We start from the raw sequence: 72,089 nt of genomic DNA on the forward strand, positions 1-72,089 counted from the left end.
TTGGCTCACTTAGGAGCAATGCAGTGAGTCAATCGCCAAAGAACAATCTTACAAACCGACTCCACATGCCACACACTATGTAAATTACTGCAACAGCTCATAGAGTGAGTATTGATTATGACATAGCAAACATCACCTTCTTATTTTGTAAATGAAATACTCATATCACATACCTATACCCAGGGAGCCTCTTCCAAACGACGATTCACACGGACACTCACACTCTAAATATGGTCTGGGCATGTGAACCAAATATGGAGCAGTTTTCTTTTTTTAATCAGTGTTGGAATGCTCCACAATTAAATGCCCAAGATGTTACAACAATTTCAATGGTCAATCTAACCTAAACTCAATCACACATCACACTGTTCAAGTTAACAATCTCTTTGTGAGCTTTCATAATTTAATTACGACCCCTGATTAATTCTGTTTCCATGCAGCAAGAGTCAACCTTTACAAAATGTTCCCTAAACTGATGGTCCATTCACAATGACAGTGGTGGTATCTGCTACAGTTAATGGGGACTTCAGGCACACTGTTTGCATACGCACAGAGAATGGTAGTGTAGTTGTACATCGACATTAGTGTGACACATGTGTAAACAATAGCTAGAGAATACAAAAACATGGTGTAGAGAACAATGTCATAAGAGTCATATTTAACAAAATTATCCCAAGTACATTGTTTATGTTCATATGCAGCATACTGTCATGTATCATAAATGTACATAGATGCCTGATAAATTTGTATATAACACAGAGAAGTACACATCTGATGTCGACATGTAGTTGACCTCTGTGTCACACAGTTGTACCTTAATATTCCATGAGTGATCGAAGTGTTTTGTGTGCTCTACGCTAACAATTACATAAGAATTACAATGAAAAACACAAACTCATGCAAGATATAACATATATCACAAAAACACTAGAGAAATAAATTTAAGAAAAAGGTTCATGGGGAATTAAGTTGTGCTTGCACATTACACATTGTTCACAACTGTGGTGAGAATGAGACGCTTCATCATAATGTTAGAAATAGACGAAGCACTTTACACTTTGTAATTTCATTGGTTTCTCTGAGGGGGTTGGTCTATTGAGTCATATTGGTTCCATGTCTTGAGCATTGGAGGGAGGCTTTTGGGATGGGGCAACTGTACTGAAGTCACACAGTGTTAAGTGTCTGGTGTTGTTGTTACGTTGTTGCCACAGCAGTAGGATGTGCTGGGGCATCTGCAAGTACACTGTTGAGTTTGCAGCAAGAGCCACACATGATCATGGCAGTACGTTCAAATGGTTCAAATAGCTCTGAGCGCTAAGGGACTTAACATCTTAGGTCATTAGTCCCCTAGAACTTAGAACTACATAAACCTAACTAACCTAAGGACATCACACACATCCATGCCCGAGGCAGGATTCGAACCTGCGACCGTAGCGGTCCCGCGGTTGCGGACTGCAGCGCGTAGAACCGCACGACCACCGCGGCCGGCATGACAGTACGGTACGAAGGCATAGTGATAGGCTCTTCTCACGTCGATTAATTGTCTCTGAGGTCTATCGATTGGGATACATCACTAGACAGGATCTCAGCTGTCCATGGACAGTACTTTACGTTTCCCAATATTGAAGTTCGCTATGGAATGATAGCACGTGGATTGTCTCCACAAGATGTGACGTCATCCATGCAGGATCGAACTAGGAACAACAGATCGGTCCATTTGTGGACGATTGCTACGACAGCTCTCTTAGTGAGAGGAGAAGTCAGAAATGTGACAAGTCATTTATTAGAGTTTGTGGCACGATACTGCTTCGTGTATGCAGATCGGCCAATGCTAGTGAGTTGTAAATACTCAAACAGGTAAACATATTGCGACCCTTCCTGTCCTGAGGTACATGAGAAGCAATTTCTGTCACCATGTGTGATCTGTTCGTGTCCTCACGACAACATGGTTTGCTGCAGGGATTCCCTCCAAACGGCTGCCGCGTTCAGAGAGCTCACTGGATGTCGCGTGCTGGTCGCGTGTCAGTGTCAACGGCCAGCCTCACTTTCGCTTGTGGCCCCGCGAGAGTTGACCACCGCCTAACCTCTCAGGTAAAAGGCCCAGTGGCTGTCAGCTCCCAGCACCGGACGCTCCCGCGCCCTCCTCGTCTGCAGGCACGCTACACCTTCTTACAGGCAGCCGATGAGCTTTCTTCTTGCTTCCGTTGGCCTCTGCGTCCCCACGACACCAGTCATCTGCACATTTCCAACAAAAACCTTATGTCTCACTTTTTTCCATGACCTTCTATGTTACAATAAATTTACATAACGAAACAATGACGGTCTGTTGTTTCAGACACTCTTATTTTAATTTATAGATATAATTATATGGCTATGATTATAACAAAAATCTTGGTGTGTCTAATCTAGACATGGAAATGGTGTGTTTATCCTGTTATTTGTGTAGAGATCTATCTCACTACTGTACATGGTGTGTGACAACTGATATTATGTATGGGATAAGCAACTAAATGTACGGTCCCGCACTGTAGACATGCTCAAGAATTAACTACCCTTTGCTAACGATGTACAACCTACGTCTTTTAATACATTACGTAATTATGCAGGTTGAAGTTTACTGAGCTATACAGGACATGCAACTGTGCTACGTTTGCTCCCCTTTCGTCCCTCCATCTCGGGTCTGTGGTTTGGTGACCTGAAAAATACAATTCCAACTGGCGTGGCCAAACATTCCTACTTGTGGTAGTAAACCCACACATTGTTAAGTGTCGGGCTATTGCTTAATTCTAAAGTTTAACTTATGCTAGTATATGGTACATTTGTTACCTCATTCAGTACCCTTTACCTAATTCCTGTTACGCTGAGATGTCTCGCTGCTCGCTGCTAATGATGACGACAATGAAGCGCGCCTTCGTACGACACGGCCTCCGAGTTCTCACTACGACTCCCTGAAACTCGAGAGGCTGCGTTAGCCGTGGCTACACCAGACAATAAATTTATAGTTGCAACTTATTTTTCTATGTGATGCGGTTTTAGCGATAGAAGTGCACTTTTGCAGAGGTAATGTAATATGACCAAGCCAGGAATGGAGCATGTTGAGGATACAGTCGCCCACCACACGCCTGCTACACTGTTTGTCACGAATCTCTAAGCATAGTTCCTTGGTTATTCATCTGTGACAGTCACGAGCAACACGATAAATCTCCAACCAGCACATTGGCATGGTAGGCCTTATGCCCGCATTTCTACCGTCTAGGGCACCATTGGAGTCAAACGCTCACAAGAACGCCCCTGCTTACAAGACAACGATGTTGGCGCAACACTGTAAAACAAATGCAGCCCATATTCATCCTCGAAATCACGCAATATACCACAATCTTGCCGTGCACTCACGCGTGCCTGCAAGCATTCGTATGAACGTCTCTTGAACTGGTTGTGGCCGCTATGAGGCATACCACGACTTCCAAGAGCGCTTCTATGAGCACGTTCTTTTTCGCTCCCGTTTGTGCGACATCTTCTCACTCACCATTATCCCTCAATATGGACACCAGACAGGAAAGAACAAAAACGTTGCTCGTGGAATGGTAGTGCATCCTACTCTATCGACATTGGAAGTGCGAACATAAACCAAAAAGGATAGCAGCAGTAAATTCTTTTGCAAGACAACGCAGCCTGTTAATACTTCAACAATCTTTTAATGCAATGATTATTGCTCCCGAAGAAAGGTTCATCTATTTGCCTATTCTACTATGTACACCACTTAAACTACTATTGTTCTACGAACTCCTTTAAGTGAGAGATGTGGTGGAGTCCTATGGACTTCTTTCCTTTCAGCGTCTCCAATTCATAAGCGTTGTGGTGGGCTGCTCTCCTTATACGGTACGGGCCGTTGTAAACAGAAGAGAATATTTGGCATTTCATTTTCTGTTTGTTCGAGAGTCGGAAAGATTTCACGAGCACCATTTGCCCAATTTGGAAGTGTCGTACACGAGCTCCCCTGTTGGCACGTCTCTTCCTGACCTCTGCTGCAGCCCTTATCCTCTTGAGAGCCAAATCCACTACTGCTCGGTGCTGCGTCCGCGCCCTTGGTGGGAAGTTTACGAACTCTGTTATCAAGTCCTTAGGAATCCGGTTTTTCAATACTGTAATGGATGCAATCTTTGTTACCCCATGGGGTGCCTCATTGCTCACCTCCTGTAAGTCTTTAAGGAAAACGTCCCATGTCGTATGCTATTTGTTACAGTACAACCGGCACAAGTTCCCGAGTTCCTTAATAACCCGTTCTGCAGCATTCGAACTCGGATGGTGTGATGATATAAAAATGGGATCAATTTTACTTCGTCGCAACGTTTCCTTCCCTGTTTTTGGCTTAAACTGTGGCACGTTATCAGAAATTATTATACGGACATGACCAACCTGTGGTAGGAAATCCCGGATTAGGGCTTGTGATACAGTTCGTCCTGTCCCTCTCTTCAGTGCCGTAAAGGTAACATATTTAGACGTTAGTTCAACAAAGACTACTACGTAAGTATATCCTTTTCTTGTTCTTGGCCAAGGCCCCATCAAATCCGTTGCCGTTTATTGTCATGATTTGGTCAGTACGATTGGGTATAATGATGCCTGCATACTCACAGTGATGTGGTCAACCTTTTGGCAGTCTTTACACACCAATAGTACCCTCCGAATTCGACGCTCCAAGTTTCGAAAGTAACACATGGTCCTTAGCTTGAGATACCACTTGCGTGGCCCGAAGTGTCCGTAGCTGAGGTGAATATGCCATATAACCTCGTTTATTAGGTGTTCAGGGATGCATATCCCCCTTTCAGTGTCATTAACATTATTTCTGTGGAAGATTATGCCTTTCCGCAAGAGGTAGAACTGCCTGACAGTGGTTTGTCTTCTGTCTTTCCATTTCTGTTTCAAGAACCCTAGGGCAGGGTTCTTGTCTTGCTCCTTCTTGATGTCCTGCATATTACATGTAACAAAATTTTCAGAGGCTACTTTTTGCACATAAGAAAAGGCAGTAGTGATTTTCCTCCTGATCTTCTTTCATGTTGTGGTCATATCCGACTGGTGACCATGATGGGGCGTCTGCAATAATGTTCTGACTGCCGGGGATATTTATATCGAAAAGTTGTACTGCTGCAGATGTGATGCGCACCTAATGAGTCGCCTGTGATAAGCTGTGCAGTCATCAGAAACTCGAGTGCCTTGTGGTCTGTGTAGACCTTCGTCTTGCGATCAAACAGAAGGTATCTGAATTTTTCAAACGTCCATTCAATAGCCAGCGCCTCAAACTCCATTACCGAGTAATTCCTCTCACTCTTCGCTAGTACTCTTCTACCAAACGAAGTTGTCTTCCCTACCCTGTTTCCTTCATGTACAGGGCTATTACAAATGATTGAAGCGATTTCATAAATTCACTGTAGCTCTATTCATTGACATATGGTCACGACACACTACAGATACGTAGAAAAACTCATAAAGTTTTGTTCGGCTGAAGCCGCACTTCAGGTTTCTGCCGCCAGAGCGCTCGAGAGCGCAGTGAGACAAAATGGAGACAGGAGCCGAGAAAGCGTATGTCGTGCTTGAAATGAACTCACATCAGTCAGTCATAACAGTGCAACGACACTTCAGGACGAAGTTCAACAAAGATCCACCAACTGCGAACTCCATTCGGCGATGGTATGAACAGTTTAAAGCTTCTGGATGCCTCTGTAAGGGGAAATCAACGGGTCGGCCTGCAGTGAGCGAAGAAACGGTTGACCCCTTTTTCTTCTGCGAAAAAAAAGGTTACAGGACACGTGTATCTGGACATGCTGGAAAATTGGATCATGCCGCAACTGGGGACCGACAGCGCCGAATTCATCTTTCAACAGGATGGTGCTCCACCGCACTTCCATCATAATGTTCAGCATTTCTTAAACAGGAGATTGGAAAACCGATGGATCGGTCGTGGTGGAGATCATGATCAGCAATTCATGTCATGGCCTCCACGGTCTCCCGACTTAACCCCATGCGATTTATTTCTGTGGGGTTACGTGAAAGATTCAGTGTTTAAACCTCCTCTACCAAGAAACGTGCCAGAACTGCGAGCTCGCATCAACGATGCTTTCGAACTCATTGATGGGGACATGCTGCGCCGAGTGTGGGAGGAACTTGATTATCGGCTTGATGTCTGCCGAATCAATAAAGGGGCACATATCGAACATTTGTGAATGCCTAAAAAAACTTTTTGAGTTTTTGTATGTGTGTGCAAAGCATTGTGAAAATATCTCAAATAATAAAGTTATTGTAGAGCTGTGAAATCGCTTCAATCATTTGTAATAACCCTGTACATAGTCTTGAAACACCATAACACCCAGGCCTGAATATGAACTGTCCGTTAGTATGCAAAGCTCTTCCGCTAAATTAGTGTGCGAGAGGATGGGTGCTTGTAGTAATCCCAGTTTCAATGCTTTCCATTCAGATTCGGCCGCCTCATCCCATTACCAAGGAATCTTCTTTTCTGTAAGTTGGTGCAACGTAGGACTGCTCTGAGTTTTGACATGTATGAAGCGGCTGTAAAAATTTATGATCCCTAAGAAACCTCTTAACTGCTTCTTTGTCGTAGGAACCGGCAGGGGTGGCCGAGCCGTTCTAGGCGCTACAGTCTGGAGCCGCGTGACAGCTGCATTCGCAGGTTCGAATCCTGCTTACGGCATGGATGTGTGTGATGTCCTTAGGTTAGTTAGGTTTAAGTAGTTCTAAGTTCTAGGGGACTGATGACCTCAGCAGTTAAGTCCCATAGTGCTCAGAGCCATTTGAACCATTTTTGTCGTAGGAGTGGGAAACTTTTCAAACGCTTCGATCTTTTCAGGATTTGGCGCAATGCCCTCAACCGTGATGATATGTCCTAGGAATTTGACAGGGGACGTCTCAAAATTCGATTTTTGGTATTGATAGTCACTCCTTGTGCCTTGAATGTCGCTAGGAGTTCACCGAGGACCGCGTTGTGCTCTCCCCAAGATTTCTCCACGATCAGCAAATCGTCCAGGTAGCTAGTGACATGACGTTTCAAATTATCGCTTAGTATGCCGTCCAGACCCCGAATGAATGCGGCAGACGAAATGTTCAAACCAAATGTTAGATGACGAAACCGGTAACATCTTCCAAATGCTAAAAAGGCTGTGTACTGTCTGCAATTTGGGTGGAGTTCAATTTGCCAGAAACTCGATTTTAGATCCACCGATGAGAAGATTGATATTCCATGGTAGCTTTGTAAGAGTTCCTCTAATCTTCCCGGTCTGTCTGTTTCGGATTCTATTATGGTATTAATCTGTTGAGAGTCCAAGACTAAACGAATACTACCATCTGCCTTATCGACGACTCTTAACGGGTTATTATAGGCTGAGGCCGTAGGCTCTATTATTCCTTCACTCAACATTCGCGTAATTTCTGTTCCTACTTTCTGTCGATGTGCCATGGGGACTGGGTAGGGTGGCACTCGAAACTGGTTGTAAGGGCGTACACGGAATTCATATTGGAAGTTATTTATTGATCCTGTCTTGGGAATGAAGACCTCCGCATATTCTACTAGTAATTCATGAAGTGCTTTGCGCTGGTCTGACCTCATATTCTTTATTGCTTCAACTATTTCTTCTATTTTCTCTTTTATTTTTCCCATTAAGACTTCATTCTCATCCGTGTCCTCTCCCCTACCCGCCACGTCGACTTATTCTTCCTTTCTGTCGTTCTGACATGCATAGTTCATCCGTTCACAATTAGACGATAATTAGACGATAATTGAACTGGGATCAGCTGGTCGTCGAACTTAATGTGGATGGGATTCACTTTCCTCAAAATCACTTCACCTCGTCCTAGGTCAACTATCGCTTCATGCTCATTTAGGAAGTCCGTTCCTATTATCATGTCGATCGCCAGATTTGGCACGATCCAGAAATTAGCCTCTGTTTTGTGTCTTGGCAGGAGGATACCAGTCTTGTTTGTTGGGTGACGTCCGTACACTTTTATTTTGGAACCAATAGAACAGGCCAGTCCATCTCCTGAGAGCACCTCGTGTACGCCGCCACAGATATTGCCGTTATGTAGCTTCCACTATCTGTGATTGCATTCACACTCTTTTCAGCTATTTCTACTGTGATCAAAGGCTGCCGATCCTGTCGAAGAGTTGTTTTATGTTCTTCGAGCAGAATTTCTGATAAGTCTTAGTATTTTATCATCTTTAGTTGACCAGGGCCGAGATAACTTTGAAATTCCCGCGGCCTGTGTTCGCACTAGTCTGGCGTCAATACCTTGTTAGAATTCCCCTCCTCTAACGTGCATTAGGATTTGGAGGTCTTGTTTGAATCTCCTGGCACCCCTGTTGTCCATGGTTTCGCTCTCTCCAATTACGGTCGCTTTGCCGGTCGTTATTCCTCCTGTCCCTGATTGCTTTTCTAGCATGACCCTTTTCCCTGACGTTCAGGTTTCCGTGTCTCTGGTTTTCATAACCTTGATTAGCGTAACCTTGATTTCCGTAACCATGGTTTCCTAAATGATCAGTGCGATTATGCGATCTGTTGTCGTTCTCCCTTGCTGGTCCTTGGTATTTATTACTCTGTCCCTTCTTCCAGTTCTGTGCCTCTTGTTAGTTAAAGACTCTTGAATGCCTGTCAGATCCACACTTCCCGACTCGTGTCTGGCAATATGGAAAAACAAAATTTGATGATTTCTCCCTTGCTATATGGATTATCTATAATTGATTCTTCTTGAGTAAACCATCAAAAAATTTGGTTGCGTTCCTTTGCCCGGACACATCCAGTTCACGACAAAATATTATTTCCTCTTTCATCCTGTCTTGCGTTTCCTTTGACCAGTAGGTCCGCAGGAACGCACCAACAAATTCCTGATGAGTCCGACACGTCGCTGCCACACCCCGCATCTTTTCCGCGGCTTCGCCTTCGATGTGTCTACAGATGAATTCTAATTTGGCCTGGGTTGGCCATGATTACAGTAATGAATTTGAGAACTACATCGTCCAGCTCTTGGGATGCATCGAATTCCATCATCTTAGAACTTCTAGAATTTTAGTATCGACAGGAAGTGATTGTGATTAAAATCCTGTCCGATCCTCGCATTGGTGTTGCCAATCGTTTCCGATACTCGCACATCTGCTGAGTGTCCTGATCTGTCTTGCTGATAACTGTGAAGTGCTACCTCTGTATCATACTACCTCTGTATCACAGTGGAAGTGGCATTCCGCATTCACTCTCGTAAGTGGGCTGCAATCATTGCAGCTATTACTCGTTGTTGCTGCTTATGCATTGTTAGTTCCGCACGGCTAGAGCACGGCGGGCTTTCCCTCGGAGAGACAATTCTGTGTACTCCACCATTTGTATCCGAATGCGCAGTGCTCGTGTGCACGTTTCGCTCTAGTTTTGCTATCCGACTGTCTACTTCTTCCATTCGTTTCGTGGTGTTCGTAACCGCGATATTACCTTGAGTTTTTTAGAACGCTAGGGATTTCGAGTGGGCTTGTGTTGTACGTCACAAGCGCCCTTCGAGTTTAGAAGTTTCTCCCGCGATTTTCATTGCCCCTGTTGCTGCCGTTTTGGCTACGCCTGCTACTTTTTGTGCAGCCATAGACATTTCTTTTACTTCTCCATATTCTTTCTTTATTGTTAGTAAATCCTTACGAATTTCCCCTTTACGCGAAATTACTGCCTGAGTGTACCTCTGCACTCCTTCGAATAATGAAGTTAAGTGTTCCTTATCCTTCTTACGCTGTTTGTCAACTTATTCCCTATCCTTCTTACGCTGTTTGTCATCTTATTCCTTCTCCTTCTTACGCTGTTCGTCAGTGTCTTCTTTCATTGATCGTAGGAAGCTCAGTATTGTGTTACTGTCATCTTTTTGATCCTAATCACCAATGGCCGATGTAACTCTGGACACCTGGGCGCTAGAGCTCTGACGTGACCGAGCTGGACTCAGTCTGCTCTCGTTCGTTTGACAATAAACTTCTGCTACCGTCTCCACCTGTGTGAATTTCGGTTTCATCCTCTACCTCGCTATCATAATCACGGCCGCGACATTGCTCTAAGATCGCGTCCAAATCGCATTCCTCATCAACGATCCTGTCGCCCTGTCCTGCTGGTAATGTGCCCATCTCATCTCCGAACCTATCCCCGTTATTAACCTGCCCCTTATCCATTTTGGTATCCTCTTTTGATTTATCTTCCCTCGCTAATAGTCGTGGCTTAATTCTCGTGATCATTCACGAAAACAAATTTTTCTAAAATAAAGACAATAATACTCCAATATCGTCGTACCTACTACTGCTAATGTTGTCTAATAAATATAATTAAAAAGCTACTCTCTATATGTATACTTCACGTATAGACATAAAACTTCAGCAACGCCGTTCCAACGCTATCACATGCACGATTTGTTGTGGTACAGAAACCGCATACAAACGCGACAAGGTGTGATATGGTACAGACACCACATCAAAGAACCACAAATACAATGAACAAACCAAAAAATATATACACTGGAAACTAAAAAACTGTAATCATGCGCCGCTGCTTAAAACTAATCGCGGAACTACCAGAAAAAGAACTTGGGTAATAATCATTAAAAAATATTAAATAGAAAAAGTTTTGAATGTTCCAACTGAGAATACTACTTTTTTATCAGCAATTCACATGAAAGATGCCGGGGCTAGCAGTGTGTTTAGCACTAAATTCAGCTAGAATTTACGCATGGAAATGATGATATAAGGCCCCCCTTTCCTAACTCCAACTTTTGTTGTTGCACATGGATTAAAAAAGCAGCGCGAACTGGTTGGTAACCGACCCTGCAAGTGGAGTAGAGAAGAGTTTGGCATCTGCAATAATTTAATTTCATAAAAATTAATTTGACAGTGGAAAGTTGAATTAATGTCATGACAGATGAAACGGTTGCTCCACATAACTACATATTGAAGGTTCCCTTCAAGATACCAATTGCATTTATTCTGACGGAATGCAAAATGAAAAACATATGAAACCTTTACAATACGTCAATTTCATACACAGATAATTGCTGTGAAGGTGAAGTTGTCCATAAACTAGCTTGTGATACTTATGACCAAGTGGTGTGTCTAGCCAATTACTTGAAACTCAAATCTTAAGAAAATCAACCAGCAAGCCTAACATTAATAGCACTGCAGCAGTAGTGAGAACTCAGACAATGAAAACCCAAGACAGAACCAAGATAGAAAGAACGGAAACAGGCGCGCTCTGCTGAGCTCTTATTATCAAGTAACAAAATTACCTGATCTGCCGGTGCATCGGACATACATTACCAGGCTGTCTTCTTTACTGCATGAACACGATCTGGCGTACCAGAGGCGATGGCTGGTTGCTTCGACGTCCCATCGTGATGATGGGGTGCCGCGAGCATAGCCCGATACTAATTATCCTGGCCTGGTCGTTCCAGACTAAAGACATCCTAGCAGTTCAAATGTGCCTCTGAGGGAGACGAAGAAAGCTCGATGCACAATCACTGACAGTACAGTAATTGATTTTAACAAGTGAAGTCACACAGTAACTCCGATACAGTCAACTTTAGCCAAAACTGCTCAAGATGGACAACATAGGCCGTTTGTACGCAGAACGCTCAGTTGCCAACTGTACTCGCAATGTTACGCTGAAGCGGAAACTTCAGCAACTTCGTCAAACAAATACTATTAAACATCAATGGAAGGCAGACTGTCAAGAGCAGCGAGTGCTCAGTCTTGTAACCTACTCGAACCGAAAGGCGAGACTAGACTCCCCTCACAGAGCACCCGAACAAGCCGAACACAGTACATTACCTCCACCATCACAGTGCCCGTGGTTCAACGTGCCAATCAGCAACTTGATAACCGGTGGAAATTTCTACTCTATTGCCGAAGCACTTCTACTACACCAATGGAGATTCTTGGCGCCAATTTCTGCGCCAATTTTGCTTCGTCACGGAGTTTTTCCCTGAGCAAGCCAATCATACGTTAATCTTTTACAGAAAACGTGGGAATTTTCCCGAAAAAACTGCTTCGGAACTCATGTCGTTCCCACGCCACGCTCATAGCTCGCAAGAAGGTCTGTTTACCGAATTTACACGAAGAAACGGAATGTCTCACCCCATGCACTTCCTCAGAACCCACTGTGGGCATGCTGTCCTCCTCTTTTGATAATGTCAGAGTGGTGCAGCATCCACCCCATTCAGCCAGTCCGTCTCACCAACTGGCATAACCCTTTCTTGACCAGCAGAACCCTCCTGTCTTTCCGGACCACCCAGTCTCTTAGGCAGCAGCTTCAGGAGAAATTAGGTGCAGGGTACCAGGTCACAAGTTTTGTGAAACCAAGTGCTAACCTTAGCCAGGTGACAGAAAACTTAGGTCTGTTACACAGGGACTTTGAGAAGGAAGATTGGGTAATTATGGTTGGAGGGGGCGGCAGGAAACAGCATAACTATGAATCCTAGATACAATATTAGGAGTGACCTGGATAAAATAGGAGCAGAAACTGAGCACAGAAATGTGTGGTTTATGGAGGTCTTTCTGCGCCGTTATCAGCCCTGGGTAAACACTGCCGTAAGGCATGTTAACACTGAGCTGAACAGGATCCTCCAGACACCGGCAAAATCTCACATAGGTGTTGTTCCAGTAAATGCTATTGGTAGGTGGGGATACACTACACATAGCCTGCACCTGAATAGGTTGGGGAAAAATTAGTTAGCTTCACTATTAGCAGAAACTGTAAAGGGGTCCACAGTCACACAAGGGGTGATCTCTGTGGTTAATGGGTCCTGGCAGACAAGTTTTTTCGGTTAAACCCAAAGTCCAGACAGATGACAATCAGGATAAATAGAATAAAAGAAACTTCATGTACAGTAAATAGGGGTAAAGCTAGGGGCAGCATCAACTTACTTCATCAAAATATCAGGGGAATAAAAAATAAAGTAGATGAGCTATTAGTGTGTTCAGATGATCTCAAAAATAAGAACGAGATTGATATACTCTGTCAGTCTGAACACCAAGTAACTGTGACCATGGGTAGTGTCAGTATAAGTGGGTATAATTTAGCATCTTACACTTGTAAATCTAGGATGGATAAAGGAGGAGTTGCCATTTTCATAAATCAAGGGTATAAATGCAAAATTGTAGACATAAGCAAATTTTGTGTTGATCAGCACTTTGAGGTTTGTACATGTGAACTTCAGCTGGATAATGTAGTACTGATATTAGCAACAGTGTACAGGTTCCCATTAGAAGACTGGGAGCTATTCATAAAACAGTTTGACTCCCTATTATGCTGTCTGTCAGACAAATGGAAGAAGTTACTAATGGTTCAAATGGCTCTGAGCACTATGGGACGTAACAAATATGGTCATCAGTCCCCAAGAACTTAGAACTACTTAAACCTAACTAACTTAAGGACATCACACAACACCCAGTCATCACAAGGCAGAGAAAATCCCTGACCCCGCCGGGAATCGAACCTGGGAACCTGGGCGCGGGAAGTGAGAACGGAAGTTACTAATCTGTGGTGATTTAAATGTATACTTTCTAAATAATTCTGAGAGGAAATGTGAACTAGAAGTGTTATTAAAAACATACAACTTAGAATCAGTGATCAATTTCCCTACACATATAGCCCAAGACAGTAGCACGCTAATAGATAATGTATTTGTACAGAAAGAGGATGTAAAGCAAACACGTTTTCCCTGTGGCAAATCGATTGTCAGACCATGATGCACAACTGATTAAGTTACAAAACTTAACAGGGTGTACAGTTCGGAAACCATTAAGTAAAACTGTGAGGGTGCTCAACCCTGTATCTATAGAGCACTTCAAAGAAACCTTAAGAAATGTTAGTTGAGTAGATGTATATAATGAGCCAAATACAAATGATAAATGCAACATATTTCTTAATAAATTTGTATCCCTTTTTGAAAATAGTTTACCAAAGAAAATTACTAAATGTAACACCACACACTTTTCAAACAAATCTTGGATTACTACAGGCATTAAAGTGTCTTCAGGAAGAAAAAGACAACTTTATGAGACAGCAAGAACTAGTAAAGATCCAGAAGTAGTTTTACACTATAAAAATTATTGCAACATACTGAGAAACGTTGTAAGAAAATCAAGAAATATGTATGTTAGAGAAGAAATTAACAACTCCAGCAATAAAATAAAATCAATATGGAATGTAGTTAGAAGGGAGACAGGAAAAGTAACCACTGGGGTGGGTAGTATTACTACACTCCTGGATATGGAAAAAAGAACACATTGACACCGGTGTGTCAGACCCACCATACTTGCTCCGGACACTGCGAGAGGGCTGTACAAGCAATGATCACACGCACGGCACAGCGGACACACCAGGAACCGCGGTGTTGGCCGTCGAATGGCGCTAGCTGCGCAGCATTTGTGCACCGCCGCCGTCAGTGTCAGCCAGTTTGCCGTGGCATACGGAGCTCCATCGCAGTCTTTAACACTGGTAGCATGCCGCGACAGCGTGGACGTGAACCGTATGTGCAGTTGACGGACTTTGAGCGAGGGCGTATAGTGGGCATGCGGGAGGCCGGGTGGACGTACCGCCGAATTGCTCAACACGTGGGGCGTGAGGTCTCCACAGTACATCGATGTTGTCGCCAGTGGTCGGCGGAAGGTGCACGTGCCCGTCGACCTGGGACCGGACCGCAGCGACGCACGGATGCACGCCAAGACCGTAGGATCCTACGCAGTGCCGTAGGGGACCGCACCGCCACTTCCCAGCAAATTAGGGACACTGTTGCTCCTGGGGTATCGGCGAGGACCATTCGCAACCGTCTCCATGAAGCTGGGCTACGGTCCCGCACACCGTTAGGCCGTCTTCCGCTCACGCCCCAACATCGTGCAGCCCGCCTCCAGTGGTGTCGCGACAGGCGTGAATGGAGGGACGAATGGAGACGTGTCGTCTTCAGCGATGAGAGTCGCTTCTGCCTTGGAGCCAATGATGGTCGTATGCGTGTTTGGCGCCGTGCAGGTGAGCGCCACAATCAGGACTGCATACGACCGAGGCACACAGGGCCAACACCCGGCATCATGGTGTGGGGAGCGATCTCCTACACTGGCCGTACACCACTGGTGATCGTCGAGGGGACACTGAATAGTGCACGGTACATCCAAACCGTCATCGAACTCATCGCTCTACCGTTCCTAGACCGGCAAGGGAACTTGCTGTTCCAACAGGACAATGCACGTCCGCATGTATCCCGTGCCACCCACCTTGCTCTAGAAGGTGTAAGTCAACTACCCTGGCCAGCAAGAGCTCCGGATCTGTCCCCCATTGAGCATGTTTGGGACTGGATGAAGCGTCGTCTCACGCGGTCTGCACGTCCAGCACGAACGCTGGTCCAACTGAGGCGCCAGGTGGAAATGGCATGGCAAGCCGTTCCACAGGACTACATCCAGCATCTCTACGATCGTCTCCATGGGAGAATAGCAGCCTGCATTGCTGCGAAAGGTGGGTATACACTGTACTAGTGCCGACATTGTGCATGCTCTGTTGCCTGTGTCTATGTGCCTGTGGTTCTGTCAGTGTGATCTTGTGATGTATCTGACCCCAGGAATGTGTCAATAAAGTTTCCCCTTCCTGGGACAATGAATTCACGGTGTTCTTACTTCAATTTCCAGGAGTGTATTAAGGAGAACAAGGTCATCCTAACCAACATTACACAAGTAGCTAATGTATTTAACAACCTTTTCTTAAGTGTAGGAGAAAAAATTGGTGAGAACAGTTCAAAAGAAGAAGCTAGGCAGTACATGGAAATGTCTGTTTTGCAAAAATTTAGTCAGATTAAGTTTCACCTAAAAAACTCTTGCAAAATAAGTAAAATCATTAAATATTTGAAAAATAATTGTTCTGTTGGAGTAGATATTAAAACAATGTGGAACAATTACAGCTGAAGTTCTGAGTCACATATGTAATGCATTACTAACTCAAGGTATTTTCCCAGACAGGTTAAAATATGCCATTGTCAGGCCGCTCTACAAAAAGGGGGACACCACAGATGCCAGTAATTATTGGCCAGTATCCTTGCTTACAGCATTTTCAAAAATCTTCGAGAAATTAATGTACTCAAGAGTGGTTAACCTTCTCAACAGTAATGGGATACTTAGTAAATCACAGTTCGGATTTTTAAAAAATGCTGTTCCACTGAGACAGCAATATACAATTTCACTGTCCACATAATAGTCTTTAAATAGTAAAATGTCACCAATAGGAATTTTCTGTGACATGTCCAAAGCATTTGATTGTGTGAACCATGACAGTATGTTACAGAAATTACAGTCCTATGGTATAAATGGAGTAGCATATGAGTGATTTAAGTCATACCTACAGAACAGGAAGCAAAAAGTTTCCTTATATGGGTCAAGTGATTTAAATAAGTTTGCCACTTCATCTAACTGGGGTGAAAGTACATTAGGTTTTCCACAGGGTTCAATCATGGGTCTTCTTCTGTTCTTGACATATGTGAACGACCTCCCTTCCTATCTGAAACAGGAAGCTGAACTGACACTGTTTGCTGATGATACAAGCATCATTATTAATCCAATAAAAGAAACTCCAATTGAGAATGATACAAATAAGGTCTTTGGAAAAGTCATTAATTGGTTTTCTGCTTGCTCTAAATTTTGAAAAAACACAGTACATCCAATTTTCTGCTGCAAAAAGTACAGTTCCTTCAATAAATGCTAGGTTCAGCAACTTTTGCAATCAGAATAAATTCCAATTTTGAGGATATAGAAATTAGTAAGGTAACATACTTTGCTTACTTTCACTCTCTGATGTCATACAGAATAATATTTTGAGGTAACTCAACATTTAGACAAAAGGTATTCACTGCTCAAAAGAAAGTGACTAGAATAATGTGTGGGGTTAATAGTCGAACATCTAGTAGGCATCTTTTTAAAAAATTGGGAATTCTTACAACAGCCTGACAGTACATTTACTCACAAATCAAATTTGTTCTCAACAGCATGGACTAGTTTAAAACAACAGTGACATTCATGATTATAATACCAGAAAAAAGAAAGACTTACACTATCCTTTACTCAACCTATCTTTGGCACAGAAAGGGGTAAAATATGCTGCATACCGTGCGATTGATCAATGGAACACGGACCAACTAACTAGCTCACTCTCACTCCCTGCCCTTGTTGTTGTGCACTGTTGAGACCTATGTAGAGACTGAGAGGAGTGCACTGGCAGTTGGCTCGCAAAGCGCTTGGTTATGTTACTTATCGATGACTGGCACTGAAAACAGTTGTATTCTATTCGTTCAGGTGTGGGGGTGTACGTATTTTCGTCATCAGTAAACGGAAATATACAACGTTAACTCTCAAAGAAAAACTACATGCTTTGAGGCGGATGAACAATGGTGATAATGTATCTAAACTGGCAATGGAATTGGGTGTTGGTGAAGCAACCATTTGTGATTGTAAGAAGAACCGAGTGAAGCTTGAACAGTCCTGTGCATCGTGGGAAAAACGCTCGAAATTCGGCAAACTTTGAAACAATCCTAGTACAATAAAGTGGATGAAGCTCTTTTTCTTTGGTTTACGCAGGAAAGAGGAAGGGGAACTCCTTTGAGTGGAGCACTGGTTCAGGAGAAGGCTGTTTACCTGAACAATTTAAGGAATGGTGATGAGTCTTTTAGTGCGAGTATGGGTTGGTTGGACAGATTCAAAACTGTCAGCTTACAATTCCTGGAGAGAAGCTTTCTTCTGTCCGTGATGCAGCGAAGGAATACTTGGATGGGTTTGAAAAAATGACAAGAGAGAGAAAGTATTCTCCCCAACAAGTTCATTACGCTGACGAGACTGGCCTTAATTTTGGGGCACTGCCAAGAAAAAGCCTGGCATGGAAAGCAGAAGACCATGGTCCTGATTTTAAAATGTGCAAAGACCGTGTGACTTTATTAGCGTGCAGCAATGCTCCTGGTAATCAAAAGCTGCCTTTAATGCTGATCTCCTAGGCACAGAGCCTTTAAAAACTGCTACATGAAGTCCCTGCCCATATACTATCGCAACCAGAAAAAAGCATGGATGAATGGTAAGCTGTTCAAAGAATGGTTTCACGGCCAGTTTGTTCCCTCTGTTCGACGGTTTTCTAAGGAAAATCATTTGTCTCCCCGTGCAATCTTTTTGATTGATAACGCGCCCTCTCACCCCAGCACTGAGGAATTATGAAATGAAGAAATTGTGGCGAAGTTGTTGCCGTCGAATGTTACACCACTTCTACAGCTACAGCCGATGGACCAGGGAGTGCTGCAAACATTAAAACTGATTTACAGAAGGCAGTTTTTAAGAATGCCGATCCAAGATGATAGACTTCCTTTAGTGAACAAAATAATAAAGACCAGTGTGAAGGATGTTGTTTACTGGGCAGGTGAGGCATGGCAGAATATTACAGAAAATACTCCGAGGAAATCGTGGAGAAAACTGTGGACATCTCTTGAATTTTAGGACAATCTAGTTGCAAATGAAGAGGAAAATCTGCTACAATTGATGCAGACAATCCATGGATGTGACGAAGCTAGTGAAGGAGACGTAGATGAGTGGCTGGCAGCGGATGGGGCATGTGTGGAGAACCTTACTGACGCTGATTTAGCTGCTGCTGTGACTCAAGACCAGGAAGAAGTGGACTGCAGTGACGGAAGTGACAATGAACCTGAAAGCGACAAAGGAGAGCTGGTGCCACACAGTGACGCAGCAGAAGGGCTTGAACTCTAGCTACGTTATTTGGAGTAACAGCCCACTGCTACACCTGCTGATTTGATGTTTATGAGACGAACGCGCAACTACGCATCATATAACAGACTGTCTTCATTAAGCCAAAAAACAATGAGTTTTTGTCAACTGAACGTAGGGATAAAATGCCCGCGGTATTTTAGTAAATTTGACAGCTTTTCTTTAATTGTTATGTTTTCTTGCTAATATTTCTAATACATGTTTACTGCACTGTGTAAATTAAAATAGGGTGTATGTACACCAGTCTACCGCACTGTTTTCCATACTTAGAGTAACATTTTTCATGTTCGGATTAACCGAATGTTCGGAATACCGGCCTTCGGGTTGTGGAGTGCCCGAATAGAACAGTGGAAGCTCAAATGTGGAAGCGATTTAATCTTCGCGGCTCGTACAGGTGGAAGATATCCTACCACAGATAATAGCACGTTATAATAAAATAAAAAATAATACAATAAAAACGAGACTCATTGATGTTCGTGACAATTCACTCATGGGATCGGTGTATTTCCGCATTAAAATGCTGGATCCACGCTAACAAAGGTTTAATACAGGTGACTGAGACGCCCTGCTGAACCCGCAGGAGAGAACAGGTAGTTTAAGTAGTGGAAAGGGGCCAAAATAAGCGTCTGTCAGTTACACTCGAACAAACAACTCTTTATTTGATCAAACATTACAAGAACCAAAGAAAATTAAAAAAAAACGCACACAGCTTTAGTTTTGGAACTTAATTAACGGCTGAATGCGCCGTACAATCTCATGCCTTAAGGGCAAGACCACTTTAATTTAAAAACGGCTGAAAGCTAATAACCTAAAGCTCAATCAAAATCATAAATTTAAAAGGCAAAGCCTTATCTTGAAACAGTTCCTTAATTAGGTTGAAGGACCAAAGAATCTGACACTTTAAGAGCAAAACAACTTAAATTCAAAATCGGCTAAAGGCCCAACACTTAAGACTCAATAACATTAATTTAAAAAGGCTTTACGTAAAACACTTCATAAATTAGGCTGAAGGCCCAAACCATCTGACGCCTTAAGGCCAAAACAACCTTAGTCTAAAAATCGGCTAGGAGCCATACAATTACAAACAACAAGAACAAGCAACAGCCGGTCATTGTGGCCGAGCGATTCTAGGCGCTTCAGTCTGGAACCGCGCGGCCGCTACGGTCGCAGGTTCGAGTCTGCCTCGGGCATGAATGTATGTGATGTCCTTAGGTTAGTTAGGTTTAAGTAGTTCTAAGTTCTAGGGGATTGATGACCTCAGATGTTAAGTCCCATAGCCCTCAGAGCCATTTGAACCATTTGAACAAACAAGAAAAGGCAGTACAACCAAGGGTGCTCAGAGGTTCCAAGGGTCAGCCTGGAAATCAGCACTAATGCTCGCTTAGGTGAGACAGGCAGTCAGCCCAACCGTTGTCAGTCGGACGACAACCCAAATGACAGACAGTCAACGAACCCACTGACAAGCTAACCTCCGCTTCACCTGACAGGCACACAACAGGGAGTTCAATGGAACAACGTAGATGGTATTGGTGCCCATAACCAATTATACATTGAGCTGTCAAACTACACACCATGCTGGACAGCAACAACACGATGAGGAAAATACACTGCCTGAATTTACTTCAACGGCCAGGGCAGGTAACCAGAACGTTAACGGCTACAAGTCAGAAGGTTCCGCTGGTGCACTTCAGTTCAAAATAAACAAGTACACATGAACTCCACCAGAGGGTGGCTAAGATTTGCCAGCTTGAAAACACACATTGTTGCTCGCGGGAATGTCCCAACAGCCAACAACGAAATGCAAACTACACAATGTGAACAGTCGTGACTTGCTGGTAGATTAAGTGAAAACTCAACTTTTGTGTCCAGGATCGGTGAGCAATGCGACTCGTAGCAATGGGAACAGCACCACACACTCCGACCGCGCGTGGACGCCGCCAGCGGCCTCGTCCTGACTACCTGCCGCGGAGACTTCCTCGCTGCTCCATGCCAACCGACCAACTGCCAGGCCCCCAAACGGCGAAAGGACCATTTATATGTTGGCCGATGAGACCGCCAACTGACCGACCAATCAACGGTCGTCCCGCTCCAATCTCCCTCCGTCTGACATTTCATATGTGTCGCCAGTGTTCGGCTAGCACCGGCTGTCTGCGCCCCACTGGCGCTCTGTCCCGACTTCACTGCTGCTGCATCCCGACTGCACTGCTGTTCTGTCTCCAACTGACTGCCAGACACACGATGACCCGGAAATACTGTCGGTCGCTCCAGAGGTGGTACGGCAGTGCAATTATCGATACGTGCTGCTGCTGCTCCCGGGCAAGTAAGGCAGGAAGTTAGTGACGCCACTAAATCGAATAAGAAAACGAGGCGGCAGTACCGTAATAGAAGATGACAAACAATAAATGGGATAAACGTGGGCCGTGCATGGCTCAGTGACATAGTACGTATTTCAAAGTACATGACTGCATTTGAGAAATCGTACTTACCAAACTGGTCAGCTGAAATATTCACCGCCGGCCGGAGTGGCAGTGTGATTCTAGGCGCTACAGTCTGGTACCGCGAGACTGCTACGGTCGCAGGTTCGAATCCTGCCTCGGGCATGGATGTGTGTGATGTCCTTAGGTTAGTTAGGTTTAAGTAGTTCTCAGTTCTAGGAGACTGATGACCTAATAAGTTGAGTCCCATAGTGCTCAGAGCCATGTGAACCATTTTTGAAATATTCACAGTCTCCAAACAGCAGAGAACAAACCCCCGAATATATATCTTAAAGGATAGCAAGGGTGAAGAAATTGCAGGATACTTTTACGCAGAGCAATTGCAGAAGAGGTCTGTAACAGATGTATCCTTCATCGAACGTGTAATAAGACGTCGTGGGAATAGAGCACTAGTTAAATGGTTGGGATTTCCTTCATCAGAAAACAGCTGGATTGATGCTGACGAATTAGTATATAATAGGTTTCGTAGACCTCAGTCACCTCAGTAGCACAATGCGTGATAGAAGACACACCATAATAAGAGGTGGAGGTGGTATTCTCGACAAGTTACCAGTTGAATTACACATTCCGGGATATACACTCCTGGAAATGGAAAAAGAACACATTGACACCGGTGTGTCAGACCCACCATACTTGCTCCGGACACTGCGAGAGGGCTGTACAAGCAATGATCACACGCACGGCACAGCGGACACACCAGGAACCGCGGTGTTGGCCGTCGAATGGCGCTAGCTGCGCAGCATTTGTGCACCGCCGCCGTCAGTATCAGCCAGTTTGCCGTGGCATACGGAGCTCCATCGCAGTCTTTAACACTGGTAGCATGCCGCGACAGCGTGGACGTGAACCGTATGTGCAGTTGACGGACTTTGAGCGAGGGCGTATAGTGGGCATGCGGGAGGCCGGGTGTACGTACCGCCGAATTGCTCAACACGTGGGGCGTGAGGTCTCCACAATACATCAATGTTGTCGCCAGTGGTCGGCGGAAGGTGCACGTGCCCGTCGACCTGGGACCGGACCGCAGCGACGCACGGATGCACGCCAAGACCGTAGGATCCTATGCAGTGCCGTAGGGGACCGCACCGCCACTTCCCAGCAAATTAGGGACGCTGTTGCTCCTGGGGTATCGGCGAGGACCATTCGCAACCGTCTCCATGAAGCTGGGCTACGGTCCCGCACACCGTTAGGCCGTCTTCCGCTCACGCCCCAACATCGTGCAGCCCGCCTCCAGTGGTGTCGCGGCAGGCGTGAATGGAGGGACGAATGGAGACGTGTCGTCTTCAGCGATGAGAGTCGCTTCTGCCTTGGTGCCAATGATGGTCGTATGCGTGTTTGGCGCCGTGCAGGTGAGCGCCACAATCAGGACTGCATACGACCGAGGCACACAGGGCCAACACCCGGCATCATGGTGTGGGGAGCGATCTCCTACACTGGCCGTACACCACTGGTGATCGTCGAAGGGACACTGAATAGTGCACGGTACATCCAAACCGTCATCGAACCCATCGTTCTACCATTCCTAGACCGGCAAGGGAACTTGCTGTTCCAACAGGACAATGCACGTCCGCATGTATCCCGTGCCACCCAACGTGCTCTAGAAGGTGTAAGTCAACTACCCTGGCCAGCAAGATCTCCGGATCTGTCCCCCATTGAGCATGTTTGGGACTGGATGAAGCGTCGTCTCACGCAGTCTGCACGTCCAGCACGAACGCTGGTCCAACTGAGGCGCCAGGTGGAAATGGCATGGCAAGCCGTTCCACAGGACTACATCCAGCATCTCTACGATCGTCTCCATGGGAGAATAGCAGCCTGCATTGCTGCAAAAGGTGGATATACACTGTACTAGTGCCGATATTGTGCATGCTCTGTTGCCTGTGTCTATGTGCCTGTAGTTCTGTCAGTGTGATCATGTGATGTATCTTACCCCAGGAATGTGTCAATAAAGTATCCCCTTCCTGGGACAATGAATTCACGGTGTTCTTATTTCAATTTCCAGGAGTGTAGCTTCTGTGGACCAGGAACAAAGCTTCAGAAATGCTTGGCACATGGCGATAGAGGTATTAACCTATTCGACAAAGCCTGCCTGGAGCACGACCTAGCCTATGCTACAAATAAAGATGTCCCAGCACGTCATGTCATAGACAGCATTTTAGCTGATAGGGCCAAGGAAATAAGATGAACAAAAAATATTGGTATAGGTCAACGTGTGGCTGCATTTGTTGTTGATAAAACCATGCGTGGTAAAATTAAGTTGGGCTTATGAGTGATGAAATTCAAACGAATTATGAAAGCAGCGCTGTCCGCTTTGGGGAAGAAGAAAAATAAATCAGGCTGCCTGAAAAACTGCATTCTCACATCGATGCGTGCAGCTAAGCATGCAGTGATGAGAAGAAGAAGAAGAACAAGAACAGAAGAAGGGTGCAATTAAACCACCTTGCGTTCTACCTTTAGCCAAGACATCAGGCGGAATTATTCCGTTCCTCATTCCAGCCCTTGCGGCTGTATCAGCAGTAGGCTCACCTCACTCACAGCAGGGTCAGTAGCTGTGGCGAAAACAGTCAAGAATGTTCAAAACGCTCAAGCAGAGCTAGAGGAGGCAAGAAGGCATAATCGTGTCATGGAAGCTGCAGGCATTGGAAAGGGTGTATACTTGAAATCATACAAGAAAGGACTGGGCCTCTTCATTAAAAAAAAAATCCCGTTAGCTATTTCACCTGATCGAGCGCTCAAGAATAAACATCTCCTTAAGATTGTTAAAGGAAAACTCCAAATTCCGAGATTCCAGGGGTCTTAAAGCGAAATACCGAAGACAATGTGGTGAACTAATGAATGCGGAATTGTGAATTTAGATGTTGACGGTCAGAAGGAAATTCTAGAAATACAACCTGCTGCCTATGACATTGATGGTTTAAACGATGAGAAATTTAACCATGCGCAAACATCAATACGCTTCAATCTGAAATACAAATAGAGAATGTGACGATCGACTTTAGGCAGAACGATTCAATAGTTTCACTGCAAGGTTTTGTGAAAGACCGTGTTTTGGTGAAGGATTCCAGTAAATTTTACGCATCAAATCAGGCTGTGGACATACTACCAGTCAACATAATCCACGTTGAGTGTAATATAGTTAAAACCTCTTATCTCAACGATAAGTTGATTCACTCTATTCACGGATTCTTCCCTGCAGTTGGAACCGGATATAAGATATTTCAGATCCCCACAAACGCGATATACCTCCCAGTGGCAGTTCAGACATTGGACTACCTGAAGCTACGTATAGTGGATCAGAAGAATCGACTTGTCGATTTTTGGGGTGAAGAAATCATTGTACATCTGTATCTAAGACAAGATGGGGATAAGGTACACTCCTGGAAATTGAAATAAGAACACCATGAATTCATTGTCCCAGGAAGGGGAAACTTTATTGACACATTCCTGGGGTCAGATACATCACATGATCACACTGACAGAACCACAGGCACATAGACACAGGCAACAGAGCATGCACAATGTCGGCACTAGTACAGTGTATATTCACCTTTCGCAGCAATGCAGGCTGCTATTCTCCCATGGAGACGATCGTAGAGATGCTGGATGTAGTCCTGTGGAACGGCTTGCCATGCCATTTCCACCTGGCGCCTCAGTTGGACCAGCGTTCGTGCTGGACGTGCAGACCGCGTGAGACGACGCTTCATCCAGTCCCAAACATGCTCAATGGGGGACAGATCCGGAGATCTTGCTGGCCAGGGTAGTTGACTTACACCTTCTAGAGCACGTTGGGTGGCACGGGATACATGCGGACGTGCATTGTCCTGTTGGAACAGCAAGTTCCCTTGCCGGTCTAGGAATGGTAGAACGATGGGTTCGATGATGGTTTGGATGTACCGTGCACTATTCAGTGTCCCCTCGACGATCACCAGTGGTGTACGGCCAGTATAGGAGATCGCTCCCCACACCATGATGCCGGGTGTTGGCCCTGTGTGCCTCGGTCGTATGCAGTCCTGATTGTGGCGCTCACCTGCACGGCGCCAAACACGCATACGACCATCATTGGCTCCAAGGCAGAAGCGACTCTCATCGCTGAAGACGACACGTCTCCATTCGTCCCTCCATTCACGCCTGTCGCGACACCACTGGAGGCGGGCTGCACGATGTTGGGGCGTGAGCGGAAGACGGCCTAACGGTGTGCGGGACCGTAGCCCAGCTTCATGGAGACGGTTGCGAATGGTCCTCGCCGATACCCCAGGAGCAACAGTGTCCCTAATTTGCTGGGAAGTGGCGGTGCGGTCCCCTACGGCACTGCGTAGGATCCTACGGTCTTGGCGTGCATCCGTGCGTCGCTGCGGTCCGGTCCCAGGTCGACGGGCACGTGCACCTTCCGCCGACCACTGGCGACAACATCGATGTACTGTGGAGACCTCACGCCCCACGTGTTGAGCAATTCGGCGGTACGTCCACCCGGCCTCCCGCATGCCCACTATACGCCCTCGCTCAAAGTCCGTCAACTGCACATACGGTTCACGTCCACGCTGTCGCGGCATGCTACCAGTGTTAAAGACTGCGATGGAGCTCCGTATGCCACGGCAAACTGGCTGACACTGACGGCGGCGGTGCACAAATGCTGCGCAGCTAGCGCCATTCGACGGCCAACACCGCGGTTCCTGGTGTGTCCGCTGCGCCGTGCGTGTGATCATTGCTTGTACAGCCCTCTCGCAGTGTCTGGAGCAAGTATGGTGGGTCTGACACACCGGTGTCAATGTGTTCTTTTTTCCATTTCCAGGAGTGTATAAAGCTAGCATGCAGAGCTCACAGTCAGTGTACCACAGAAGCGCAAGGTGATAACACGCCTTAATTACGTTCTCCTTATTTCCATTGGTCTCAAGCGGTGCGATGACGTCACTCAGTGTAACGCAGTCAGTCCAGTATGATGATCGAATTATACGTCATGAATTCCACTCACATAAGCCCTACGCTTCAACCACATTTAACAAAAATCATGAAATTGAGATTATTATTCAACACCAGGACGCTTTAACACTACCTTGCAAGAGCTCCTTACGTCTGCACTGCACATTTAAGAAAACTGATGGCGCTGCGGTAACACTGTCGAAGCTGACACGTAATGCTCCACCATTCCTGTTACAAGAGATCCGCTATGAACTTAATGGAATAGAAATCGACCGCAAATGCAATGTCGGGCTAGCATCCACCATTAAGACGTACGTTTCGGCCTCAGCCTCCGATTCGAACAGCTTTGAAAATGCCACACGACACTCCAAGCCTTTCAAAATAGAGAAAAAACAAAATCATCGATCAAAACAATGCGTGAGTCAACAAGATGGCCGCCGAGTGAGATGACAGGTATTTTCTTGTAACTCTTCAGGCTTTCCCGGCGATCTAATGACATCTTGGGTTGTCGGGTGTTCTGCCGGATATCAGCGTCGTACTTGCACGATATTTCGGTCACGTAGCTCGGGACCTTCATCAGGTGCGACCTGAGACTGCTCCTCGGCGCTGATATCCGGCAGAACACCCGACAACCCAAGATGTCAGGTATTTTCTTCGTCCACTAAAAGAACTTATTAAGAGGAAATGGTGTCAAATTTAAATTTTCTTTGTTTTGTATAATTGCTGTAGTGTCCGTTCTTGTCACACAACTGAATATTAGCTTCCCAGCAGCCCTTGTTCTTAAAAAAACTTTATCTTTAGCTGAAGTCCCGATAATCGCGACATAACCCGAAATTTTGCATGACATAAACACAAAAAATTCTATTCAAGTTTTCTTGATAGTGCAAAATTCGTTTAAAAAAGATTGCTACTAGTTTCATCAGTGTCTATTGTCGCAATCAAAGTGTAATTAAACGTTTCGAAATCGTGTTTAACTAACACATTTCGTATTGTTTACTAGTTAGATAGACGCGATTTTGGCCTAAATTTTCCGAGCTATAAACGTTTCATCCAAAACCCTAGTAACGTAAATTCTCTAAAAGCAAATTAATTACAAATTCATTCTTCTATCACTGTAACTCTAAATCAGTACAGAAGAAACAACCACCGCACGTAAGTCCTTTGTGTCGTTTTTTGTTTACACACAGCCAATCCCACGTCCTTGACAAATTTAAAACATTCTTTAAACTTAATTATTCTTTCGAAACTGACCATGAGTGGGAAATGTGGGAGCTGTCATAGGGTAGTGAGCAGAGGGATTTTTTGCCGATCTTTTAGGAAATATTTTCACTGGGGGGGGGGTGGGGAGGGAATGCAGTGAGGAGAATGATGGTAGAACAGAAGAGGGTCTCTCCTGGAACTGCAGAGTATGCAGTAGCAACATTATGATTGGGGAACAGGAAAGGAAAATCTGTGCCCTTCAGGCACAGCTGGAGGAAGCAACGAAGAAACTCATAAGGATCAAGGGAGATAGGGGGGAGGAGGGTGGTTGGCAACTGGAAGCTGGTAGGAGGATAGGAAGAAAGAGAACGCGATCTGACAGTTTTATCATCAACACAAAAAACAGGTATCTATCACTGCCAGAGTTAAGTGGAGAAGAGCTTCAGGTAGAACGAGGAGCAGGAAATGTGGAGCACACTTCAACCGAGGCCAAGAAGCCTAGGAAAGCACAAAGTGTTAGGAAGAAGAAAGTGCTGCTGCTTGGTAGTAGCCATAGGCGAGGTGTAGGTCCTTAGTTACAGGAAAGTTTAGGGGCAGCGTACCAGGCCACCCGTATCTTCAAGTGAAATGCAGGTCTAAGTCTTGTGGTAGAGGACCTAGGGTCTTTATATAAGGACTTAACAAAAGAGGACCATTAGTGATAGTGGGTGGGGCGGGAAACCGTTTGGACACAGGTGGTGACCTGGACAAGACAGCTTCCCTTACTCATGGCACCAACGTACACTTTGTTGAGCTGTTCCGGCGTCATAATGGACCACACCTTGATGGAGCTGTGAGGCGAATCAGTGTGGGGTTAGGGATGGCTCTGAGGACAGCCAACATTGCTCATGTTTCTCTGGTGCCCATCGGAACTATCAACAGATCAGGTTTCACTAGGCATGGCCTACACCTAAACAGGACTGGGAAGGGATAAAGAAAACTAATACCATGAATTTCAGTTTGAAGAAGAAAAATGACAATCTTAAATTAAATGTAGATGGCACCTCTATAGACAGTGTAAGAAATGCAAAATTTCTAGGAATGAATATTGATTCTCAGTTGAAGTGGTGTGAACACACAGAGGTACTTGCAAACCGAATGTCATCAGCATGCTATGCCCTTAGAATCCTATCATCAATGTGTAACATGCAGTGTCTATTAGTTACATATTATTCATGTGTACACTCAGTTCTTAGCTATGGAATTCTTGTTTGGGGAACAAATGAACAAAATATGAACACAATTTCCAAACTCCAGAAAAGAGCCATAGGAATAATATCCAAAAATACTAGTCGAGCTCATTGCAAAGACGTGTTCAGTACACTGGGGATTTAACTGCTCCATGTGAATACATTCACCAGTCAGTTGTACACATGAAAAGTAACATTGGTAATTACTGCACAAAAAGCTCTGTCCATGACCATGCAACAAGAGATAGACTCAACTAACGTTAACCAATAAAAATAAACATAAAACTCGAAACAGCATTTTATATCAAGGAATAAAACTGTACAATAAAATTACCAAAACAGATTAAAGAAATTACCATAATACACTTATTTGAAAAGGCAGCTAAAGAGTACCTATTAAGCAATACATTTTATAAATTGAAGGGTTACTTAGCTAAAACAGAGTAGGGGTTTGATAAAAAATGTTATACAGATAAATAATAATAATAATAATGATTATAAAATATCCGACATTCCATATAACACCTTCACTTTATGTTTTTCCTTCTTTTTTTCCTTTCTAGAAATACTTACCCCTAAGCTATGCATAGCACAATACTAACACCTCTTCCTCTTTCTGAACTCAACATCTCACTCATTATGGATAGATGCTGACTCAGTTTTTCAGGATAGCAAATGGGAAGTTGCGGTATAGAAAATGTCCCAAAGATCACCAATGTGTGTGTGTGTGTGTTTGTGTGTGTGTGTGTGTGTGTGTGTGTGTGTGTGTGTGTAGTGACTGAAGTGTTATGAAACAATGTGTGTATAGTGTGTGCAGTGACTGATAGTGAGATATGAGTGAACAATGTGGCATTACATTATTTAATAAGTTATTTTTTAAAAAAGTATTGTATACCAGGAGTAAATCTAATGATTGTCTCTAACTCGAAGTGTGTAAATATATGTGTATACAAATTAGCTTATTTTAAATCGATCTAAATTTGCAAGTACTTTGACATGTCCTATATCCTTGTAAAAAGACATCTACAGATGAATAAAGCTACTACTACTACTAATACCTTGATAGCAGCAGAGCAAGTATCGATACCAATAGTCCTTTGTTTCACATATGACAATCCTTGGCGCAAATATAAACATTCGAATTCTACAGAGCGAAATACACATACGTATGACAGAAGAATGCTGTGCAAAGTGGTGTGGAGCTGCATCCTGGTAGAGTTAAGACCAAATAACGTGCCTTATAATCTCTCAAATATGTATGTTTTATACATCAAACTATTCAGGAAGATGTGCGCTACAAAACAGGCATATTGTCGCAGAAGAAACTGCGTAACACCGTGGTGAAGTGGTTATGATACTAAACTGTTTCATGGATGCATTGTCTCGATATACCGGCACCATTTTATGAAGTCTGCTGTCGAAACCTCCTTCAGGAGTAGGGCTTGATACATGTCCTCAGCAACACCCTTCATGAGACGTGCAACCTTATCTTCCTCTTTCATTGTAGGATCCACTATTTTACACAGCTCCAGGATGTCTTGAATGTAGGATGCTGTCGTTTCTCCTGGACGCTGTGCCCTGCACTTTAATTTATCTTCAGCCTTCTACTTCTGTCGTTGTGTGGCGCCGAAATACTTGCCCAGTTCCACCTGGAACACTTCCCAGCTTGAGAAATTCTACTCGTTGTTCTCATACCATTGCTTAGCAGTGCCCTCCAAGTAGAAAGGTACGTTAGCCAAGCACACGGTCGCATCACATTTGTTCAATTTGGCTTTACGCCCATATACCTGCTGTCACTTGTTTGAATCTTGGCCATTGTCACCAGAGAACCCAGAAAGATGTTTTAAGTGGTGGCACACAGCTGCTGTCATCGTAACGTCCTATTCTTCTCCTGTCTCCGATAGAGTGCGATTTGTTGAATATGGCTCGAACTCGGGTTTCTCGCCACGTAAACGGCGGCTCTGTCGTAGCTCGATGGGAGCCACTGTGTCGTCGATAATGTGCGCAATCACAAGTTCCAATACCCAGCGCCTCCACCACAATAATGTCACTTAGAAGAAGGTGTAATTAGATGAATGACGAAGACTAACTTCACTTAACGAAGGTTTATTAAGCACTTGCACATACAATAGCGCGGAGCGAACTACCTCCGGCCAGAACACATACAGTATACATACGGCTACAGAACATTCCAGTACAATGTTTCTTGACATTTGTGGATACTTCTAGAATGTACCCGAACCGAATATAGAAATTGAAATTGTGCAGTCCACTGTTCACCTTCAGTGTGGCCGTGTGCTTAAAGGAAACATAACAGTCTGTGATTGGTCACAGGTTCGCCGCTCGATGTATGCAATTTTTTTTTCATCTCTTTGTTTGTGACGGATTCTGAGACCAATAGTGATATTTATATTTGACGGTCTTTTTCGATTATATCGCTATTTCCATGGGTGTGGTTAGGCAGAAACCTAAGAACGCAGCTTAAATTGCTGTGGATGACAAGCAGAAGTGACATTTAGAGAGGAAAGTGCCTAAAAGCGAACCCACATTTCGTTTTTATTTAACATAGAGAAAGAAGCAGAAAATTATTTTTTAAAGGCATGTAATATTTACTTTATGATGCTATGAACAATTCAAATTTTAATGGTATAGCAGGAAATAAATGAAAAATTATTATGAAAAAGAGTTTTAAAAGCTTTGCTATTAGTTAGTATCAAAAATAGCTGCCAAAATCGGGCCCCAAGCACAAATAATAAGAACAGCACTAAACAAAATTAGAAGATATATTAAATCGGAGAAAACATTATCTAGTTGCAAAGTAAGTGTAATGTAACATCTCCCACAAAGTTATTGAATTCCAGTGTGTTTCTTTGCTGAACCAAAAAGCTCTGCCATAGGATATTGCTGTAGGAGTTGTTTCTGACAGTTAGGTTTTGTGTCGTTTAAGAACTATGCACATTTTCCCAGCAATTTCGTCTTTGAAAGGGTGTTCAGTGTTATTTCTACCTGTCGGCTGTATAGCCATCCTTGTCATTGCGAGTAAGCATGAAAAAAGAAGCTTCCATAGCAAGATAGTACTGTACCATCCAGCTGTCCTTCAACATCCTTACCCGAAGGTGTAGATCTGGCTCTTTTTGTTTTTTATACTTCCTCAGGTGTACTGTACTTCTTGTTCGCCACCCTCGTAAGAGTTGTTTTAGGAACATTAAGCTGTTCACTGGCCTTCTTCCAAGTGACCTGTTTCTGAACTACGTCAATGAGTCATAGTATATACGCCGAAAAAAACAATCTTCCATAATATTCTATAAAGTGCTATGGCCTTTGTACTCTGTTTAAAGTAACTTCATGTAATATATTTGGCGTCCACTTGATAGGATTCACGTTATATGACTTGTTTCTACCACTGCACTGTAAAGTAAACCAAACATTTCTGCTAAAAACTATTCTAGAAGCTACAGATTTCAGTTCATTCGCGCGTAGGTTATCACAGTATAAAATAGCAATGCGAAAGAGACGCTACACTTCTTTTGCACGAAACAGTACAATTATCGTAAATAAATATAATTTTCAGAGGATACGTTTTTCACACATAAGTAGGCAAAATTTTAAAGAAGCAGCATTGCTTTACATCAGCTGTTTCCAATCTGGAATATTAACGCAGTTATCATGCACACTGTCGAAACATAGCGCTTTCCCATTGGCCTTCCAGTTATGACTTTTCATTGGTCGCTGGGTTAGAGCTGTGACAGACGTGGTGGGGACAGTGCAAAACCTACAACGCATAAACGGGAGCAGGCTAACGTCAGCTATGAACTTACACCGTTTATTACTTCCTCACTTGCATTTGGTCTTGAGCAGTCATTTATACTTACGATCATGTCTTCCTCTTTGAACTGCATTACAGTTCGCCTGGATGGTGGACAGTAACGGAATGGGATTCTTGTTCTTCCACTTCCTTGCCCAGGTGGCGCAACAGGTGGTGAGAATCGTTTTCCCTACCCTTTTACCCTGGAATGGTACTTTTGGGATCATTTTGGTTGAAAAGACTCCTCTTTCTGTTTGTACAAGGACCCTGGAGTGGCTTCTTCGGAGGATGAGCGGGGGTGACTGTGTTTAAATCACTTATGTTTTTCTGACTTGGTTGGTTTGCGGGTGCAGTGCCGCGACCGAAACTTCGTCGGTCCCGTATCTCCTCATATGGCTGAATTGACAGCAGTTATGAACACACTCCTGGAAATTGCAATAAGAACACCGTGAATTCATTGTCCCAGGAAGGGGAAACTTTATTGACACATTCCTGGGGTCAGATACATCACATGATGACACTGACAGAACCACAGGCACATAGACACAGGCAACAGAGCATGCACAATGTCGGCACTAGTACAGTGTATATCCACCTTTCGCAGCAATGCAGGCTGCTATTCTCCCATGGAGACGATCGTAGAGATGCTGGATGTAGTCCTGTGGAACGGCTTGCCATGCCATTTCCACCTGGCGCCTCAGTTGGACCAGCGTTCGTGCTGGACGTGCAGACCGCGTGAGACGACGCTTCATCAAGTCCCAAACATGCTCAATGGGGGACAGATCCGGAGATCTTGCTGGCCAGGGTAGTTGACTTACACCTTCTAGAGCACGTTGGGTGGCACGGGATACATGCGGACGTGCATTGTCCTGTTGGAACAGCAAGTTCCCTTGCCGGTCTAGGAATGGTAGAGCGATGGGTTCGATGACGGTTTGGATGTACCGTGCACTATTCAGTGTTCCCTCGACGATCACCAGTGGTGTACGGCCAGTGTAGGAGATCGCTCCCCACACCATGATGCCGGGTGTTGGCCCTGTGTGCCTCGGTCGTATGCAGTCCTGATTGTGGCGCTCACCTGCACGGCGCCAAACACGCATACGACCATCATTGGCACCAAGGCAGAAGCGACTCTCATCGCTGAAGACGACACGTCTCCATTCGTCCCTCCATTCACGCCTGTCGCGACACCACTGGAGGCGGGCTGCACGATGTTGGGGCGTGAGCGGAAGACGGCCTAACGGTGTGCGGGACCGTAGCCCAGGTTCATGGAGACGGTTGCGAATGGTCCTCGCCGATACCCCAGGAGCAACAGTGTCCCTAATTTGCTGGGAAGTGGCGGTGCGGTCCCCTACGGCACTGCGTAGGATCCTACGGTCTTGGCGTGCATCCGTGCGTCGCTGCGCTCCGGTCCCAGGTCGACGGGCACGTGCACTTTCCGCCGACCACTGGCGACAACATCGATGTACTATGGAGACCTCAAGCCCCACGTGTTGAGCAATTCGGCGATACGTCCACCCGGCCTCCCGCATGCCCACTATACGCTCTCGCTCAAAGTCCGTCAACTGCACATACGGTTCACGTCCACGCTGTCGCGGCATGCTACCAGTGTTAAAGACTGCGATGGAGCTCCGTATGCCACGGCAAACTGGCTGACACTGACGGCGGCGGTGCACAAATGCTGCGCAGCTAGCGCCATTCGACGGCCAACACCGCGATTCGTGGTGTGTCCTCTGTGCCGTGCGTGTGATCATTGCTTGTACAGCCCTCTCGCAGTGTCCGGAGCAAGTGTGGTGGGTCTGACACACCGGTGTCAATGTGTTCTTTTTTCCATTTCCAGAAGTGTATAAAGAACCAGGCAAAGGTCAGCGATGTGACCGGTCTGACCACATTGGCGGCAATTTGCCACTTCCGCAAACACATGACGTAACTCACTTTTCGGTGTTGGCGGGGCTACGAATCTATAAGCCTCGTACCATAGGAAGGCATCTCCGACGGCTTCATCCACGGAAGGGCGGGATACAACCTCACCTGAACCCCTTTGTGTCGTCCCTCTGATACGGACATGTACTGTTCGATACTCTGCTTCCTCTCTGAGGGCATCAATTCTCGCAGCATCTGGCCCTAATACACATGTGAGGTCAGAAAAAGCCTCAAACCCCTCATTCGGATTTTGGCGCAAAATAGACAACTGATCCCGGCAACAACTCACTCCTGTTTCGTCAGAGTAGCGCTTTACTAACCCACATGCGAGGGCATCAAACTTCCTTGGGTTTTTTTAACGCTTCTACGACCTCCACATAAACCCTAGCGTCGCCCGCGAGCTTTATGCGGACCCAAGCATAATTTCATTGGGCCAAGGGCATACTGTACCAAGGTCCCAAACATTTTGAATAAATGTATTGTCGTTTTCATTTTATTTTCCAGAAAAAGAGCTGAAAGAGAGAGATAAACATGACGATGTTGTTGTGGCTGCGGTGTTTGATGTTGCTGTGACTCAGCTGCAAAAGCTACAATTTGATCTAGCATTCCGCCTAGGCTAGTCTCACTGTCAGTCTCGATGTGACGTGAGCGAGAAAGCTAGTCAATTCTACTTCTTCAGATCCTTTAGTGGCTACTTGTGTCTCTCGTCTATACTAGGGAGAGGGGGGGAGGAGGGAGCAGTGATTTACTGTTTTAGCTCCTCAACCTGTTTCTCCAACTGTAAACTCTGAATTAAAAACTGTTTACCATCAAGAACAGGCTGAACTCCGATTTATACCTTTTCATAATCATTTGAATAAATGGTGGCTGGCTGTGCAAGGAGTTTCCCATTTTCACAGATTAACTCTTCGCTTGTCTCTAACATTTTATTACAATGAAATGAACACCCTTTGCTGCCTACAGGCGTTGACATACGTCAACGGGGACAGATTTTCATGTGTGCCCCGACCGGGACCTCCTGCTTACATGGCAGACGCTCTATCCATCTCAGCCACCGAGGACACAGAGGATAGCGCGACTGCAGGGATTTATCTCTGGCACGCCTCCCGCGAAACCCACATTCTCAACGTATTGTCCCGCAGTATATTCGTGGTGCCCCCGCCCATTATACTCATTATTCGCGGCGCGTTCTCGATTCCCGTAAGAGTTCGGGCACTGTTTGTGCATCCGCACAGAAGAAGAAGATGGTCAAGTGGCCGGTGAGTCTTAACTATATATTGACTAAGATGGTATATAACATTTTAGTTAACCTTTCTCCTAGCCTTTGGTTGTTTTAGATTAACTGCTCTACTTGTTTTTGAAACGCTTCTACACTGTTGAGAAGGGGCCTTTTGGCATGGTTACAGAAATGAGGGCAACTAGCCATGTAATAGAATGAATACAACGAAAATAAAGAAACTTCTGCAACGGACACTGTGAACGTAAGCGCTCGCCAGAAGATAAAGTGCAGGTGGCATATACGGTTTGTAGAGACGGTGGCGAAGACATCGGTAGCATGTAGGCATCGGGGCTGGTGGAGGCGGCGACGGAGGCGGTGGAGGCGGCGTCGGTGTCGGAGGTGGCGTCGGATTCGGAGGTGACGCACATGGACGTGGCAGCAACGGCAGTGGAGTGTCGTAGTCGTACGCGGCGTCGACGACGCCGGCAGCGTTGGTGAGGCGCTGGAAGACCCTGGTGTCGATCTTGGACCCTCACGGTGTCGACGGCGTAATGTGCTGCTGCCGGTAGCGACTTCTGCAGCGTCTTCTTCGCGGCGACTAAGGAAGGTTTCTGCACAGCGCGGCAAAGAGCGGCACTGGTTTAGATCAGACAACGGCACGCGCAGACACCCAGCCGGAACTTCCCTGCTGGTGTGACGTAGCGCATAGGTGTACGTAAACACGGCGTGCTTGAGTGGACACCACGACGGATGATATGGGGTGTTCTGTTCTGGTGCCTGGCGGTAGTCTGTAACAGTGGCGGTTGCCACAACATCTGGCTCCCTACTAGTGCGGGTCGCACGTCATGGCACCTGGCTATATTTTATTCAATATCTTGCTTACCGAGAGATGGAAAGATGTGGTATGCGTACTGTAAGACTTTTGGTACACGCACAATCAGATAATTTGACTTGTCGCTCTAACGAATTAGGCGAGTGTCAGCAATATGTCTCGTGGTCTTATTGTGGCGTGATTATCTTCTGCTGTTAGGTCAGACGATAGAAATGCCACTTGCACGCTTAGAGTAGCAGATTGACGATGACCAACTTTAAACAGAACTTGATTAATTTTCACACACATTTATTAAAATAATAAAAAGGCATAGATATTACGTAACTTGATTCTGGATGCTGTTTACAACTGACAATCTGAAGTTCCTTTGTTCTTGGTACGTTAGTCTTATTCTCAAATATCTCTGATACTTGACAAAGTGTCTATTCATTTCTCTTCCTGGCTATGTACAGGAATATGATAATCTTATTAGGTCAGACTGAAACTTGACTATAGACTGGTACAGACTAATGCAGACTGACTAATCGGAGGTCTGTACACTCGTTATAATACCTTGAGCGTTCATGTATCACTGCGCGAGTGTGATCCGCGAGGAGAAAAGGTTCTACGTTAGCAGCAATCTCATTGGCTGCGTTACATATTAATACGCGGATTGACGGAAGCAGAATTTGGTCCGTCTCTAAGACAGTGCCATCTCGTAGTGCGGAGACGGACGAGCGCTGCGTCTGCGCTGTTGTGTTTAGCGGGGCGCGCTCTAGTGGGAAAGTTGTGTACGCGCTGACTACGCGGAACTATGTACACAACAAACGATGGGAAAGGATCCCACGCTGCAGACTCCAAACTGTATAGCACGGTCATCTGCGGACAGGCGAAGTTGGGGCGTCCCTTAGCTTTGAAGCAAAATGTCAGGTTAAATCATAATGAAAATGTATTCAGCTTCGGCATAGAATGTAACTAGAAGGATGCCGCCAGTTCAGGGGTGTTGATGCAAGGAAAGGTTGGGAGGGGGGGAGGGGGTGAGAAGAAACCAGAAGGAAGACAAAGGCAGGTGCGTCTTCTCGGTTCTGGAGCCAGCAGAGAAGAGAGCATCGCCTTAGTGGCTACGTCTCTTCGTTGATCGCTCCAGGGCCTCACGTCATACATCCCTCACACTCTACACTCTTTGCGAACCACGCAAGTAGTAGCGCCAAACATTCAGCATTTCTAGCCATATGCAGCTGTGTGCTGTTCACGTGGACAGCTCGTAGCGTGGCCGTGATGTGTAGTCAGACCAACCCAGCTCTGCACAGGGCTTCTACATAAACTGAAAATGAAAGGCAGATAGTAAAAATTTAAAAAAATTTCTTTTCCCATACCATAATTCATTTTGAACTAGCGCCTCTGCACAGCTGGTGCGTTCTGTTCGTGTGTCTTTCCCATGATTAATGAGTTGGAGAAAATAAGTTGTAACACGGAAACAAAGCATTTCCGGATCCGTGCTCACATAACGTAATTTCTTCGTCTATGTGTGAGGGATGTGTCTTGCAATTTCTGCTGTACGTTTTTGTTACACCCTGTAAGTAGAAATTCATTGTTTATGACTGAAGGACAGAGAGATTGATACAGGGAAAGGAATGGTTGTATCTTTCACACCAATTTGTCACTGAAGAATTTTATTGCAAAGAAACAAACACCGACAGTTCTATATTGCAGGTAGAACAAATTTAAGCAAAAATGCTTTTTTCGATAAAACCTTAGCGAAAGAAGGATGTAAAGTAAAGAATAAGGTAGACATCAAATTGAACAAGATTGCATTAAGACAAATTTGATTGAGTACACTTTAATAAACATATAATCATCGAAAGGACCAAAGTACTTCAAATTGAACAAGATTGCATTAAGACAAATTCGACTGAGTACACTTTAAGAAACATATAATCATCGAAAGGACCAAAGTACTTTACATATTTTTACATCTACGAGATTCATTCTATAGCAGAAGAGCTGCCTACAAAATTCTTACCTGCAGTCACTGCTTGGTAAGAGAGGTATCGATAAGGTCGTAATATCTTAAAAATGTTAGTAAATTGCACAGTACTGCTGTTCTGTTGTTGCTGCTGCTGATGGGTTTAAGGAGACTGGTATTCACCTTGTGGGATGCGGGAAACCGCGTAAAATCACATCCATACTGGCCAACACCCTTGCTATCGTCGTTAATACGGCGGGTGGATTGAAACCGTGGCCAGAGCGCCCCTTGTCTCAGAAGCGAGTGCTTTAAGGCACACGGCTATACGGGCTGGTTGCGCAATGCTATTCGCAACAGTCATCATATGAGTAACTTAGTATCTCAATGGCCAATGTCACCTACAGTTTTTTTGACGGGAGAAGGGACTCTTAAGACCATAAAAAATATCAGACTTTTTTAAAATTAGAGCAACAGTGTCTTATTCCTTTGTAGCTGCAGTGTTATGAAACTTCAGCAATCTTACTGTGTATACCGTGGCACCCAGATTTCTAACAAAACGAGTCCATATAACTTCTCTGAGATGACGCAAAATACACTGGAAACTTATTTATCCAATATTTGAATGCATGCCACCAAGTAGATGAACCTACCTCGAGTGCATATAAGACATGGATAGAAGAGGAAAAAGGTACAATGTGAGAGAGAGGCTGACAGCCCTGTTACTTGTAACGTACTCATGCAAGAAGATCATTGCTTACAGGTGAGATACGTGCTGGATGTCACCTAACGACAATCATAAATATGCGCTTCCACGAAGGAAACTTGTCCAGGCCCATTGGCAGGATGGGCAGTAAAGGCTCCCTAACAACTGGTCATCAGAAAGCGTTTTCATCACATGCTTTTTTCGTGAGAGTAAGTAACTTTCAAATGGCTCTGAGCACTACGGGACTTAACTTCTAAGGTCATCAGTCCCCTAGAACTTAGAACTACTTAAACCTAACTAACCTAAAGACATCACACACATCCATGCCCGGGGCAGGATTCGAACCTGCGGCCGTAGCGGTCGCGCGGTTCTAGACTGTAGCGCTTAGAACCGCTCGGCCACCCCGGAGGGCCTGTAAGTAACTTTGTCTAATACACTAAGCAAAGTGAAACTTGCATCAGAAAGTGAAAAAACTTCAAAACAAGCATTGACTTTCTAAGAGATTGTAGCCTACACCTATAATTATCAGCTCTTTATGACCTAACATAAATGTATTGTAAACAACAAATGTAGGCCTACTACTGGGGTAATAAGTTGGTTCTGTGACACATACAGCAGACACCAACGAAATTAAATGAGCAAACAGCAGCTGTGATGCAATCAGAGGTGAGTGGTGACGAGATTATCATGTTTGACTCACAGAAATCAGGCGATGTGGTGTGTGTCGACCTGCTTGTGGGGCTTGAATAAAAAGGGTCAGCGGTTCGTTTGGGGTACCCTGCAGGCGCTGATCACCTGTATCTTCTTGAACACCTTTGTTCTTAGCATCCCATTTTTTGAGGATGAAATGCGCAGCTGCGAGAGTCAGTACCACCGATAGCGCGATCGTAATTGGTACAATTACAAAAAACAGATATAAGGGTGTGCACCCTGCCTGTTGAAGCTGTGGCGGGCGCGGCGTAGTTGAAGTTTTAATATCTTTGGGGACGGAGCTTGCAGCAAGCATAAGCGGCTGTGCTGTGTGTCTGTCCAGGTTTTGCCAAAATCGGCCCCTCAGACTTGGTGGAGTGTGACACTTGGTGTCCCTAGCCAGAGCACGGGATTCCAGCGCGTAGAGCGCGGGCAGAAGCGTCACGTCGCATCGGAGAGGGTTCCCCACCAGCTGCAGGGCGCTGAGTGTGGACAGTGCTGCCACCTCTGCAGCAGACAACGTCTTCAAATTGTTGTTGCTTACATTGACCTCGCGATAGGAGCCACTGCTGTTGACCATCCACGACAGGTCGGATAAAGCATTGGCAGCCACAGAGATGGACACGAGGGCGGTACCAGCAAAGGCATCTGTGGAGAGGGTAGTCAGCAGGTTGTGGGACAGGTCGAGGTATCTCAGCCGCGACAGCCCAGAGAATGCGCCGTCCGCCACGTGCGAGAGCAGGTTGTGCGACAGCAACAGCGACTCCAGGTTAGACAGCGACGCTTGCTCCAGCATCCGGTTGGAGATCCCACGCAGTTCGTTGTGGGACAGATCCAGATATCGCAAATGGTCCAGGCTGGTAAAGGCACCCACATCCAGCAGCCACAGGCGGTTGTGGTCCAGCAGAATCTTCTCAGTGGCTGTGACATTCGCTGCTGCAAATACACCTGTGAACAGATAACATTTTTCTTAATGCCAGAACCTTGGTAATATTCACCCGCAATCGCACTCCAATTATCAGCAGTAGCATCTCAGGCTGGACTGTGAAGCAAGTCCCCACATGTGATCTGGCAGCAGATTCATGAGCTGTAGCATCCATGGCCCTTGAAGACACAATCACCTGGTAGCCTCATGTGATTGTGTTTCCGTTGGACCATCTCAGAAACTGTGACACTCGCCAGCTATAATATACGTGTTGATATGAAACACTTGGTGTCTTCAAGCTGTGTAATTTAATGTAGGATTGGTTAAGAAGATAGTGTCTCCTCATGTCAGAGAAGCCCACCAACGACGTACTTTGGCTGACAGGAAAGTAATGCTCCCAGAAAACATAGGCAGCTGCAGTGTAACTTCATATACTTACAACCTATTGAGAGGTATGTGAATGACTGGAGTAGCGATTCTCTACGACAGGCTGAACAGTCATCTGAGTGCATCAGAGTTGCTCTTATTTAGTTTTGTTACCAGACCTAGTAGTGCTTTGTAGAATGGCTGCAGTGTCCTCTCCTCGGGCGCTCGCCGCATGTGGTCGGGCTGGCTCTCCCTTGGGCCGATGGTGGTGTGTGTCGGCAAAGGAAGCCCCGGGCGGAGGTGTCACAGTCCTTTGAAGACGTTATGTCACAAAATCATTCTTATACCATACCTATAGTTCAGAAGGCTTAATCAGAATCTGTTTCACAAAATTAATGACACACATTCAATAGATTATACTAGCTGGCCTATGTATGGACGATTTTAAAATCTTTTAGGGTTTCTTAGAGAATTTCGAGTATGATTATGTGGAAGACCAGTAAAGAGGAACAGAACTTACTAGATTTCAATATCCGGGCCTTTGGCCATCAGGTAGCCGAAACTATGACTGTAGGCGTCAAGGAAGTCACTCAAATTACTGCGGCAATCGAAAATCGTGACGCAAAGTGAATTTTAAGACCAAAGGGGTCACGGAAACTTCAGAAGAAGTAGAGGTGATTGGTGTTCGCAAAGGTTCAGCTACATTGGTGAGAACCTCGTGCACCAAAACGGAACGCTTGAAGAAAGAGTAATTGTTCTCGGAATCAGATCAACTGACCACGAAACAATTTGCATGCTGACAGCCCGCCTCCACGAGAATGGCGAATGCTGTTGGTAGGCAAGTTTGCATCTGTGAAAAGGATAGGCGAAGGAACAGAGCAAGTAATCATGTTGAATTCTGAAGATAAGCGGGAAATTTTGCCTGAGGAAAAGCAAGGTATTTTCAGATCTGGAGTGCATCCAGTAATCACAATCAGTGTTAATGGTACAGTTTTGTTATGTGTTCTCAACATCGGGAGTCTGGTATGTTTATGGACAGAGACTGTATTCCAGAGTATGAAGAAGTAGGTTCTTGTCCATTTCTACATTTGCGGTGGGCCAAAGTGAGAGGGGCAATACTCAGACAGAGTATGGAGGTGAGGTGACAAGCTGAGTTCAAGAACACATGTCAGGGACATCAAATACCTGCGTACAATTTCGTTGTGCATAATTTAGCGTTAGAATCGTTAGTCAGCGCAGATATTTTTGTCTTCACAACAAGCATTGTTGAATGTGTCTTGCATTGAAGTGTATCTGAAAATGAAGGGCTCTTCTACAAGCTTAAGTTTTGATGAGTATACTATGAGAGAAGGAGTTTTAATCCGTTGCCTTAAATCTCTTACAAGATCAGAACTGCCTCTTGAACCAAATTCCATTGTGAGTGAGGACAGTTTTCAATAGCACCAAAGAGGTGTGGATGTTTTACAAGAGATATAGGATCGGACTCAGCTTGAGTAGGATATTGGTAAGTCAATAAAGGAAACTTTGTTTAATGTGTTGCAGCGACATTCACCTATATTTTCTGATACTCAGAGACTATCGAAGGGTTCACATACCAGTTTAAGGGTAAGGAAAATTAAATGATTTTTATTAAGCCATATCAAGTACCACTTGAATATAAAGAGAAGGATGAAGAGATTGAAAAGAAGTAGCAGCAGGATGTTACTCAACACACTGTTATTTTGTAGAATGATTCCTTGTTGGTGGTGCCTAAGGAAGGCAACTCAATTTAAATTGCACTTTATTCTCGATAAACTAACACTATTATATTACCAGATACCGACAGACATCAAACATTACATTTATTGTTACAGAAATTTCTTGGAGTCAGTGTTCTTTCCTTCATTGACCCCTGGGTGTAATACTGGCAAATTTAATCATGCCCCTCATGTCGAAATAAACGGTAATTTTGTATTACGATGATTATTATAATTTTTGGAAACTGCCCTTTAAGCTAAATATGAGATCGGATGCCTTTATTTCAGGTTTTAAGAGCATCGCACCTGCACACATGAGAAAGAAAGTTTCTGCTTAAGTTGGTGGCGTATTAATTGCGGAGATTTTTGGGTAGACCACGAGGTCTTGGAAAAGCTTTGGACTGTCTTTGAGAAATTCTGAGTCACAGTTAAATGAGAAACAACAGAGTTAACAGGTCAACAGATCAAATTTCTGGTGTTAATTGTGACGATAATAGGGATTCAGAAAACAGAAGCAATCAAGTGTTTCCGTTTCCATCTGCCAAGAAGTAAATTCGTTGATATTTGTATCTTCCCAATTTCTATATGCATTCTGTAAATACCAGCATGAGAGCTACTCTGCTTCTCCGTGCACTGATGGGTAAGAACATTCAATGGGACTGAGAAGATGGACTACAAGTCGAGTTTGAGACAGCCTCTACTTGCGATTTATATTCTGTACCTCCTGATGTAAAAAAGACATTTTATTTTTTATCTATGAACTCAAGGACTGAGCTCAGGGCTCAACTCTTTAAGGCGGATTCTTGCTTTTATGAGCTGAGTGCTCACGAAGTGTGAATGTAACTCTTGTGCTGCAGAGCTTGATGCTTTGACAGTTGTTTGGGGTTCTCTTGCTATTTATTGGCTGGGTGGTCTACGGCTATACATATTACAGAACTATAAAATTTTTGATGTATGCTAAGCCAAGATGTGGGGTCAGGCCAGGTGGACACAGTATTTGCTGGAATTCAAGTACGTTGCCTTTCAATAATGAAAAGGAGATTCGAGCGACAGAAGCACTTTCCTGATCGCCCATAGGGTCGAGTAGAAGCAATTATGACTACTAAAATTAAAATGCTTTGTTTTCTACATTGAAAATCTGTGGTCTTTGAAGATTATAACCATGTTCCCTTCCAGATATAGCAACGATGCAGAACAGGAATTCGTTCAAGAGAGTTTAGACATGGACTTTCAATATTGGGACCACTTGCATGTATCGATAGTAGCCATCCACCGTGAACGTCTCTGACCAGACGCTGGTAACCGAAGAAAACCTTCCCACCAGGGTACAGGCAGACACTCCTGAGCAGCCTTATTTGACGTGCGTTGCATCCTTGGGAGATTTTGTCAGCAGAACAGTGTGTGAGTATAATTTGGCATCCGCTGTTGCTATGTCCGTGTGGACAATGCATGAAGTCGACATCGTGGGCTTGAGTGTGTGTTGGAATCAAATCTGAGAGCCACTCAACCATTTGGAGTAAGCAGTAAGCAAACTTGCCTTGGATATGCATCCCACCTCAGGACTGTGGATTTTATGGTGAGCACCCGTTTCCAGGTATTACGACCCAGAATAGAAATAATAAAATAAAATTAGAAAATTTTATTAAAGCTCATTCACCTTGCTACAAGCAAAGCGCGGTCACGCCAGAGTCAGAGACAGAACCAGGAAACAAACGGCATGTCGCAAACGGGTCAGGACTCAGCGTTTTACAACACCACGCGGAGAGGGAGAGCAAAAGCTCAGCAGCAAACAGCACGGGACAGAAAACCAACGGAAAAGTGACACGCATTTTCGTTAACTCGAAAGAGATCTCGAAAGAAACTGTACCTATTTCAAAGAACCAGTATCAGAGAACTTGCACAGCAGTTAAGAGCATGTTAAGCGAATATAACGGAATAAGAAGGACACATGCAGTCATTACGAACCGAGCATCATATTGTAGCCTCACGTTGACTCCCTTTAAATACTCGAGCTCTCCAGCTCTCAACAAGTTGATCATGCGGTCGGTGACGTTCTTAGTAATAGCACTGGATTTCATAATTGTAATACTATAGCGAATCTGTATCCTAGATACTCCAGAACAGTCTACAAACCAGCCAACGAAGTACCTGAGATGATGGTTGAGGGAGGACTCGACCCTCCGACGGGAGGAGCCTCGCGGACCGTGACAAGGCGCCCTAGACCGCGCGGGTACCCGCGCGGCTCCTGACATAACTCTGTTGACACTGCCAAGGAGTGTGTACCACGCAAGGTCACCATGCTACCGGGCTGTGCTGGACATGGTAACCACAGGCGTCTTCGTGAATACGACTAACCCACTCAGGACCGTGGGCTGTATGCCCGCCACCCGCACACCGGATGTGGCCGTGAGACTTCTGTGATAAACTGTTGAAAAGAATCATCTCCAAGCCGAAAGTGACTGGAACTGCCCTCACAACCCACTAGAGAACTCGAGCCCGTACGATGGGGTCAGGAGGAGCTAGTGGGGCGGCAAAGGATGTTGGACATTGACGTGGAGCAACAGTGACAGCAGCAGTTAGACAATGGTGGTCAACAGGAGCCTGCAAGTAAGTACCAACTATAAGCATTGTATGGGTTATTTGTTTCTTTTCCCTCTCTGAACTTATGCTTTATGTTGATTTTTAATTTCTGGTAGTGATAGAGGGTGATCAGGATGACATCAGCTATTGAGGGGAGGAAGAATCACATTGGGAGACAATTCAGCACTTTATGAGATCGATGAAATGCGAGAAGATACAAAGAAGTGGCTAAGAAACTTCAGACGTTATTTTGGAGGGAGAGAAGGGAACAGTCTCCTCCTAGTATGTCCTCAGATGTCTAGCACCGCTATCCTCGTAATTTCTTTCTTGGGTTAATCAAATGGCTCTGAGCACTATGGGACTTAACATATGAGGTCATCAGTCCCCTAGAACTTAGAACTACTTAAACCTAACTAACCTAAGGACATCACACACATCTATGACCGAGGCAGGATTCGAACCTGCGACCGTAGCGGTCGCGCGGTTCCAGACTGAAGCGCCTAGAACAGCTCGGCCACACCGGCCGGCTCTTGGCTTAATCAGTGAAGGATACCTTGACTTATGTGGATAACCTACTCAACCACGAAGTTACAGGAATGGCGTGCACATCAACTGTTGAGTATAGTTCAATGAAATTAACAGGGGATGCAAGGACAAATGTGATTTGCCTTGAGGAAATTGCCGAATGCTCGTTCCTTCTTGGATTTACAGGAAGTGCTGAAGGAACGCTACATCAGCAGTAACTCATTAGTATTTTTCACATGGAAGGAGAGTCCACGGACAATTTTGTACTATTAGGGGATTAAATATTAATACTTATAAACTGACAAAAATTTAAATGAGCGTTTGACGTCAGTGACCGGCAGACCCCTTGCGGGGCAGCTCCGGCCGCCTCGGTGCATGTCTTATTACATTCGACGCCACACTGGGCGACCTGCGCGCCAGGTGGAGACGAAATGATGAGGATGACAGCACAACACCCAGTCCCTGAGCGGAGAAAATCCCCGATCCAGCCGGGAATCGAGGCAGGGCCCGTAGGACGGCAATCCGTCACGCTGACCACTCACATATTGGGGCGGACATAAGCTGACAGATAATGATACAACTAAAAGCTATTTTTCAAGAGACAGGTCAGAGAGCACTAAATGCTTTCTTGCGGGATTTGACAGCTCCAATTTCCTGTTAAGTGCGAGCACAGCTCCCCAAGTCAATAAACGATGTTCTGGCAACTAAAACGGCTTTGTGATGACCAGATTTATGGTAAGGAGGGAGGTTTGTAAAGTGGGAGTGACGTGCTATCGGCTTCGTCATACTGGGTGGAACTGTAGGATACCTCAGTGTGGGGAGTGTAAGTGGTCTGGACACTCAAACTGAGAATTTCAGTGTTGGCTTCCACAGGGACACGTAACATTTCACAGGATAGAGCTCTTACTGCTGTGTTGAAAACAGGGAGATTGTGGCCACTGCACAGCGTGCCCAGCAAATGTGTTCTCAGGAGGCCCATGTATGCAATAATTGGTGGATTACTGTATGACCGGCTTTGTGAGGTGAAGGGTATGTAAGTTTTTAGTCGCAAGTCAGCGTGTACTCAGAATGAAAATTTTAATGCACCTTGCTGAATGTCGTAGACGGGGGTAATGTTCATTCTCTTAGTTCAGCATTAATGACTTACAAATGGGAGGGAAAGACTTACGGTCTTGCATGGACGTGTTTCCTTGAGCTGGTTTCATCTATGATATAATACTTGGACTGGGTTTTCTAAGTAAGCATCATACTACAGCCGGTACGGAACTGCCCTTAGTAGAGCTAGATGACACAACATTCTGTTCATGTACAAGTCCTGAGAATACTGAAATGCCCCAGACCTTGGGGAAGTCATCTAAACTGCATGGAAGGTACCTTAAATTCGGCATAAATTACTTCAAGGTACAGGAAAATAAGTCTGGGTTGACGCAGGAGCAGATTCGGCGATCAGTATTTTGTGTCTGGTAGAACCGCTGGTGGACACTGAGGAACTGGACAAAGTGCAGTGTTTTGTGCATTGCACTTTGTCATGTGTCCTGGTTGCTGTCGGAAGCTGAGTAATGCCCATCAGAATGGAAAATTTCTGTTAAATGAAAGTAGAGTTATCACAAGCCGCACTGATACCTGATGTAGAAGTACTGGTGGCGTAAAAGTTGGATGGGAGTTGGTGTGCAGAACACTCTGAGCAAGAAAATTCTGCCTGCTTAGTCACACTGTGAGAGAAAGTGTCACATGTGCAAGACAGTGACAGGGAGGAGATTGAAAAATCGTTAGAGAAATAAGTGAAATTGTTTAGTCCTTCCAGAACGCTGGTAGCAAATCCAACAACGCAGTATAGGATTCCTTCTGGGAACGAACTTCAAGTATACAAGAAACCACACAAGTTCGACATCACCTCCAATTAACCATGGAAATATCTACAAAAGTAAATTCATGAAGGATTCATAAAGAAAGTGTCTAACATGAGTGGGAGGGTGGGGGGGGGGAGGAGCGGTGGCAATAGCACTTACACCTAAGAAAAAGAGAAGGTATATCGATTTTGTTGTGACTATAGGTATTTAAATCAATATACACTTTCGGATTCATACATTGCTGAACATTACAGAAACTTCAGATAACGTAGGGGACTACCATTATACTACGACTACGGATCTGTGGAGTGGATACCATCAGTGGGAAGTGCCACTGGAGGATTGACCCAAGTCTAAGTTCACAGTTCCATCTGGTCAGTACCAGTAACACCAAATGCCATTCGTTTGAAGAACGTCTGGAGACATTCCAATACCTATTATATAGAGTGCTACGAGACCTAAAACGAAAACATTATATACTGTTCTTGGATGATAATACTTTTTTTCTAAGGATATTCAGAGCACTTAGTACTGTTAGAAGGCGTGTTTAATCCATTACAAGCAGCACAGATAACACTGAATTTGAAAATTTTCTTGCAGGAAGTTTGCTATTTAAGCCATATTATGAGTCAGAGTAGTGTGGCAACAGATCCTCAGCTCATACTGCTATGTCGTCCGAACTACACACAGCCATGGCAAAAGCACCACAGACGCAAAGATGTGGGCTGGTGCCAGTGCCATAGGGACTCGCCTCTTGGCGAGTTCCACCAGCGCCACAGCAGCGCTTGGGATGGAGATATCGGCTTCACCCTGGCCAATTGCCGGCAGAGTACAATCCGCCAATCACCGGACGACAACGGACAGAAGCCTACTCGGAAGACAGAAGAGCAACTCTAGCCCACTTGGTTATAGATATCCGTCCAGAGCTGACTTTGACTAGGAACGTCGTTTAGTGAGCTCTTAGAAGTGAACATAAAGTTGTAAATTGAATTTTCTGTGTACTGTGAAGTTTACATACGATTAGTTACTCTTAGCCATTGAGGAACTGTTTTTTGTATTACATTTCAAGTAGTGTTGCAAACTTCATTATTCAACTAGTCGCGAAGATAAGTAAAACTTTTGACTCTTTTGTGTAACAAAGTCACGGATTTGTTGGAGTGTTGTAGGACCTTCGTTACCTTACTTTGGGCATAGCTGTGTAATAGTGGCAGGGAGAAATCGTCTTAGCGGTGCACTGAGACAGAAGCCGTTTCACGAACTCACAAACTCGGCCTACCGTAACAACAGTGTAAACTCAACCTCCACAGCAGTAGCGGTGAGGGCTTACAAAACTGGAGACGAGGATTTACAAAACATATAAGGAAAGTGGGAATTTTCTAACTCTAGAGTGAGGAAAGAGATGTAGTCTCTTTTAGATCTGACTGATTATTTCAGGAAGATTGAGCCAAAATTGGAGGCAGTCATGTGACTCCTTATGCATCTACTGAAGAAGGGGATAGAGGTTCACTGGACACAAGATTGCTTTTATCTGTTTTGGCTGAAGGATCTGTTGACGACTGGTCCCATTATTGCTTTTGTAGATTGTCAGAAGAAGTTCATATTGTCTTGTGATGCCGGCAACGACAACTTGGGGCGCATATAAATTCAAAAAATTCATGCGGCAGATCACTCCAACCGAGCGGTTCTAGGCGCTTCAGTCCGGAACCGCGCGACTGCTACGGTCGTAGGTTCGAATTCTGCCTCGGGCATGGATGTGAGTGATGTCCTTAGGATAGTTAGGTTTAAGTAGTTCTAAGTTCTAGGGGACTGATGACCTCAGATGTTAAGTCCCATAGTGCTCAGAGCCATTTGAACCAGATCACTCTTTAATATATGTTTCCTGACAACTACATAAGTCAGCGAAGAATTACTCCACCTTGGAAAAGGAAACGCTCAGCCTGATTTGTGGTATCATGTATTTCTGTTGTTACTTGTACTGCAGATGCTTCAAAGCTGTAATAGGTTACACAGCCTCTTGGCGCAGTGAGTGTTCCAGGTTAATGAATTTGACTCTGAAGTGTTACACCGTGCCGGTCGATGCCGACACATGCAGCATATTGGCACTTTTGCAGATGAATGGCGAAAGGCACAGGCCGCTGACCTAGACTGTCAGAATTCCATGATGAAAGCACATCTCTGTTCTGACAACTGCATGCAGTACAAACAAGCCAACGGTGGACCATGTGGTCAATGTATAGTCGTGCCAGAAAGTTTTCGCGATGAAATACTCAGGCAGGTCTTTAATTCTGTCTTGGTAGAGCATGAAAATCGATAAACTGAACACAATGTGTCATGGAGAACAATTGCTGGTGAACACACAGCACGGCATGGAGAAATACTTACGAATATATGTACCCTGTGTGCAAGGAGCAGAGCTTAGTCATCAGAGAATTTGATAGCAGAGATGACTGTAAGGCAGCCCCAACTCTCACAAATGATTGGTAACGTCCATCGTGGATTGTTCTTACAAATTCCAGCAAGGAAATGGATTTTAGCCATCGCTGATCACTTTTTATATTACGCATCTATGATCGCTATGCCAAATCAACAAGCAAAAACAGTACCTCAGGCAATGGTTAACCACTGCATCCCCAAGTTTCTGGAACCAGAAACAGTGATAACCAGTCAAGGTACTAATTCTGTGTCAGCGTTGACGAAGCAGTAATGTAGATTCTTACGGATTCAGAAATCACATACAAGAACCCCGCATCTGCAATCAAGCTATTGGGAGAATAGAGCGAGTGCACGACGAAATAGACTCGAGTCAACAAACCCACCGTTACGGCAAGCAGAACAACTAGATGCAAGTAATAACGAAGTGAGAGACCTAGGGATCATAACAGTCAACGTTATTGAAAATCTTGAAGATAGTGAATGGTTCCGAAAGTATAACTGTGATAATGCTGACACAGAGCTCGACAAGAAGTTTGGGTCAAACTGAACAGAGCTTACATTGGGCATGCTCGATGTGCAGACTCACTTTACAAATGGTGTGTTAGAGAGTCTCTGTTTGTCACTGTGGGAGTCTGATCCAGACAGTCAAACACTTTAGAGATGAATGCCCCTTGTGTTCCTATCAGGGGACTCGGAACGACCTCATGGAAGCTGACGGTACAGCGCTTATATGGATTAGGAACTAAGATATTGACATTTAGTTAATTTTATATGCAGTTTTGTCTTTCTGTTATACACATACACTAATGTTGTTGACCTGTAATTTTGCACTAGATGTGAGCCATTCAAATGAAAAAATAAATAGTAAACAGGGCGTGCCCACAGTTTTTTTCGCGATTCTCAAGGAATAATCGCAACAGATCACTTGGAAAAAGGGAGAACCGTAACTGGGCCCTATTATGCTTCTTTTTGGATCGTCTGGAACTTCCGTTGGCTGAAAAAAGGCCAACGTTGGCATGCAAGTAAGGGTTCTTTCACCATTCCACACATCCGCGATAGCAATGGCGAAAATGCATGAGTTTAGCTTTGAATTGGTTCCTTAACCACCCTATTCTCCACAATTAACCCCAAGTGACTTCTGTTCCCTAAATGGGAAGGAATTTTCGTCAAATGAGGAAGTGATAGTTGCAGTCAACGAGTATTTTGCATGGTAGAACCTATTTTGCTGGTGGGATGAAATAGCTGGAGGATCGGTGAACCCAATGTGTATCACTCAAAAGAGGCTGTGTAGAGAAGTAAGATAGTGGTCTGCAGATGAAACATTCTTTTCTTGCTTTTTTACAAGACTTATCAAACCACCTTATGCTACTTGTCTTTTATTTGTTTACGATATTCACACGTAGATAGAAGCACCTAATGATTTTATTTTTGATGCGTATCTAGTAGAAGTTGTGTCTGCCAGGCTAGCTCTGCTTCCCGAGAGGGAAGGCGTGTCCGCTCGGCGGATTAGTTTCGAGGTCCGGTGTGCCGGCCAGCCTGTGGATGGTTTTTCATGCGGTTTTCCATCTACCTCGGCGAACGCGGCGGGTTCCCCTTAATCCGATTCCGTTACACTATGTCGTCGATTGTTGCACAAACACTTTCTCCACGTACGCGTACACCATAATTACTCTGCCACGCAAACATTTGTGGTTACACTTGTCTGGTATGAGCGGTCCACGGGGACGGGGGGGGGGGGGGGGGGGGCAACTGGGGGCAGGACCGCACAATAACCCTGGGTTCGGTGTGGGGCGGTGGTGTGATGGGTGGACTGCTGTGGCCTGTTGTGGACTTGTGAACCACTGAGAGCTATGGCAGGAGGAAGCCTCTCCGTCGTTTCCAGGTCCCCGGTTTAAATACACAATAGTAGAACTTATTGTTACGCATCTAGGTAATGGTTTTGCTCCTTTATGGTTATTCTGTATGACGCTGCAACTAATGTAGATTTCATACGTTCTTCAATTCTGTCTTATTTGGATTGGCTTGACGTTAAACAGCGCTTTACAATTATCTTGAGCACCCCAATTAACTTTACCTAGAATCAAATTAAAAAAAATGACATAAAAATGTTGTTTAGTACCAGAAGAACATTGACCTGCATGATTTCCTTTGTTTTTAAGCAAGATATGAAAGACTTACGTCTTTTTCAAACAGCACCTCGTATTATTCACATGTTCAAAACCGTATCACAGTATACCCCTTTCGTAAACATGGCGATAGGAGGAACGTAACACAAGACTGACTTTGACTCGCCTGTCGTAACACAAAGGGCAGAAACCCGAAGTAACATAACTGGTCCACTCACTGGAGTCAAAGTTATTGTTGTTTTACATTTTCATTAACGGCATGTTTACGTGAATGGTACACTGCGACATGGTTTTGAAGAGATCGTGAGGAGGGAAAGTATTACTGAATAAAATGTGTAGGACGCTGTTTATAAAATGGTTACTACTGTTCACATCCTAATATCGAATAAAATTACAATAATGGCAATCATTCTTTTAAATGTCCTCCCGGGTAGATAAATAACATCTACCTGATACCTTCTATTTTTCTTTTCTTGTAGACATAAACTTATTTGCGATGTGATCAAGAGAAATGAGAGCAGATGCACTTGACGATGGTGAAAATCTCAAAGCAGAACTCTAGTGGATATAATTTAAAAATAATTAATTGAACTCCACTTTCTTCGTGGACGTTATTATCAAATGTTGTTGTCTTTCTCTGAATTTATTGAGGCATTATTGTGCAGAAGTATGAAGTCGCCAGATTATAGAGGATGTTAGGTGCACCACTTAGATAAAGATTTAAAATTTAGTGAAAGGTAAAGTCCAATTCACACTGACCGCACGTCACTTATCGTCAAAACGCTCCGCAATGCATTTCAAATGGCAGCATACACACTGGCCGTCGCTTCACGTCACGTCACATCGCGGTAGCATCAATATTTTTCGGGAAGGAAGATTTGACGGCTGACGTCAGCGTTTGTTGTTGATCACCTGACCCCCGAGGCATTTTCCATCTGATACACAGCAGTGGCTCATCATCCATACATTGTTTCGTCGTGATTTCCGTGGTTGAAATCAATTGATATTTGTTATTTTTTATGTGTTGCAGATTGTTTCGTTTCGTTGTTGATCACTTGAACCACGAACTCTTTCCTAGTTGATACACAGCCGTGGCTCCTCACTCATACTTTGTATTGCCGTGATTTTCGTGGTTGATATTCAATATTCTTTTATTCGTCGTAAATTGTCTCGTTTTGTTATTTCTTTTCTTAAAATTTATAATTTTATAATGAACGATGAAAGATTAATTAAAGCAGTGAGTCAGGAGTCTGATTTTATGACATAAGCAATAGGAGGTACTCAGACTCATTGAGGAATGAAGAAAGAAAGCGTGACGTCTGATTCCAAAACATCTTAAACATTTTCACACTTGCGTTGCAATTATTATTTGCCAGAAACGGATTTTCAATAGATCTTCTTAACTACTAGTACAAAGTCGATTTTTACGCACGTTGGTGAATAATAATTTACAATGAAATGGGTTGCAGTGTGGTTGCAACTCTAAGTGGAAAAAGCATTGTGGGTAGAATCAAACTGACTAGTAAGTGGAATTTATTTGTATGTTCTCAGGCATTTGTAACGTTTGAAAAAGAAATGGACTGAAATCTTCAGGCAGTGAAACAGCGGCAACATGCTTTCTTTGTGAAGTAGACTTCAATTAAGGTATTAGAGTTGTTTATTTACTTATGCAATTGTGGAAGGCTTATATACTGTTAAGCAGCTCTGTGGAATGTGTGGAACAGTTTTGCTAGCACCAGTGATCAACATTTATGTGATTTCATTAGCTAAGCCCAGTACAAATAAGGTACATAAACTATTAAAAGCCATATATAAAAAAATAAAGAATACCCATAAATCTTGATAAAGATATGCAGATTGCACAAAAAATTTGCACTGGACTGTCAACTAAACTTAACCTTAAACAAATTAATTTTTCCTGGGGTTTGATAGCAGTTCGTACCACTGACTTCCTTTTAGTAATCCTGGGTGCAATTTGATAAATGTGGAAAAATGGGTGCTTCGATGTTCTAAAATATTTATAAAATGCAAATTCCTCTTCCTTGAGCTCCTTGCAGCGTGTGCGAAATTCCCCTTCTGTACCATGCAATAACATTTTTCGGACTCACACTTTTTTTATATTGTTTCACACTTCTGTCTTCTCCTCTGATGTATAAGCTGTCACTGCAAGCTGCAAACCGTATGAGTCCGATAAATGTCATTTTCGTACACATGTGGACTCCAGGATCCCGTATACAAGCAACCGCGCGTAAAAACAGTTGAGAATCATCTTGCGAAGACAGCAGTTCCCGCGAGATAACAGCTTGTAAGTAGGCTGTTTAGGTTTTTATGTTGCTAACGCCACGTAGCGCTCTGTATGAAAATCACTGACTGTGCTGTGTGAAGTCTGTGGCTGGTTGGCATTGTTGGAATAGTCGCTATTGTAGTGTTGGGCAGTTGGATGTGAACAACGCGTAGCGTTGCGCAGTTGGAGGTGAGCCGCCAGCAGTGGTGGATGTGGGGAGAGAAATGGCAGAATTTTTAGAGCGGACGATCTGGACGTGTGTCCATCAGAAAGAGTAAATTTGTAATATTGGATATCATGAACTGATATATATATATATATATATATATATATATATATATATATATATATATATATATATATATATGATGACTTTGGAACATTATTAAGGTAAATACATTGTTTGTTCTCCATCAAAATCTATCATTTGCTAACTAAGCCTATCAGTAGTTAGTGCCTTCAGTAGTTTGAATCTTTTATTTAGCTGCCAGTATTGGCGTTCGCTGTATTGCAGTAGTTTGAGTAACAAAGATTTTCGTGAGGTAAGTGATTCATGAAAGGTATAGGTTATTGTTAGTCAGGGCCATTCTTTTGTATGGATTTTTGAAAGTCAGATTGCGTTGCGCTAAAAATATTGTGTGTCAGTTTAGTGATGATCAGAATAAGTAAAAAGTGAAATGTCTGAGTACATTCAGTTTTGCTCAGCTGTTTGGAAATCATATGAAATTTATCAGCACATTCATTCACAAATTTGTCTAAGGGAACGTTGCAAGCTGAGGACAACCGTGCGAGTTGAGAACATGTGACGTGAATTGACTTGACGTGATGGACGGTGCGAATACCCCCTCACGTGACAGTGCTAGTGCTTGGTAGTGCAATGACGGCCAGTGTGTATTAACCTTAAAGCAACAAAGCGTCAGAGACTGATGACTTAAAAAATGCTAACTGTGTAGATGATAGTAGCTTACCGTTATCAATTCTTTCTATGCTGTTGTTGGAGAGCACAATGGTGGTGACAGAGTGGTTGAAGCCTTCCTGTGGGACCACTCGTAGAGTGGCACTGCTGCAGTTGGCAACACTGTGCGTCGGACAGGTGCAATTTTCAGGACAGGGCGAGCAGTCGAGCCTCTCGATGACGGCCTGCCAGAACAGGTCTGGGGAATCCCCGCAGTTGGTATCCCTAGCGAGCCGCATGCGCTCCAGCTGCCGATAGGTGGCCACCTGGTTGCAGTCGCAACGCAGTGGGTTCCCTTCGACCTGCAGTCGCTTCAGGCCATCCAGACGCAGGCGTGCCACCCCTGAAACATCACCGGCCGGTGCCTTCGGGCTCAGGACGTGCCTCAGTGCGCAGTGATCCAGGTAGAGCTCTCTGAACGCCGGGGGTGGCGCTACACCGTCGAATGTGTGCAATGGGTTGTGGGAGAGTATCAGCTGCTGCAATCGCCAGCACCGCCTGAAGGGGAACAGGGACAGCGCCGTTAGCGCGTTGTGGGACAGGTCCAGCACGATCAGTTCCGACTGGGCGAAGAACGCTTCCGGGTCGACACGGGATATCCGGTTGTGGTCGAGCAACACCTGCTGCAACACCCTCACTTTCGTTTTGTGGAACACAGAAGCTTCAAGCGCTTCTACTCTGTTGTTTGACAATATGATTCTCCTCGTGTCGATGTCGAAACCGTCGGTCGAGATACGAGTCAGCTCGCGATTAGAACAGTCGACGACCGCCAGGCCGTCACATTCACAAGGACGTGGACAGATGAATTCTGACATGGCAACTCCAGCCGTCGTCACAAAGACTAAAGTTAAGCTGATCATCTTCGTGTAGGTTCACTTGTGTTAAATTAGATATAGAGTTCAATACGTCATAAAGCTCGTCTTTAACTGCACAACACCGGAACAAAAGCGACATACGGCAGGATCGTAATAACGTTTTTTTCACCGAACTTTTACAACCGAATTGTGCTCTGTCTGCCGTTAACAGAGGTCCGCTTGCGACTGCTCGTATCAGGAAGTGCGCTTAGCTATCTTATCGCCATTCTAGCAAATACTGAAGATACCACTTTTTCCCTTCTTTTTGATAGATTGTATTGGCGATACATGACACAGGAGTAATTTGTGAATAAAACCGTCTACATCGCCTAACGCACCTTAATAAATTTCTTTATTTATTACGTCGCTTCTGGTGATGCCATAATCAGGTCAAAACCCAGGAGTTGTACAAGAAGCCTCACTGCCAGTGCCAACAAAGAAAGGAAACGATGTCGAACACTTATCAGAAGCCTCAAACTTCTCGTCATATTTGACTAAACAGCCAGTACATAATGTAAAAAGGCACACATTGTTTTCACGTGCACGTCTAGCACAAATACAATCCAGTAGTGCATTAATTACGTTCATTAGTAATAGACATACAGAAGGCTACCATATCATAACACAGGTACAGCTGAGTGCTAGAAAATGATCGACTGTCGAAATTTTGCAAATAGTGCAGACAATAAATAGATTACGACCAGCTTGGACCATATTTTCATTCTTAAAATATATTCCGGCTGTGGACCGCCACAGGAGCAAAAATTGTAGTATCAATGAAACATACGCCTAAGCGGTTAGTACACTCTGGCAATGCAGGTAATAGCTTAATCGATAGCATAATAAAACGGGACATGTTCTGGGTACGACAGTAACAGGAAGAAAACCGAGGTAATAGTGAACTCTGCGAGCGCATATGTAGGATGACTTAAACTTGAACAAAAGGTCTAGAAGAACTGGAGAGATTCTCTTATGTAACCGGCACAGATTAAATAAAGTAGGAAGTTTCAAGGAAATCATATTAGCAACGACTGCAAAACACAAAAGAGCTTTCTATGCAAAATAAATGGCTACTAACATCCAAAAATATAAATATGAACAAGATTCGTCGAAGGATTTGCTCGGACGACAACTGCGTTGGTTGCGAAGTATGAACACAGGGGTAGAGACGAATGGAACCTAAAGCATACACGAAAATGTGAAGCTACAGGTGACGTGATGATCATCCGATGGATCGAAGGGGTAGAGAATTAGGCATGTTGTAACGAGTCAAAAATGAAACAATATCTATTACAGAGCAGAGTGAAACAGAGAAACAGAGTACTTACGCACTTACTACAGCACGCGTCGTTGCTGAAAACTGCAAATTGAAGGGGGTATGGAAGGACTGAATCGCAAAGAAAGGCCTCAGTACAAGTGTATGTGACGGATCGTAGGTGCAGAGAAATAAATAGTATACCTGGCAAGCGACAGAAATGGAGAAGTGCGAGTAAGCACCCTTAAGTTTGATCAAAACAACAGCATTTCCTCTGGAGATCCAAAGCCAAATTATAAACTGAAGCCACTAACGAACTGGTTTGACAGATTTTCAAACGTATTACAGAGAACTGTGGTCCGTTAACTCAGATTCATCACTGACTTACCGTATCAGAAAGAGCGCTAAGCTATTTTATCGCCATTCTTGCAAATATTGAAGATATCACTTTGTTTCCTTCTTTTTGATAAATAGTAATCTCGACAGATAACACAGGAGTGATTTCTGAATAAACCTGTCTACATCGCCTAACGTACCTTAATATATTTATTTGTTATATTACGTTGTTTCTGCCAGTGCCATCAGCAGATCATAACTCGGAACTTGGAAAACAGTGTTCACTGTAAGAATCAATAAGATCTATGCCGAAGAGAGACCTAAGCTCTGGTAATGCGAGTAGTAGTAGGTGCAGAAAGTGAATAGGGACTTCGTTGGGGCCGGCCGCGGTGGTCTAGCGGTTCTAGGCGCTCAGTCCGGAACCGCGCGACCGCTACGGTCGCAGTTTCGAATCCTACCTCGGGCATGGATGTGTGTGATGTCCTTAGGTTAGTTAGGTTTAAGTAGTTCCAAGTTCTAGGGGACTGATGACCACAGATGTTAAGTTCCATAGTGCTCAGAGCCATTTTGAACTTCGTTGGGAGTTTAATGAAATGATACGTGTCCTTGGTTACAATCATAATATACATCAAAACAAAAACAAAACCTAGGTAATGGTGAGCGCCATGAGCTAACATGTAGGATAACAAACTTGAACAACAGACTCTCGAAAAGGTGGAGAAATGCTATTAAGTAAGCTGTAGAAAGGGAGGGAAACAACAGTAGCCATCTTTTCTGAGAGCATGCAGCTCTACTATATGGTTTGGGTAAAATATCCCGAAGGTATAATAGTACCCTATTCGGATATCTGGGCGGGGACTACTTAGAACGAAATACAAAAGCAAATACAACTTACGGAGGTGTAATAATGAATAAGACAATAGGAATTCCGGTAAGGTACTATGAACAGCCTTGCGAACCCACAATCGTAACCAAAATAGACACAAAGCGAACACCCACAACAGTGGTTCAAGTTTGCATACTAAGAAGCTCCGTAGATGAGAAAGGGATAGATAAATGTGTGACGAGGTGAAAGAAATTATTCAGGTAGTGAAGGAAGAAGAAAATTTAATTTTGATGGGGTACTAAAATTCCAAAGCAGGTAAAGGAAGCGAAGAAAAAATAGTGGTTAAGTATGGACAGCGGAATGGAATGAAACAGAAAGACGCCGGTTAGAATTTTGCACAGAGCATAACTTAATCTTCGCTAACATCTGGTTTAAGAGTCATGAATGTGGGTTGTATATGTGGAAGAGACCTGGAAACTTCGAAAGGTTTCAAATTGGTTATGTAATGGTACTAAGATAGAGTTCGGAACCAGATTTTAAACTATAAAACATTTCTAGGGACAATCGTTGGCTCTGACCATAATTGATTGCAGAAAAAAGGCAAAGGACCCAAGTTAGAGTCTCGGTCAGGTACACGGTTTTAATCTGCCAGGAAGTTTCGTAATTTATTGGTTATGAAACGTAGATTAAAACAGAAGAAACTGCAAATAGGTAGGAAATTAAGGAGATGAGATACAGATAAACTGCAAGAACCAGAGGTTTTTTAAGATTTTCAAAGGGAGGACTAGCTAACGATTTCCTGAAAAAGGAAAAATGAATGTAGCAAAACATTATTGGATAGATCTGAGAGGTGAAATTGTCAAGGCAACAGAGGATGAGAGACAAGACACAGTAGAAGGCCTTGGATATCATATTGATTTTAACTGATGAAAGAAGGAAATATCAAAATGCAGAACATGAAGAAGGCGAAAGAAAATACGAACATCTGTAAGATGAGACTGACAGAAAGTGCAAAATGGCTAAGCAGGAGTGGCTGGAGGATAAATGTGAGGATATAAAAGCACATGTAACCTGGGGAAAGATACATACCGCCATAGAAAAATTAAGGAGGCCTTTGGAGAAAAGAGAAGCAGCTGTATGAATATCAAGAGCTCAGACGAAAAAGTAGGACTAAGCAAAGAAGGGTATATTTAAGGGAAATGTACTTCAAGGCAATATTACACAAAGGGAAGACGAAGGACATGAAGATGAGATAGAAAATATGATAGTGTGAGAAGAATCTGACAGAGTACTGAATGATGTAAGCCAAAGCAAGACCCCTGGAGTAGACGATATTCCGCAAGAAATACCCTTGGGAGAGCCAGCTATGACAACACTATTTTACCTGGATGCAAGATGAATGAGCCAGACGAAATCAATAAGGATACAATAATTCCAATTCCAAAGAAAGCAGGTGCTGGCAGTTGTGAATATTATCGAACTATTACTTTAGTAAGTCACGGTTGCAAAATAATAACACAAATTATTTACAGAAGAATGGAAAACTGGTAGATGCCGACCTCGGGTAAGATCAGTTTGTCTTCCGGAGAAATGTTGGCACACGCGAGGAAATACTGACCCTAAGACCTCTCTTAGAAGAAAGACTAAGAAAGGCAAACCTATATATATATATATATATATATATATATATATATATATAAGATTTGTAGATTTAGAGTAAGCTTTTGACGATTTTGGCTGGAGCATTCTGTTTGAAATTCTGAAGGTAGCAAAGGTAAAATACAGGGAGCGAAAGGCTATTTACAATTTGTACAGAAACCAGAGAAGCATGAAAGGGAAGCAGTGGTTGAGAAAAGAGTGAGACAGGTTTATAGCCTGTCCCCGTAGATAGTCAATATGTATATTGAGCAAGCAGTAAAGAAAATAAAAGAAAAAATTGAAGTAGGAATTAAAATCCAGGTAGAGGAAATAAAAACCTTGAGGTATGCTGACGACACCGAAATTCTGATAGCGCTTCCAAAGAAATTGGAAGAGCAGTTGGACCGAATGGACAATGTCTTGAAAGGAGTATACGAGATGACCATCGGCTATAGCAAAACGACGGTAATGGAACGTTATCGAATTAATTCAGGTGATGCAGAGGGAATCAGAGTAGGAAACGAGACACTTAAAGTAGTGGATGAGTTTCACTATTTGGGTGTTAATGAAGGCCGAAGTAGATAGGGTATGAAATGTAGACTGGCAATGGCAAGAAAATCGTTTCTGGGAAAGAGAAATTTGTGAACATCGGATACAGAGCTAAGTGTTAGGAAATCTTTTCTGAAGGTATTTGTCTGGAGTGTAACCATATATGGAAGCGAAGCGAGGATGATAAACGGTTTAGAGAAAAGAACGATAGAAGTTTTTGAAATATGATGCTACAGAAGAGAGCTACAAATTAGATGGGTAGACCGTGTGAACGGTGAGGAGGTTCTGAACAGAAATGGCGAGTAGAGAAATTCGTGGCAAAACTTGACCGTAAGAATGGATCGGTTGATAGGACATATCCTCAGATATCAAGATCTCAGCAAATTATAGTTGGAGGTAAGTGTGGAAGGAAAACTCATAGAGGGAGACCAAGAGATGAGTGCAATAAGCAGATTCAAACGTATGTGGGTCGTAGTAGTTTTTAGGAGATGAAGAGGCTTGCACACCTACTGATAACTAAAAATATAAATTTAAAAAAGATTCATGGGAAGTCACGTTCGGAGCACAACTCTGTTTCATTATGGAATGTGAACACGGGGAAAGACACGAAAATGAAGAAAAGCCACTAAAATGTGACATGACTATTGATGAACCAATGTATCGAAGGAGTAGAGAAATAAGGCATCCTGAAACGAGTCAAAGAGGAGACAATGTGTATTACAGTACGTAATGAAACGAAGAAATAGAGTATTTATGAACAAATTGCGGCACGAGTCGTTGCTGAAAGTGGCAAGTTGAAGGGATGATGGAAGGAATTGCGATGAAACAAAGAGTATAGCTTACAAGGAACAGAAATTTCAAACTGGGTCTAACCAACCTTAGCTCTGATCTAAACAGTAGCACATCCGATGGAGATCCAAAGGTAAATTTATAAACTGAAGTAAATAACGAATTCGTTTGGCAAATTTTACAAACGTATTACATCGCACCGTGGACCGTTAACCGAGGTCCGCTACAAACTGTGCATATCAGGAAGTGCGCGAGGCTATCTTATCGTCATTCGAACAAACATGGATCATGTCACACACGAAGTGAGTCTCTGTATTTTCCTTATTTTTCAAATTACAGACATCATGTCAGTAAAATAAAGGGTGGTTAAAATAAGTCCCCCATATTATAACAGTAAATAATACTACTACATAATTCTGTCCTACGATAACCATCTACCTCCTGTGGGAACACAGGACGCTTCTTTGAACACACCCTACCTCTTCGTAACAATTTCTTTGGCTGCTTACACGTTGTTGTAAGACATGTAACATACGTGATTCATCTGGTTGCTAATGAGAACAAACTTCACGCGGGTGAAAAATAAATATAACTTTATTTTTGTTTAGTAACTTAATACAAAACAAGCAGAAGAAATTGTCACTTTCGTCGAAGCGTCCCTGTTTTCTGCACTGAAGATTCAGACGGAGGAAGTGAGACAGGACGTAGTGTGAACTCTGCAGAAACAGAAACTCCCAGAGGGACATATCAGCTCAGACAGAAAAGCTCTAGATGACTTAAAGAGAAACGAAAACGTGGTAGTCACCGTAGCAGATAAGAGAAATGTCACAGTTATTATGGACGCTATGGTCTACCACAAGAAGATAAAACAACTATTGGGTAATTCTGCGTACCTGCAGTTAAAATGTGATCCGACGAACAAAATCATAAAGAAGTAAAATACCTGTCATGATACTCCAGAATGAACAGTTCTATTAGCAAGTCTAACCGCCGAATTCTAACTCAGAATAAACTACGGAAGAAATGCAAGGTATTATACCAACTGAGACATATAGTGAACGAAATGACTTACTTTTATCAAGTTATTTAGCCGAGGAAATGAGAAACATAGTTGGAAGAACAAGTACTTCTGTGAAAGATTCTACGCAAATTTCAAATATCGGTATATTCGGCGTGGTGAAGGTATCCACGACTGACATTCTTATAAAATTCGAAGTGAAATCTTTATTTTCTAACGTCCAAGTATCGAATATTATGAAGATAATAGTAGATAAAATTGCTCCAGGGGTGTGCAACCTGTCTACGATCGAGATCTTTTAAATATCAAGGAGAATGCTATGATTAATATAATTGTGTTGCTATGGACTTACATTTGTCGACAGTAGCAGCTCACTTTATTATGGAACATTTAAAACGATTTACGATCAGTAGCGCGCAACTAAAGCTTCCTTTTCGGCTCTCGTATGTGGAAGACATAGTAGTTGTATGACCACACAGTAAAGAATAGTTACATATATTGTATAATTTTTTAAATAATATTCATCCCAAAATCAACTTATTTTTGAGGTAGAGTGTGAGATCGGTCTCGCGCCCTTAGATGTGTAGGTCTATAGAATGTCTGGCAATATTCTAAGTCACGGAATGCATCGAAAGCCTACAAACGCCATAGGGGGAATTTAGATGCCACTTCGCATCGCCACCCAGCCCAGAAGCAGTCAGTGCTCGTCTTCGGTTGCTTTTCGTGTGAGTGAGAATAAAAGCTTGGAAGAACAGCAGAGTTTCGTACGGGAGACACAAATGGCCAACGGTTATTATGGAACTTCTAACGAAGAAGTGTTAATTACGCTAGAGAGTAGGCTTGTCATTCTATTTCTAGGTTCACTAAACGCATAAGCAAAATTCTTGTGAAAAATGACATCAAGACCGCGTTTTTCAGCCAGTACAAGATAAAAGACTTCTTCGGATGCGAAACGGATGCACCTGTCACTTCTACACTTCAGGAGCCCGTGGAGTGTCTTGGGACGGTGGCAAACTGTGTATTATATGAAACTGGGAGGACAATAAAGGTACGAACTTAAGAGCACGAAGCCACACTCGATTACAACCGAGACAGATTTCGACAACGTACAAGTGCTAGCCAAGGAATGTAACATTTATAGAATGAGAGTGCCAGAAACAGTTGAAATATCGGTGAAAGAAAGTAATGTCAATAGATAGATGGCTAGAGGCTTCCACTCCCGTCACTTCTCGACGTCGAGACAGTTGCGACGTTGCGGCAGTAATACAAACAACTCTACGCTGCATCACACTAATATTTTTGTAAACACTCGCCCTTAAACATTTAATCTTCTCTTTAACTGCCTACAATCGCTTCCGACTCCATGGAGATGGCCACCGGATAACAGTCTTAGAAATTTCAACCAGTGACTCTACTTCAGGAGAATAAGCACCGGAAAACTCTCTTATATAAGTGAAAGCGACTCTGGACTCCCACAGCGTGTAGTTGAACGGGGACACCAGAATGTCTTCAGAAAGGTAACCGTGAAGATGAAACTTCCTGGCAGATTAAAACAGTGTGGTTGACCAAGGCTCGAACTCGGGACATTTGCCTTTCGCGGGCAAGTGCTCTACCAACTGAGCTACCCAAGCACGACTCACGCCTCGTCCTCATAGCTTTACATCAGCCAGAACATCGTCTCCTACCTTCCAAACTTTACAGTTCTCCTGCGAACCTTGCAGAACTAGCACTCCTGAAAGAAAGGATACTGCGGTGACATGGCTTAGCCACAGCCTGGGGGATGTTTCCAGAATGAGATTTTCACTCTGCAGCGGAGTGTGCCCTGATATGAAATTTCCTGGCAGATTAAAAGTGTTTGCCGGACCGAGACTCGATTTCGGTACCTTCGCCTTTCATGGGCTAGTGCTCTACCAACTGAGATACCCAAGCACGAGTCACGCCCCGTCATCACAGCTTTACTTCTGCCAGTACCTCGTCACCTACCTTCCAAACTTTACAGGAGACTAGGTACTGGCAGAAGTAAAACTGTGAGGAGTGAGCGTGAGTCGTGCTTGGGTAGCTCAGTTGGTAGAGCACTTGCCCGCGAAAGGCAAAAGTCCCGAGTTCGAGTCTCGGTCCGGCACACAGTTTTAATCCGCCAGGAAGTTTCATACCAGCGCACACTCCGCTGCAGAGTGAAAATCTCATTCTGGAACCGTGAAGATGTCGGATAGATAGCGAGTGAAGAAAAGATTTCGAGACAAAGATGTAAGACTAAAGGTTAAGAATTAAAAATTGCATTACAACTAAAACACATTACAAACATGCCCTTTTCTTTAAGTACAGTACTCTTATCCTCAAGGCATGATTCAACAGTGGTGAAATGAAAGCGTGTTATCATTCTTCTGAAGAGACACAAAGCTTTGGAAAACCATTAAATTGTGTGACAGCTGTTAAAGGAGACGTACGATCCTAACAACAAAGACATGTAGTAACTACGAATATACTATGAGACCATAGTCTCGACTATCGGCTGCCTAAGATGTGTGGAATGTAGTTACAGAGAACCAGCGAATTAAATATTATACACTTGATATAACTTTTAGCACCGTTTTAGAATGAAATAAAACTCTATCAACAATACTTTTTCTTCGTCAAGCATGTTATACTGTTCGGCAATCAACTGTTAATGTTTGCTACTGACACACAGAGGTTATTACGAGAATGAGAAAAAGCTGATATGGTCGTTGTGTAGGGTTATCGGATAAGGTACAGTCAACGTTCGTGCGAAACACGAAATCCAGCCCACTTCTCTAACAAACTTGGTTTCAATGAATGCTTTATATATGATGAATCAGAACTACACCGATAAAGTTTCAGAGATCGTAGTATGGACTACAACAAGAAAAAAAGTCTGCTAAATATCAGCCGTAAGATGCATACCATGGGAGCTATTCACCTTCGCTATTGAAAAATTCACCTACTGAACAAGTGATCTTAGGTCTTCAGGTTTAAGGATTCTGCAGCAAACAGAAGTTGGGGATATTGGTCTGTAATTTTGAGGGTGCCTTCTTTTACCATTCTTATATACTGGTGTCGGCTGCTCTTTTTTCCAGTCGCTTGGGAATTCGTGCTCGGCGAGAGATTCACGACAAATGCAATGCCGTAGAGTACTCATTGTAAAATCGAACTGAGATTCCATCCGGACCAGGTGATTTATTAGGTTTCAAATTTTGAAGTTGCTTTTCTAATCCAGGTGTGCTTATTTTTGTGTCGTCCATACGGGAATCTGTCCGATGGTCAAATGACGGTATGATTGTGCGGTTCTCCTGCGTGAACGGTTTCCTGAAAAAAAAACGGAATTTAAAACGTCGGCTTTCGTTTCGCTGTATTCAACTGCCACACCAGACTAGTCAACATGGGACTGAACGGAAGACTTAGACCCTCTTAGCGATTTTACGTACTACCAGAATTTTCTCGGGTTCTCTGCCAGATATTTTGCTAAGGTGTGACGGTGGTAGTTGTTATATGCTTCGCGAACAGACCTTTTCACAGACGCACAAATCTCTGCTAATCTTCGCTTGTCGTCGTTTGTGCGTCCCCTTTTGAACCTAGATTACCACAGCCTCTGCTTTCTCAGCATCTTACGAATTTCATTATTAAACCATGGTGGGTCTTTTCCATCATTTATCCACTTACTAGGCCACGATGTAAAATCTGCTTAAACACTGCCCATAGTCCCTCTACATCCATCTTACGGGTACTAAATGATACCAATTAACTGTCTAAATCAGATGTTAATAACTACTTATCTGCTCTATCTAGCAGAAAAACTCTCCTAGCCTTCTTGACTGATTTATTAGCTTTCGTAATCACAGTTTCTATAACGACATCAGGATCGATAATTCCAGTTTCTATACTGACATTGTCGTTAAGGTCCGGCCTACTTGTAGGTACATGGTCTAAGATATTCCCACTGAGTGTGGGCTGCCGACCTAGCTGTTCAACACAATTTTCAGAAATCGTGTTCAAAAGTATTTCGCATCACTGTCTGTCTGTACTTCCTGCAATGAATACATAGACATCTCAGTCTATACTCGGCAGATTAAATTCGCCTCCAAGTAGTATTGGATGATTTGAGTATTTGTGCGATATTGATCGTAGACTTTCTCTGAATGACTCTAGAACTGCCACAGCGGAATCAGGTAACGGTAAAAATATCCATCAATTAACTTAACTTCACCTACACCTGTTATATGCGACCAGACGACTTCACTGTCGCACTCAACTTCGATCTCAATAGAGACATTATTTTTGTCAACTGCAATGAAAACTCCACCTCCTATGGCCTTCACAAACGTGAGTTCAACATTTTTCCCTCACTCTCTTGCCCGTGATACAATTCCATGTGTGTATTCAAATGGTTCAAATGGCTCTGAGCACTATGGGACTCAACTTCTGAGGTCAGTAGTCCCATAGAACTTAGAACTACTTAAACTTAACTAACCTGAGAACATCACACACATCCATGCCCGAGGCAGGATTCGAACTTGCGACCATGTGTGTATTCATCGCCTTGTTTATGTATGCTCAATGTCACACATTAACCACACTTAATATGGATCCTATACGCCTGAAGAGTATACAAGTATACGTCACGAAAATGTTCTATCTCTTTTGTAGATTAACTGACGATTTCCACTATTTCACCAATGAATAGCAACCTGCCTTTTTATCTATCTATAACTCATCTTAAACGGTAATTCAACTTCATGTTTTATTTATATGTCAAGGAATACGACGCCTTTACGTTGCATGAAATTCTCGTTATTAAAACTACGTTATCAGCCTCCTCTCCATTTTGATATTTGTAGAGATCAAACTGAACGCTGGCAAAGCGTATACGAAGAACAGGAACGATCCTGTCACATTCCCTTGGGGCACGTCAGATATCATTTCAGTCTCTTTAGGTGATTCTCCATGTAGAATAATCTGCTGTGCCCTCCTACTCACAAATCTGTTTAATATCCCACATAAATGTATTTCGTTAGAAGGCATCAATGTGATGTTGAATCAAGAGGCTGCAATGGTAGACAACTGATACGAAAACCTAGTTGGTGGCTGTTGTTAGTAAATGTAAGTCCACACACGTTTTTCTTATCAGTCTTGTGATATATACGAGGAGCGTTCGATACGTAATGCAACACATGTCTTCTTGGCCGATTTAGGCTGAAAAAGATGGGGATTTTGTTGTGGGACATCGTAGGATATCTCAGCTTTAGCCCCGATAGGTGGCGACGCTATACGTGACCTTCAAAATGGGAACTTAAACGGAAGATGCGTTCCAAGCAGAGAGCTGTCATTGAGTTTCTTTTGGCGGAAAACGAGAATATGTGTACGGAGACCTGGCAGTGAACAAAAGTACGGCGAGTCATTGGGTGAGGCGTCAGTCATCATCGCGACAAGGTCACGCAAACATGTCAGGTTGTAACGTCCACGCTCTTGCGCACGTTAACTCTTTAAAGCCTGTACTATGGTAAGTTGACGGGCTTCACCTTATAAGAAAGGATTTTAGTAAATATGTTGACCGCGTGTACCTGAATGGAAGCAAAATCGGACTTACACTCACTCAGTAACCACAATGATACGTTAAGCAAGTCTGAAGTGTAACTACACGTTAGGACGGACAAGAAACATACACAGCAGATGCTACCAATTATTAATAATACGGTCGCCAGCCTAATTAGGCATTAACTGAGTTTCTTTCCTGTCTCATAACATTACTGTTAGTTCGGTAACTTTTCTTAAATCGGGGCCGGTATGTACTGTACGCTTCCGTTTGGCCCGCAACGTTCGCGGAAATCAGTTTCCCGCATCGTTGTTATTTTGTGCGGTGTACCCTCTACCGCGTCCTATATAACTTCCTCTTCCTCTTCCTCTACCTCTTCCTCTTTGTATCATATTGACGCGAAATCCATCGCCGTCATTTCTTTCGTCATTATTACGACTATTTCTGTTACTTAAATTTTGATAATTGGCAGTGGTCTTCGTCTTCGACCCTCTCGAGAAATGCTTGGAAGCTACGATGATTGCTTCCCACATATCTCTTTGAATCTTCTGGAAGCTTTTTATATAGCTCCCATATAATATCTGAATCGGATCTTCTCCCTCTTAAATGCGTCAATTTTCGGTACCAATATTCGCAGAAATCTTTCAAAGAATTCCTGCCCCTGTTATCATGAAGTTTGGCCATGATAAACTCGCGCCACAAATGATCCTGTTTTTGTTCGGACCAATATTCTTCCGTAAACTTTTGCTTAAATTCTTCGAACGTCATTCGTTCGGTATTCAAATTAATTCCCCAGCGCTTAGCGTCACCTGATAAGGCGCTAATTACTACGTTTATCTTTTCCTGATCAGACAAGTGTTCAGGAAATATTCTCTCGTAATTTTTGATGAAATCTAACGGATGCCATCCGTTATGTTTCTTGGCGGGATCGAAGCGTTCCTCACCTTCCAATAGCTTCGTAAGTGGTGTGCCATTACAGACGACACCAGGCCTATCTTTGATTTTATTCTCAAGATCGAAAATTTTGCCTTGAATTTTCGAAGTATTTTGTTCGCACTTCTGTACACATCCGGTCACTTTTTCGCCTAATTCTCTTTCAGTGTCTGAAACTGCCTTTTTTAACTGTGATATTCCATGTTGACATTCGTTTACGATCTCAGTTTTAAGACCGAAAACTTTTTCGTCTACTTTTGTTTCAACTAGAGGCTCTACTTTCTCTTGGATGTTGAGAATTTCAACATCAAACCTACTGTTAATGTTGTCAATTTCCCCCTGCATAGTATCCATATTTTTGTTAATTGTGTCAATTTCAGACTTCATAGTATTTACCACAGAGCTCAAACAACCCACTTTTTGTTCTACCTGTTCTATTTGTTTACTAATTTTAATTCCTTGCTCTTCGACCTGTGCTTTAACCTGACCAACTTGTATTTTAAGCTGCTCGTCAACGTGTATTTTAAGCTGATCATTCTGTATTTTGAGCTGACTAACCTGATTACTGACTTGTTTTTGAAGCTGATCATTCTGTGTTTTGAGCTGCTCACTCTGTCCTACAATTTGTTTGGTTAATTGTTCAAATAAATCGTTCATGCTTAAATTTTTCACACTGTTTTGTTCTACGGAATCGGTGTGTTCCGATCCTACTTGAAAAGTTTCTTTCGGTTCTTTCTTTATCTGTGGAGAATCAAACGTGTCATTGGATTCGTTCACGTACCCACTATCGTCTACAAAGTCATCCCCTACTTCTTGTTTTATCCCTTGCTGTGTTCGAGGCAATCTTGACATTTCAATCTGTTCATTAACATGTTCGTGATACTGTATATACGCCAATTGCCTTTCGCTAACGCCATCTGTTATCTGACCGCGTAAACTCCTGCTATTGCCATGCGCCTCTTCCATTACGCTCGGCACATCTACCCTGTCTACTTTCCTGTCCATACTGAATGCAAGTTACACCACACTACCGTGCTTGACGTTCACTGCTATTTATTTTACTAATTAATATTGCAATTCGTGCCACTGAACAATCACTGTTCGGTATTCACATTAATTTGTGACCGACAACAACTGGATGTCCTGTCACCGGGAAGCCACTTGTAACGACTCCGCTCGGGCGTACGTTAACTCTTTAAAGCCTGTACTATGGTAAGTTGACGGGCTTCACCTTATAGGAAAGGATTTTAGTAAATATGTTGACCGCATGTACCTGAATGGAGGCAAAATCAGACTTACACCCACTCAGTAACAACAATGATACGTCAAGCAAGTCTAAAGTGCAACTACACGTTAGGACGGGCAAGAAACATACACAGCAGATGCTACCAATTGTTAATAATACGGTCGCCAGACTAATTAGACATTAACTGAGTTTTTTCCCTGTACAAGTGGATGTACGTGCAAGCATAACAACACGTAGTAATACTGCATTATATGGTAAATTTTAGAACCAGAAAAATCTACTGAACTAATATTTTTACTTTCTGTACTAATTTGGACAAGCTATAAATACACAACATTACACTATAATGATTACTACAAACTGCGTTTTGTCTATTGATCCGACTGAAATTGGGCATAGGTTACCCTAGAAATAGCACTTTTGAAGCACACATGCAATGTCAATTTTAAGAAGGATAAAACACTGATAGATTTAGGTTTTATATTGACTATAACTGTGCTGGTCAAATCAGTTCAGTACACTTCAGAATTCAAATGAATAGAAAAGTAAAAAGGGGGGGGGGACCCTGAAACTATTATGAGCACTGTAGTGAAAGTTTGATTATTGAGAGCATTAAGCATTCAAGATTTCCAAAATATGATTTACCACTCTTTTTATCTTATTTCCTGCTCATCTAACTACCGTTATTTTTGTCTCAATTTAAATAAACTTCATTACTAAAATAATTTCAACATTATCTTCCAACTTTGTCATACCTATATTATTCGTCCAGTATTCATTAACATCAAAGTTCTTTAAACATCATTTTAACATTGAGAGGTCTGCAGGTAAATATTATTAACATAAACTTTAAATCTTCATCTTGGGACACTCGGATTGCACAACATGTGGAAAGGACTCTGTCTAGGTTAGTTGTGAGGATAATTAATTGATAGGACAGTTCTGGTAAAATTTAAGTTGTTATTGAACAGTATGTAGCAAAAGTAACACTGGTCCACACGAATACAGTACTAAAAGTTTCGACCTGTTCGTATCGATGAGGCGGACGGCAGGCGGCGAGATGGCGAGGCACAAAGCACACATGTAGTTACAGCAATGGCTCTTGAAATATTGGCACTTCACTTCTTCGTAGCGTCGCAATACTTTTCCGTTTAGTGCCTATGTAATATTGCCATAACTGTATAGGCGCCGGAAACGGCGCATCCGAGGCTCAACGAAATCACGTTTTCCAGGAGAGCCTCCTCGATCCAGCACGTGTTTCTCAGATCGATGCCCAACTCCGACTACTACTGCTGAGCCCGTTATGCCGTACCGCGCCCGTGTGCATTTTCCCGCGCTCGCCTGCCTCCACCTTTTTCCGCTCCCCTACAGACAGGGTATTCACCAAAGGTTTTGCATTCCACATATCCTAATACATTGCCTACGTATGGACCAGGCATACAATTACAACTTCCACATCTTACAATATTTCCAACATTAGTTACACTTCACTTTGATTACAACATTGCTTGAAATTTGACATAAATATTAAAATTTACATCGAAAATTGTTTATAGCTTCTTTAAC

General features: G+C 43.6%; 1 protein-coding gene across 1 annotated transcript; it reads right to left on the bottom strand.

The window, feature by feature from the left end:
• Positions 1 to 32,266: 32,266 nt before the first annotated feature.
• On the bottom strand, positions 32,267 to 56,391 carry LOC126188458 (chondroadherin-like protein). The gene is made up of 4 exons (XM_049930061.1): positions 55,545 to 56,391; positions 39,762 to 40,699; positions 35,884 to 36,192; positions 32,267 to 32,281 (listed from the first exon to the last, which is right to left on the bottom strand). Exons 1-4 carry the CDS (start codon positions 56,389 to 56,391, stop codon positions 32,267 to 32,269), a joined length of 2,109 nt encoding a protein of 702 aa, XP_049786018.1.
• Positions 56,392 to 72,089: the final 15,698 nt, after the last annotated feature.

This window comes from Schistocerca cancellata, chromosome 5 (assembly GCF_023864275.1).
Source record: "Schistocerca cancellata isolate TAMUIC-IGC-003103 chromosome 5, iqSchCanc2.1, whole genome shotgun sequence".
Classification (NCBI taxonomy): domain Eukaryota; kingdom Metazoa; phylum Arthropoda; class Insecta; order Orthoptera; family Acrididae; genus Schistocerca; species Schistocerca cancellata.

What these genes read in the sequence shown, in the direction of transcription:
- LOC126188458 (XM_049930061.1), bottom strand. Translation starts at nt 56,391, where the DNA reads ATGATCAGCTTAACTTTAGTCTTTGTGACGACGGCTGGAGTTGCCATG. An exon ending in CATAGAAAGAATTGATAACG is followed by an intron (nt 40,700 to 55,544) that starts GTAAGCTACTAT and finishes ATCTGTTCACAG; the next exon opens with GTGTATTTGCAGCAGCGAAT. An exon ending in CACCACATCGCCTGATTTCT is followed by an intron (nt 36,193 to 39,761) that starts GTGAGTCAAACA and finishes CGCGCTGTGCAG; the next exon opens with AAACCTTCCTTAGTCGCCGC.